General features: G+C 35.4%; 4 protein-coding genes, 3 non-coding genes and 2 pseudogenes across 11 annotated transcripts; 5 read left to right on the top strand and 4 right to left on the bottom strand.

The window, feature by feature from the left end:
- Nucleotides 1-1,959: 1,959 nt before the first annotated feature.
- On the bottom strand, nt 1,960-7,109 carry LOC147558398 (elongation factor Ts, mitochondrial-like). Of its 2 annotated transcripts, none has more exons than XM_086660051.1 (10): nt 6,663-7,109; nt 6,235-6,572; nt 5,957-6,129; nt 5,365-5,454; nt 4,463-4,637; nt 4,143-4,327; nt 3,273-3,398; nt 2,987-3,075; nt 2,855-2,906; nt 1,960-2,319 (listed from the first exon to the last, which is right to left on the bottom strand). In XM_086660051.1, exons 2-9 carry the CDS (start codon nt 6,557-6,559, stop codon nt 2,861-2,863), a joined length of 1,209 nt encoding a protein of 402 aa, XP_086516177.1. In that variant the 5' UTR covers nt 6,560-6,572; nt 6,663-7,109; the 3' UTR covers nt 1,960-2,319; nt 2,855-2,860. The 2 variants fall into 2 exon arrangements, with proteins under 2 accessions (XP_086516177.1, XP_086516178.1); XM_086660052.1 differs by having other exon boundaries at nt 2,855-2,901.
- A 2,092-nt stretch (nt 7,110-9,201) lies between these two features.
- LOC147558397 (PKS-NRPS hybrid synthetase cheA-like) lies at nt 9,202-10,214 on the top strand (annotated as a pseudogene).
- A 9,708-nt stretch (nt 10,215-19,922) lies between these two features.
- On the top strand, nt 19,923-21,763 carry LOC147558396 (large ribosomal subunit protein uL29-like). The gene is made up of 4 exons (XM_086660043.1): nt 19,923-20,064; nt 20,217-20,352; nt 20,480-20,636; nt 21,516-21,763. Exons 1-4 carry the CDS (start codon nt 20,061-20,063, stop codon nt 21,588-21,590), a joined length of 372 nt encoding a protein of 123 aa, XP_086516169.1. The 5' UTR covers nt 19,923-20,060; the 3' UTR covers nt 21,591-21,763.
- A 6,075-nt stretch (nt 21,764-27,838) lies between these two features.
- On the bottom strand, nt 27,839-27,912 carry TRNAR-UCG (transfer RNA arginine (anticodon UCG)). The gene has a single exon. It is a non-coding gene; the product is annotated as a tRNA-Arg (tRNA).
- A 16,704-nt stretch (nt 27,913-44,616) lies between these two features.
- LOC147558394 (exocyst complex component EXO70H1 pseudogene) lies at nt 44,617-46,808 on the top strand (annotated as a pseudogene). The gene has a single exon (XR_015234371.1). The product of XR_015234371.1 is annotated as an exocyst complex component EXO70H1 pseudogene (transcript).
- Nucleotides 46,809-47,115: 307 nt separating this feature from the next.
- LOC147558393 (putative pectate lyase 4) lies at nt 47,116-53,553 on the bottom strand. Its single transcript, XM_086660042.1, has 5 exons — nt 53,160-53,553; nt 49,204-49,555; nt 48,918-49,128; nt 48,746-48,814; nt 47,116-47,489 (listed from the first exon to the last, which is right to left on the bottom strand). Exons 1-5 carry the CDS (start codon nt 53,407-53,409, stop codon nt 47,256-47,258), a joined length of 1,116 nt encoding a protein of 371 aa, XP_086516168.1. The 5' UTR covers nt 53,410-53,553; the 3' UTR covers nt 47,116-47,255.
- A 1,621-nt stretch (nt 53,554-55,174) lies between these two features.
- TRNAG-UCC (transfer RNA glycine (anticodon UCC)) lies at nt 55,175-55,246 on the top strand. Its single transcript has one exon. It is a non-coding gene; the product is annotated as a tRNA-Gly (tRNA).
- Nucleotides 55,247-57,036: 1,790 nt separating this feature from the next.
- On the top strand, nt 57,037-57,108 carry TRNAG-UCC (transfer RNA glycine (anticodon UCC)). Its single transcript has one exon. It is a non-coding gene; the product is annotated as a tRNA-Gly (tRNA).
- Nucleotides 57,109-58,956: 1,848 nt separating this feature from the next.
- LOC147558390 (uncharacterized) lies at nt 58,957-68,667 on the bottom strand. 3 transcript variants are annotated; one of them, XM_086660041.1, is made up of 18 exons: nt 68,059-68,667; nt 67,279-67,510; nt 66,681-66,776; nt 65,971-66,023; nt 65,238-65,334; nt 64,492-64,565; nt 63,579-63,696; nt 62,891-63,001; nt 62,564-62,640; nt 62,122-62,188; nt 61,172-61,237; nt 60,719-60,826; nt 60,462-60,592; nt 60,240-60,306; nt 60,063-60,130; nt 59,869-59,941; nt 59,491-59,561; nt 58,957-59,394 (listed from the first exon to the last, which is right to left on the bottom strand). In XM_086660041.1, the coding sequence occupies exons 1-18, from the start codon at nt 68,127-68,129 to the stop codon at nt 59,109-59,111; spliced, it is 1,866 nt and encodes a 621-aa protein (XP_086516167.1). In that variant the 5' UTR covers nt 68,130-68,667; the 3' UTR covers nt 58,957-59,108. The 3 variants fall into 3 exon arrangements, with proteins under 3 accessions (XP_086516167.1, XP_086516166.1, XP_086516165.1); XM_086660040.1 differs by having other exon boundaries at nt 67,279-67,497; nt 68,059-68,599; XM_086660039.1 differs by having other exon boundaries at nt 67,279-67,715; nt 67,772-68,525.
- Between the last annotated feature and the right edge of the window lie 2,827 nt (nt 68,668-71,494).

Here is a 71,494-nt window from a genome sequence, read left to right as displayed (position 1 = left end):
TGTTGAAAGAAAATACATGTTATCTCTTAAGCATAATAGTTGTTATTTTTTGTTATTATAAAATACTTTTTGTACATAAAACCCAAAATGCATATAGTACAGTAATTAGACAAACAGTCAAGTTTGTAGAACTTGTTTAAAGCCATTGAGTTGTAGATTAAGCTTAAAAGAACTCGAACCGTAGTATGGGGATCCACCTCCATTCATCTAAAAATATAAAGAAAAATGTTGCGCAAATACTTCAAAATGTGGATCAAAGTTCGAAAATTATTTGGTGGGGCGAATCTTAAATCCCTAAAAAGACTTTGAATTGAATAAAGAGATTTATGAGATACAAAACCACTTTCTTTTCCTTTTACCTATCCTAATCTCTTTCCAGAGAGAGGTGAAATATTGTAAATTTTACGAAGTAAATAAAAGTTTAAAGGAAGGTTACCAAAGGGAGTTTATGATTGATATAACGCAAAATAAGGTGAACCTCTCAAGCTGCAACCTTAACATCTCTAAGAACAACGACTACCAAGCAGTAGTACCTCAATATATCAGCCAAATTGAACACTAGGAAGAAACAACATTTTACCACAATAAGTCCATGACACCCCACTAGAGACTTCAGTTCAGCAACAACTTAGACTCCCGTCCATCTTGTGGGGATCGGTCTAGGTTGGGTTGGGCGGGCTTATATCATTCACTGGTTCGGGTCGGTCGGGCTCTGAAACTCCTCGTCTATTCGGATTCTCTGGTTTAATGGGATAGGTTATTTTAAAAATCTTAGTGTCCGAAACCAGTCCACATCTGTTAAACATTGGGTTTCTCGAGTATCGAGCGATCGGCTACCAGGTTTTCAATTTTCACTATCCAAAGAAAAGGTACCTCGGGACTAATATGTATATATCTAAAATATTTAATAATATCAAAGTACATTTAATATCTAAGTTTACTAATCTATTTTATAATCCTTTCACCGGGTCATCACTATATTTTGTCACTTAGGTCACCACCACCATACAACTATCACATTCACGGTCCACCAATACAACTAAACGTAGTAAGATATATTATCATGTTATACTGACGTGCAGGAATCGGCTGAAAAATACATGAAAGAAATCTATGTAGCCAGACAAAAACGGACAAAACCGGAAGCTACGGGTGTCGGGATTGGATTGAGAGATGGTGCGAAATAACCTTCCGCTCATTTGTTGTCGCTTTGCCACAATCGGGCCACTTTGAGGGTCAAATTCAACCTTTTAGGTCCTTAAAACAGTTTCTTAGTGGTTTTTTACTATTTCTAGTATCTTTTAGTTTAGGTAGTTTCTTATTATCTTGAGGTTATAGTGTTTTATTTGCTTAGAAGTTGTTATTTGAGTTTGATTAGGTTTAAGAAACCTTGTGGCAGTATAAAGGAGATCTAGTAGTTGTTTTATTCATTCAGTTTAATTTTAGTATTTTTGTTTAATGTTGTTAGTTTCAATTCTATAAGTCCACGAAGATCTACATACACACAATATAAATAGGTACTATTGGATAAATAGACGACTTTATTAAACGGGGTGTAAGGGGCTGTGTCGGGCAAATTTATCGGGTCGGGTTTGCGCAGGACGCCGAGTAGCACTTCAAACCAGAACTCGGTTTGTTGATTTCATCAGGTCAGACGGGCTGACCCCCCTTCAAGTTTTGGGCCTCTGCGGGCTCTAGTGGACTCGAGTATCCATGACAAATTTCGGGTTTTCCGCCTTTTTTCCCATCCCCAAGTCCAAATGAAACAAAAAACTGACTTCTCTCAAGGACGAAGACAGCTGCTTAAGGTTGGAATGATTCCTAGGTTACCGACTGGAATTTTCGTTCTGTCGACCTCATTGGCCTTTAATATTCCTTATGTTTCTTCTCCGTTCTCTTCTTTCCTGTGGTTCTATTGCTGAAAGCCTGAAACCACTCAAATATCAGGCAAAATTGACCTTTACCACAATTTCCCCTGTAATTCCCCAAATTATCTTCTTTCAATAAATTACAAATCTAGTTCATAGTTCCCCTAAAATCGTAATTTAATCCTTCAAAAACAACTAACCCTTGATTTTCAACAAAAAGAAAAAAATGTGATATCTCATACAACACAAGTTCGGAAAAGCTCATGTGATATTGATAAATTATTTTACCAGAAAAACCGAACATTTTCCTTTTGTTTGGTAATTAAGTTGTTCATGTCATGATGCAAGTATGTGGTTACTGGCTTAAACCCTTCTACAGAGAATTCCCTTCGATGATGTGGATTACAACATTCAAGCATTACCCAGCTTCTGCAATATGGTTATAAATAACCTGTTGATCACCAAAACAAGAAAATTTTCAGTAGTAAAAACAGTTCGGCTGAAGATGTATACAACCTCAATTTAGTAATCGAACTACGAACTTTTATAGCTTTCCGTTAGCTTTTACAAGATAACTCATTAACGATGAAGGGAACTTGGATCAGAAAGCGTAAAACACTGACAAGAAAGTGTTCAAGCTGTTTTGTGGTCAATCTCATTTTATCGTCGTCTAGAGTCTGGTTTTTTACATAGTCGAGTTTTTCTTTTTCTCAACCAGTACATTTTGCTTAGGGGTGAGGCAAATCAGTTAAAACTTTCGGAGGCAGTGTCATTCTAGCCATGAACTGGGGGGGTAATTTGAGTGGTTGGTGAAGTCTAAAATCCGGATACAATTTTCAGGTGAGCAAGTTAAAATCTGTTTGATCAAAAAATTCAGGTATAACAAATTTGTAATTCCTAAAGCGAATTGCACTCCTAAGAAATCTCCAGAGTAGCATGTGGGTAAGTGTCAGAGAAAGATTCTGAAGGAGCAAAAAGAAGATAACCTCAATTTATGCTGCCTGTGCAATAACTTCAGAGGAACCCGATGTTTCTAAGCTGCAGATAAATTCGAAGTCACTTTCACAACAGCTTGATTTTCAATTTATACCAGAGAGGAAGAGAGAGTAGAGGAGTACCTCTGAATTCCTTCTCCAACCTCCATTCTGAAAAATTTGCCTATCTTCACAGGTGCCCCGACTTCCTTCGATACATTGTCCATCACTGACTGCACCAGTTGCGAGGAAATTAAGAATCACTTGCTTCCTAGAGAAGTGGAGATTATCTATAGGGTGTTTGTGTTCGTGAGCATGTCTAGGATAATTATTGATGTTGATAAGATTTGGCATAGCACAGAATCTAACAAGGGAAGATACAAGTAGGTTTTCCAATCAGAGAAATGTGATGAGTCTCAGAGTCGGTTACCTTAATGTTCATACTATCATTCACAACAAACTTTTGCTCCATGAAAACTACTTCTTCCATGTACTTTCGCAAACGACCTTCCACCATCTTTTCTATTGCCATTTGAGGTCGCCCTGAGGTCTCCGCCTGACAAGAAATAAGAGATGCAGAAATCAGATGAACAGAGTAAGATAAAAATTACAAGAATAAGCTAAACACGATACACGTAATAACTAATACCCCCAAGAATAGCAAGAAGGATAGTCCTACAGAAGAAGTCATGTCATGTTTCAGATTCATATGCTATTTTATAATTCCCAACAATGTCAAGTATTTCTCGGAGCACTAGCACAACTATCCTTGTGCAAGAAAGAACGAGAATATTCATGTAAAGGGACTGCTCAAGTGAATATTACTAACTCTTCAAACTAACACGAAAAAACTATGAGAAACGGAACCAATGGGACAGCTAAAAAGCAACAATAAGATGTAATGGTTCATATACTGATATAGAAGCTTTGATGGATTCACAAATTTAAGAACGGCATCTAAGAAGCAAAGGATTGAGTTATGTACTGATGTATATACAAGTTTCTGATGTTGTATAGGTGTTTGGAACTTCCAAAAATGGAGGTAACTGGATGACTCCCCAAGTCCCACACTCCCACACATATACATATTGTAAATAGTTAGACTAGTTGACTAATTAGAAAAGTGACCCGGTACTAGTTCCTCACGTACTTTCTGTGACATCAGATCATCAATTTTGCGACCAAATACCCGTTATTGGATAGAGATGGGAATAACCAATTAAGCCAGTTAATGAACGAAATTACTATGACATAGAAAGTTAAGAATTACTAATGAATAAATGAAGACAAGAAAACAAACCTGAGATTTGAGGATTTCACGTTCATTATCCAATGCTTCAGAAGAAACATCTTCCTTTGATAAAAACAACGGCTTTGAGGCCACAATATGCATTGCCAAGTCTGAACCTACTCGTTCAAGAGCATCAAGTGGGATATTATTGTCCTCCGTTTCCAGAGTAAGAATTCCAGTAATACGACCCAATCCTGCAACAGCAGAAAACTGGTTTTGAAATATCTCATATTCTGAATTAATATATTGCTTCTAGCCGTGAACTATTTTTTCTCAAAACGAAGACTCGCTTATATGCTCATACATGAAAGCAGTTTGATATACAATACCTGGTTGGGGACTTGTGTGTAGATAGGAGGAGACAACACCATGTGAAGATTTAGATACAGTGAGACCCCTCCGGAGTTTTATATTTTCCCCCATTATTGCAGCCACTTCAGTAATAGCGCTTCTCACTGTCGTTTCCCCACTTAGTTTTGGATGATCTAGACTTATTCTTAAATCCTGTATTACGGTAAACATCAGAACAGACATTTTTTGAGAGCGACAAGGGATGTTTGATTGTTAATTTAAGATGCTGGATGTTGCTCCCCATCATTCCTCTTAATACTTGTCTATAGATTTTACATAGTACTTAATTCGCAAGCAAAATGACGTTAATGCAAGAGGATCTGCTGCGTATTCTGGTTTTGTTATCTTACCACAATCAAGGGAAAGGGACAGAAGACACGCTCATCAGCTAACTAATAATGCTCAAAGTCATAGAAGGTAATGGCAATCTATCAAATACGAAGAAACATAAGCCTTAAAATATAGGTCCAGAAACATGACAATAAATCGGCACAAAGACATGTATATTGGCGAAAAAGTAATGAGTAAAGCTTTTTGAGTGTGGGTTAGAGAACTCTCTATCTTGAATAAGTAATAAGGCCACCAGTATGAGGGAACATATTCAAATAAAATGGCAACCACATATAGAGCTTCTGAATAGTTCAAAAATCAAAACATCAAACACAGATTTTAGATAGTCCCCACGAATGGCTGAACATCATTCAAAATGGACCGTCACGAGAATACAAAAAACTCAAACTAAACGCCCCTTGACACAAAATTTACAGAAACTTGTATTCACATACAAACGTGGAGAATTATTTTTTGAAACAAACATTTTGACTTATGTTATACAACTATGGAAATTCTTTCTAACTTTTGTTTATGTTTGACATCTTACCTCCAAATATTTGGGATCAAAAGGAAAGCCACTAGAAGATTGTGCAGCATACTTTTCAACTGACAATGCAATCCTTGCTAATGACAAGGCCTGAAAAATATGTAAGAATAAATTACACACACACACACACATATATATATATATAGAATGATCAAAGGATTGTTAATTTACTAGTGTAAATATCAAATACAAGAAGAAATTAGTTTTCGAAGTAAATTAGATAGATAAATCTAGTCCGTTATTGCATCTGTCTAAGATCAAGAAATTGCAAGGCAGTGTCAATTCTAATAAGAGAAACTTTTTTGTATTGATTTCTTATTGTGAGAATAGTCCCACATGCAAAAATGGAGATCTTTTAGCCAAGAATATAATGTTTAGGTCCTCTCCACTCATTATCTATTGGTTTTGAGTTGGATGACCACAAATTTAACACTTATCTAGTGACACGCATGACTCACTATGACTAGAATCCTCTAATGGTGTTTGTTTTCGCCAAATACCACAAACAAACAATCTCATGACCTCACACGAGTAGTCCATTTTACCATCTCTATGTATCAAAGTCACGAAAATTTAAGAAATGGAAACTAACCAAATATTGGAATATCTCATTTCTTGCAACAAAATCTGTCTCGCAGTTAAGTTCGATAACGGCAGCTCTATTCTCATCCTGTGCTAGTGCAAGCAAACCCTCACAAGTAGTCCGAGACGACTTTTTTGATGCTAAAATTATACCTCGTTTCCTTAGATCTTTCTGTGCATCATCTATAAATGAGAAAAAGTAACTTCAATAAAAATTATAAAACCCTAGAAACATAATACACAAAAGATACTATAACAAACATAAAAAACAAAGGCAAGTAAAATTACCAATATCCCAATTACAAGCAACAAGAGAAGATTTAACATCTTTAATGGGAGCACTGGTTCTTTCCCTCAATTGCTTAATAAGATTCATCTGTTCTGAAGCCGATACTTCAACACTAAACATTCTGAAAAACATTTTCTGCCCAGAAACACACTGAGAAAAGCCATTATTGGAAATAAATGAGCTTCTGATGGGTTCTTTCCTAATCAAAGGGGTTTGATACCCTTTATATGAACAAGAAGAATAAAGATGTCCAGACTGTGAAGAACTACACAGTCGGTTAAAGAGCTGGTTAATGGTGGATTTGGAACCTCTATAAAACGCCATCCTAAAAGAAAACCTGTAAATTGCAGAGAATTAACAATTTTAATGAAGGAGTATATTAGTTTAACATCAGGTGGAAACAAATATTGAGGTTTAAAATTAGTACCAGTTATGGAAATAGGGTTTTTAGTTCGCTCGGATCGTTATGGAAATGACAGCACGTCAAATGAAGAAAGAACCTTCTCTCTCTAGGGCTCGAGAGAGTGTGCTCACAGCTCAGCTCCGCTCCGCTCCCCCAGCTATAAAAGAAGTCATCTGAAATATTTGGATATAGTCGTGTAGATATTGTGGTAATTTTAGTACGTACACATATTGAATTTATCTTTGTTTTGTAGGGTAATTTATAATGGAATCCTTGAGCATTTGGTTATTTCATGGTGATAGATTAGAAAATGTGAATAACGAAATAAAGTATATTGGTGGTAAACAAGTTCGTGAAGTTGTTAATGAAATAGTATGTGAAGATAGCACGACAAGTTTGCTAAAATTAAGTTTTATGATTCTGGAGACGATTCAGAGTACTTCACCTATGGAAATTCAGGTTGAGCGTGACTTCACATTTTTCCGGACACTTGTCAAAGGTAATTTCCCTAAGTGTATTCCATTGCAGGGGTGGCCCTGGGCCAAAGCGAACAAAGCGTCGCTTCGGGTCACCAGCTTTTAGGGGCCACCGAGACATTAATTTCTATAAGAAATATATAAGAAGTCCAACTCTCTAACAAAATTATATGGGCCCCATTTAAAAAACGTTAAGTAAAAAAGGCCACCAAATTTGATGATCTTTAAATAGATGGTGGGCCCAATAGTTTAATTGATTTATGTGAAAGTAGAGTAGAAAGTGTTGATTCAAAAACTGGTAGAGACAAGTTATGATTACGAGAAGCTTATCCAATTTAAAAAATGTGAAGTAAAAAGGGTCACCAAGACATTAGGTTTCAAGTTCCACAATTACGAGAAGCTTTAGAAGGATTGGTGGAGACAAGTGATGATTCAAAAACAGTTTATGATGCCAAAAATATATTAAAACAAGACTTTGAAAAATTCCTTTTGAACATAGTTATTTGGCATAATATATTGTTTGCGGTAAACTCTATTAGCAAAACACTTCAAGCTGAAGATATGGATATTGATGTTGCATTAGAGAAATTGAATGGAGCCATTCGTTCTCTTGAAGATTATAGAGAAGTGAGATTTGAAGAAGGCATGGTTGAAGCTAAAGAGATTGCCATTAAAATAGGAGTTGAAACAACATTTTGGGAAAAACGTATTATTCAAAGAAAGACACAGTTTGACGAGAATGCGTGTGAAGATCCATCAATGTCACTTGAAGAAGCATTTAGAGTTAATTATTTTATTACATACATATTAGATCAGACTTTTTCTTCACTTAGAGCATATTCGAGCAAACTAGAAATACAAAGAAATATTTAGTTTTCTGTTTGAGTTAAAAAAGTTAAACTCCCAAGATGATGGTAATTTGAGATATTAATGTGTTCGCTTTGAAACCTTTTTCAAGCATAATGAGTCATATAACATAGACGGACTAGACTTAGTTTCTGAACTGAAAATGTTGAAGCGTCTTTTACCAAATGAGATCAAAAGACCAACTGAAGTACTAGATTTTTTGAAAGATATGAAAGGTTGTTAACCGAACACATGAGTTTCTTATAGAATTATGTAAACGATACCAGTTATTGTTGCCTCTGCAGAAAGAAGTTTTTCTAAGTTGAAGTTGATTAAGTCTTATATTCGATCTACTATGTCAGAAGAAAGGTTAAACTGGTTAGCTATTATATCTATTGAGAAGGATATAGCTGACAGTCTTGATTATTCGACGATTATTAGTGACTTTGCATCGAAAAATTTAAGAACAAAATTTCAGTGATTGTAATTATCAAAAAAATTATTTTGTTATATAAATATGATGAAAATATTTTGTGGTACTTATCGTTTTCATGTAAATACATTTAGACGTTTTACAATTTGGTAGAAAAAGCCACATTTTCAGACCTCGCTTCGGGCCACCGAAAAGTCAGGGCCGCCCCTGTTCCATTGTATGTTATTGTGGAAGGTGGTTCACACTCTACAAATGTAGAAAATGAATACCTAATCCCAAAGGTAGTTCCTCAAAGAGAAAAAAGTGTGTTCGATAGATTTGAACATTCCCTTCACTAGTTATCTGACCACGTCACCAAACAGAACAGCTACAAAAGAACCCATGATCCGAAAAAGTGTTGAGGTAGGTGGAGGAGAAGAACTCGGAGATTTTAGACATGACCATTATTATGTCGATGAAGAAGATTATGTGGTAGATTTGAGTTCTCCCGGTGTAAAGGAAGAAGTCGCAGAAGAGTTAAAACCAGACTTTTGTTCTGCAGAACAAGAAGATTATTTGTGTTAATTTGAGTTGTTCTGAGATTTGGGAATACTCTGATGAAGTTAATTTGGATGTAGGGGATGGATCATCTGATAATGTTGAAGTACTTAGTGAAAATCCATTTGGTAGAGGTGGTTGCGAGTAGGAAAAAGTTAAAGGTAAGGAGCCATTAGAAGACTTTGTTGCGGAAGATGTTGATGTGCCTATAGTTGTTCCTCCTTTACATGATCTACCACCACTTCCGAGTAGTTTTGAATCTATGTGTAACATGTATGAAGATAAAGACGAAGGGTCAGGTTCAGAAAAGAAAGACTCGGGTGTGAAAGTGTATGAGGTATTTAATTGCAAGAGTACGTTAAAAGATAAGATGAGTCTATGGGCTCTCAGTGAAAAATTCGAGTTTCGAGTAAAGAAATCAACAAAGAGTTTATGGTCAATAGCTTGTGCAGTTGAAGGTTGCAAGTGGAGTTTACGAGCAATTAAAATCGGTGAATCTAATTTCTTTAGGGCGTCTAAGTGTGACGACACTCATACTTGCAGCAAGATTGGCAACTTCCACCGTGTGCATAGACAAGCAACTTCTCGAGTTATTGGAGAGTTAATAAGACACAAGTTTGTAAGAGTGAAACGAAAATACAAACCAAAAGACATCGTGGCGGACATACAAAACGATATTGCCATTACTATTAGTTACGATGTTGCTTGGCGGTCAAAAGAACGTGCGATTGATTTGTTAAGGGGGGTCTCCTGATGATGCGTATGTTGCATTGAGCAACTACTCAAATGAGTTGTGTCGGAGTAATCCAGGTATCATATGTCACATTGAGAAAGGTAACTCAAATCACTTCAAATTTTATTTTATGGCACTTGGTTGTTGCATACGTGGGTTTAAGGAATGCATTCAACCAGTTATTGTGATTGATGGGACCTTTCTGAAAGCTAAGTATCTTGGTACTCTATTTGTTGCTGCTGGTCTTGATGACAACAATAACATATACCCAATTGCATTCGGCATTGGTGATTCGAAAAATGATGAGTCCTTGGGCTTGGTTTCTATCTCATATACGTCGAGCTATTGGCGATGTTAACGACTTAGTCATTGTTTCGGATCGACATAGGAGTATTTTGAATGGAGTTCGAACTGTATTTCCTGATGCAATGCACGGTACATGCGTTTACCATCTTAATAATAATTTGAAGGCATCAATTAACAAAACCATACAGATCTACTTGACATCAAAACCGAGTGATTGGAAGAATCGATTCATGACACATATATGAAGTGATCTCAGGTGTTGTCGTTCTTGTACACATCAATTAACAAAACCATATAGATCCAACACTATCTCGTACCTCCCCGGAAATCTGTTGGACAAAATTAAACAACACAAAACAGAAGGATAGTATGAATACGTCATTCCAGAAAACACAAAAATAGGAAAGAAGCATGCCATGTTACCTATTCTAGAAAACATAAAAATGTTGAGATATTAACATTCCAAGTCGTACTTCATCTGAGAGTGTGGTAATTAAACAATTGCAAGCATAGCTTGCATCGAAAGTCGGTTATATCGCTCAATGACCAATCAACTAATGGAATACCAGATGTTAGACAATCAAGTATCTTGAATAAATAAAGTCCGCAGTCATCCCTGTCGAACAAATATGAGAATCCTGATTAGTAATAATAAAGTTAAGTGGTCTAATATAAATATCATCATATTAACTTCTGAGATAAACATTACGAGTTTTTTTGTTCCGGGACAAAATCAGCGTGTTCGAGTACCCATGAATTCTTCTTCACGACTGTCTTTCCTTCTTTGTTGTCCTACAACTTTTCCATTAAATATGGCAACATAGACTTTAAATAAGTCATACCCCTGTTTTGCCATCTTCCATCTCCACGCTTTGAGTCGTAGATAACGATCTTTCTTTCTAAAAGGTGCACAACACCTAGGACCCAATGAACACCTTTATAATTGACCGGGAAATATATTTTGTGCACCGACTTCCATGATTTACTTGGTATTGGAAGATCTCCCTTCAAATATTTTATGCATCTATCTTCTTCGCCCGACAAAGGGTTTTTTCGAGAACGTGGTTTGTTATAATAAGTATCAAGTAGTTGCTTCGACAAAAACAAAAGGAAATACAATGTTAGTCATGAATACCATTTCATCTTTATAATCAAACTACTAAGGCTCGCAATGAAGATAACCAAAACAGGAAAAGAACGCACAAACGACTAAATAGTTTGAATAAAAGAATTTGTATATATGTTGTCCAACCAGTAAGTAATTCATATCAAGATATTGCAATCACATTTTTTTAACAACAGTACTTAACCCGTAACCACACAGAAATCTAAGATTCAAGATATTAACAATTCCTAACCAGGCTTGATAAGAACCGTGTAAGTATATTATTACTAGTCGTGGAACCAACCTAACATAAGATTGTGAGGTCAACAAATACCGAATGTTAGGACCACATTGCCGAAACATTAATTTTGAACCACAAAGAATGATATAAAGGGTTATACAAGATGACACACAACATACAAACGCTTCATAATTTATAATAATGAGAGACTTACTGAAAAGAAACAGTCAGCCGTTGTCCAATCCTTTCCGAATCTTGAAGGGTCATAGTTTCTTCGGGCACGGTAGTAGTGTAACCCAAATCGATATGCTGTAACATACGAATGATAGCGATAATCAAGTCATTCACTCTTTCATTAAAATTTGACTACAAATTGTATAAATACAATGATTATCTAATAACTCCAATAGTCCTATACCTCGCATGTCAACCATTGGTTATGCATCCATGACTGTTTTAACTATTTTCCTTCTACAGTTGCAATGCCAATATTTATACGTACTGGTGCTTCTTCCATGCATTCACCCACGCCATAAATCTAAGAGTATCGTTTACTTCAAATGTTTCTCGAACGTTACATTTTTTTCTTTTCATCCCTAGGTAAGGTGATGTTTTGGTTTGAATGATATCTCTGGGTGGTCGTAGGGTTACAGACGAATATTTTTTAATATATCGTCAACCTCCTTCATTCGAGCATCGTTGACAGCATTTACATCACTTTCATCTACCATAAACACCTCACTAAACACGTTATATATCGTGTCTAATGACCTTTCGGTCGCATCCTAAAATATAAATAAATTAGGCAGAGGAATAAAAATGAAACAAAACGAACCAATTATGATTGTCTCAAAACATAAATTTTAAGCCTCATATAAATTTTATTACCTCTATCAAATCTTCTTGCAATTGGGGGTTGGATTCACCTTTTCTCATCTCAGACAGAGGAAAATTCTTCACTCCATCACCATCATCTCCCACCACATCTGTCACGTCCTGCAAAAATATTTTCACTAAACACCTTCTCTGTTGGAACGATTAAAAATACTAATACAGATATAAATTACCTTTGTAAAATAGTCATTTTCCATTTCATCAAGAATCTCATTTACATCTTTATCGCCTACAGTCTCCTACGATAGACCGATATACAAACTCCTCAATATAATGTAATAGTTATGCAACTACACTACCAAATAACGTTACCTTTGGAGACAAACGGTCCTGGATCTCTGAGGGTGTCTCCTCTGCCTTGGTGTCTTCTACCTCATCCTACGGTAAATAGTTTTATTGTATAAATACCTTGTATGATGTAATCTAAATGAAGTTCAAACAAAAAAGGAAACTACTACTAATTAAGTACCTTTCTCTCCATCTCGGGCATAAGCTCGTTTGAACTCTCTTCAATATCTTTTTCAGATCGCTCTAATCCACCACAAACACATAATTTCTTTGATTCTCACTTTTTTATTATCTCATCACGTCGACGAAGATCTTCTCTAAGGTCAAAAATCTCTTTTTTAAGTTGTTCAGTTTCGCTTCGTGGCATCTATACCTCTGAAGTCTGCTTTTTATCTTCTCTATTATAAGGTGTCACTTCTACCTAAAACCATTGCAAGGAGAACTTGTTAGTAGAAGTAATTATAGGGTTAGAAAAAAAATGTGAATGATTAGAGTATTTGAGACAAACATCTTACATTTGGTTCTACAAATTTTCCCCTTAATGATTCAAACGTGACAGCTTTGCATTTGGAATTCCACTTTACGATGGGAGGATCGCCATTAACTCTTGCTTTTCTGTTTGCACATTCAGCTGCAACTGTCGGAAGGCATTCGTATGCCCAAACCTGCAATCGATTACAACAAAGACAGTTTCGCAAAGTTATTCTAAATTTAAATTTTAAAAGAGATAATAGTTCAACTCATTGTGCAATCTAATAAAAATTATAAAATAAAATCAAATAACATTACCTGAAATCAAAATAGGCAGCCACTCAAATAATAGGTGATTTCACTTTCCTTCTTCTCTTTCCTTGGTTCCATTGCACGAGCAATGCCTTCTTTAGGCAAGATAAAGTGCGGTGGAACACCTTATGACCCCATGGAAATTTGTTGAATTTGTCCATATTCTGCATCAACTCTATATGTTTTGTATCTACACTCGTCCTACGAGCATCTTTACCTAACAAAAAATATTCTAAGCACAACAATAGACAAAGCTTAACCTTATCTACATCATCTTCACAGTCCTCAATAGATCTCTTTAAGACTTCCTTGTTGATGCTTGAGTCTTCTAAAAAGTATTTCTCTCTCAATGATACCTCGTCAAGATCTTCCTCCATGTCTTTTACAAGCGTGTTTTCTTTCATCTACTTCCACATATTTCAACCTCCTAATCTCAGAGAAGTCAACAATTGAAAACTTTAATTCCTTCTTACCAACAAAAAAACTTCATCAAACCATCATCCATATTTGATGATTTAGTTTCACGCAACAACATGTTATGCACAAGTACATAACAAAACTTAAGGTCATTTACCTTTAGAAGATGTCCAAAACAACTTTCTTTGAACATTTGCTTTTGTCTATCGTTTTTCAAGTTATCTTTAACAAAAAACATATCCTCAATCCTTGAAATGCATGTCACTTTCGCACGACATACTTCTTTTGTCTTTAATGATAGGTTACGTGTCATCCTGCATAACAAATAAGAAATCATGGCGTGAACCTCCAATTTTAGTACTAAATATAACTTACCCAAAACTAAATTTAAACAAACACTATTTTACAATTAGATATTGATGTGCATTCCAAAACAACAGATTCCTATAAAGAAACATGTTTAAGTGAAAAATATAATAAACATGTCAAGAAGCATATATAACACAGGTTCATATTCAGCAATCTCAATGGGAGTTATAACACAGATTCATAATTCAACACAACAGATTCCTATAAACAAACACTAGTTGGGTTCATTTGCTGAAAAGATAATAAGTAGCAGTATTACCTTGTCTATGTTATGGATTTTTGTTGTTTGCTCTTCTCAGATTCCAGTTTCCGTAACGTCGATGAACTCAATTTTTCGCCTATTGATTGTTCAAATAGAAGATCCACGACTACTACCTACATTATGAGATCCTTTAGATTCGAATATTACCGCTCCCAGAGCTTTAAATTCAAGTGATAACCAAAATACATTGAAATAAGTGAAAGAATTAAGACCTGCAATTGGAATAGGCCTTTCTCGGCTCTTTTCTTGTTAACTGATAACCCACCCGGCTAGGTTTCCTTACTGCAACAAAAGCAAATCGCCCAGATATATCACGACCAATGTCAACTGATAAACCAACACCCGATTAGTTGATAAGAAAAACCAGAAGCTAAACTAACCCAACCTTTAAATATTTATAGGAGTTAGTTAAGATAATACGAGAACAACGATATATGATGAATGTTAATAATGACCTCATATATAGTTTCCGAAAGTCTAAGGAAGTAGATCACAAATAAATGAATATAACAAACTCAATAAAGAAGAAAAATCAAGTACCCATGAATGAATAAGACAATTTAATCAAAATTAGCATATTATGGAGAACAAGAATCGCCCCCTTAACAGCTCGTCCGGTGTTTATGAAAGGGATATTCAATGATCAGATGGTAATATGAAACATCATTTCAAAGTCATCCTCGAAACGTTATGTCATCTGTTTCCTTTTGCTAATTTTAGCATCTATTTTTGGTAGAATCACACATGTACAGAGTTACATGATATATTTAACAATTTCAATGATCTCATCTAAATTGTATCTAGCTCTACCAAAATTTAGCTCCAAACAAAATTGTCTATTTGATTTTTCAAGTCTAAATTGTATCTAGCTCAACCAAACCGAGAAAGACATGAATTAAAGGTCTTTATAACTGAACCGAGAAAAAACATCGAGAGAGAGAGAGAGAGAGAGAGAGAGATAGGGATACCTGCATCGGAGATATGAGTGTGCGTGAGAGATCAATTGAGAGGGTGCATGAGAGATCGACTGAGAGTGTGTGTGAGAGAGAGTGATCGATTCAGAGAGGTGCGCGAGAATGAGACGCTAACGAAGATGAGAGAGCTAGGTTTACGTTCGAGAGAGAGAGTTTAATCTGAAATCCTTCTTATGTTTGGTCAATACTTGGAAATGAAGGTCATTCTAACAAAGTCCCCTCAGTTAAGGGCTATTCCACCCAAATTCCCTTTCTTATTCAAACCTCAAATTTCAACAAAAGTTTTATAAGCGCCCCCATTAAGTGTTAAAGTTGCCTTGAGGGGGTGTTTTAACACTTCCATGGCCCCCCTTTAACACTACTAAACTCCAATATGCAGGTTTCTTATTCATCAACATACTTGGATTTTTGTTGAATTGCTTTAAACATCTTGGATCCTAGAGAGAGACTTGAGCCCAGAATCTACGGTTCTCGAGTTCTAGAAATTGAACAATTTGTTGATCTTAAGGACCATATCACATTGACATGCTCGTGTTTTGTGGAAATCCCACGAAAATTTGCCTAGTTAGAAAATATTTTGCCACAAAATCTAAGACAAGGAAGCAAAGTCGCCAGATTTTGTGCCAACTTTGCATCTGACATGCAAACTTTTGGCATAAATCTCACTAATATTTTCTCTGTCAGATGCAGTGTTGTCACGATATTGGGGAATTTTATCTTCCTCCATTGCGAGTTTTCTTCCACCGTTAAAGGCTTGAAACATAAAATTGTGGGTGAATTGGAGAGGTTAAAACTTAGTTTCTCTTTTGTTATATGTTTGAGGTTGGTTTTAATTAATATTCTGAGGTTTGCAGGTGACGGGAGTTCTAGTTTAATTGTAGTAATGGCAAGAAGAAGAAGAGGTTGGTTTTAAGTAATATTGCGACATGTAGAGACAATGGGGGTTGTAGTTTAGTTGTAGTAATAGTGAGAAGAAAAAATGCTGGATGTGTTTTCTTTTGGGCGCGGCTTTGGGGAATAAAGAAAAATCTCTAGGGCATAAAGACTTATTCAATAAACATTGACTTAGGAGGCATATTCTTTTTTTAACCAAAAATTGAATTGATCAACATTTCCCCCTAATCTTCATCTTCTCTCTCCCTCTATCTCTCTCTTATGTTTTTATCTTTCTTCTACTTTCTATCTCTCTCTATATCTCTCCCTCTCTCCCTCTGTCTCTCATTCTCTAATTTACTATCTCTCTCTATTTCACTCTCATAATTTCTCTCTCTTGATGTCTTACTCACTTCGCGCTCTCTCTCATTGTGTCTCTATTTCTTAATGTTTCTCTCACAAGGAAAAAACACACAAACCCATAATTGATTCAGATACCAGTGAACCAAGAAGAGAAAGAATAATTTATTGAATAGATAACAAACTTGTTCAACCACATCCAAGTAATCAATATCCATTAATCTAGCACAAAGAGTATGAACTGCATCATGTCTAACAAGAAACACAGATGATCTTAGTAAAACATCACAAAAATAAGTTATAGCCCTAATAGCAAAAAACATTATATCCGGATTAGCTTCATTACTAAATAAACGAACAAGAACATGAGAAATCGAATCCGCTGTAACATGTAATTGATCTATTTGTATAAAACGATAAAACATCACAAAGTTCAGTGAGTGGAGCAAGTTGAGCAGAAGGTCCTTTCGTTTCATCATTCAAGACTGTCAAAACCCTCTTGAACTTTTCTTGTTCACCATAATATTTCCTTGAACGATTATCATTATGAGTTTTCTGTCCTTTCTCTAATTCATCTACTTCATCAGAATCAGATGAATATTTATCTGTTTCACCTTCACATCGACCAGAAACTTAAGTCGATGATGAAGCTTCAACTTCAAGAAGTATTGTGATTACCATATGAATATCATCATGTGTTCTTTCTACAAATAGATCCCCATCTTAAACCCTAATATATACATATATGAATAGAAGCAATAAATGTATAGACTTTTCTCAATGTTAATAACTTTTCAAATTCATTTAACAATCACAAATTCTCTTCTTCTCTTTTGTGAGTAACTTCCACATTTATAGGGTTTGTTTCGAGGGAAAGAGAAAGCGACCTAAAGAGAGAAAAAGTGAGAGAAAGAGGGAGATTGAGCAGGAAAGAGAGTAAAAGAGGGAGAAGGATATAGAGAGAGGGAAAAATAATGAGAGGGGGCAATAATGAGTGAGAGAGGAAAAGAAATGACAATTGTGGTCAAAATAGTAGTGGTGCAGGGAAGTTGTGGTGGTGAAGGCGATAAAGAAGATGAAGATTAAGGGGTAATGTTTCATCAAGTTAATTTTAGACTAAAAAAATATAACCCCCGAGACTGTACAAAAAGAATACGGACTCCCTAGAGAATTTATTCTCCGGAAATTATTCTTTATGCCCAAAGCTTTTGCCTTTTCTTTTTGATCCAGTATATTTATATTATAATAAATATATTAATTAGTATTTTAGTGTTCGATTCCTTGTAGTTGTTCCCCAAATAGCCCCCAACTTTGTGATCGTTTTCTTGCCTAGCCCCTGCTTTATCAAAAATACCCAGATGACCCCCTTTTTAAGATTCCGTTATAACACCGTTAACTAGTCATCATTTCTCTCTCTTCCATCTCATCACCCCTCTTTGCCACCTCATCTTCTCGCCACCTCATCGTCTTCACCGCCAAAAGTCGTCGTCCGGCTAATTTTCCGGCCGACGACCTTCAAACCTTAAAAACAAAAATTTATTTTTCCTCTCTCTAAATTTTTTTTCTTTCCTCGCTCTCTCTAGAACAGATCTAGAGAGAGGAGTTCTGTTCAAGGTCTCAGTCAGACCTTGAACAGATCTCATTTCTTCCCAGAAACATATAAGATTCATATTAAGCTTACCCATAATATAGAATTTGCAAATCTATCAGCTTTATTAGATTTCTAGGGTTTTAGATAGAGAGAAAGAGAGAGAAAAAAAATTACGGGCAGTAGGATTTTGAGAAGATGACGATGTTGTGAGAAGAAATAGTTTTGTCAATAAAAGCAGCTCCGGAAGAGAAGAAGAACCAGCAGATCCAAAAGCAGATACAAATGTTGAAGATGATGAGCAAAGAGAAGCAACAAGAATAGATAACATCAAAGGCATCCCACGGTTCAACATCATCATCCTTCCCATTTCAATAACACTTTTTTCTCTAAAACTCTTAAAGCTACTACTTCAGATCTCCTCCTCTGCAACTACAAAATTCTCACCCCAAATCAAAATCCAGTGAGAGAGAAAGAAACCTTTATATAAATGGACGGATCAAAAGAGGGTCGATCTAAGACCCAACCCAATTTACATATCATCCAATAAACCCTAATTTTGACTGAATCATTAAAGCTACAGAGAGAGAAAGTAGAAAACAAAAAACACGTCTTTTCAATCTAACAAACCTTTGAAACAGGGGAGAATGAAGAAATGTATTGTGGGAATAAAAGATTTTTGTTGTTACTGTTGATGAATTAATTTGATTAACAAAATTAAAACGAAATTTTGTTAGAAAAATTATATTTTTTTTAAAAGAACAAATTCAAGAAGAAGAAGGAATTGAAGAAGTTTTACTAGTAAGAGAGAAATGGGGGAATTTGAGAGATGTTGTTTTTGTTGTTGTTGAGAATCTCTTGGTAGTAACAAAGAAGGTCGTAAGAGGAATTGAAGAAGATAAAAATATGGTTTTTATGGGGTACTTTTGAGTGAGTAGATTGTTGGTTTTATTTACTCAAGGTTTGCCTGAGACCTTGAAGAAACTTCTTTCTCTAAATCTGTTCTAGAGAGATAGCGGAAAGAAAAAAAATTTAGAGAGAGAGAGGAAAAAACAAATTTCCTTTTAAAGGTTTGAAGGTCGCCGGCCGGAAAATAGGTTGGCCGACGACGTTTGCCGGTGAAGACGATGAGGTGGCGAGTAGATGAGGTGGCAGAGAGGGGTGATGAGATGGAGGAGAGAGAAATGATGACTAGTTAACGGTGTTATAACGGAATCTTAAAAATGGGACCATTTGGGTATTTTTGATAAAATAGGGCTAGGCAGGAAACCGGTCACAAAGTTGGGGGCTATTTGAAAATAACCCTAATTTTTATCCACGTAAGATGTTCTATTTGTCCATAAATTTACCTTATCCACGTAGGTTGTGTTTGATAGACACTTTCTCCGGGGAAAAGAGAAACATTTTCTCCTAAATCTTAATTTTCAATGTGTTTGACAAGCAATTAGGAGAAAGAAAAAAACCAACTCACGTGACTTTTTGGCCCTATTTTTTCCCCACTATTAGAGAATCTCTTACCCACCTATTATTAGGGAAAGTTTTCCTTCACGGGAAGAGAAATCTATTAACCAAAAAAGTAGTCTAAAGCCTAACATTCACCAGTCACTACATGTTGACTGCCCCTACCCCTACACTATGGGCAGGCATGTAAATGAGTAGGTGTCAATAACAAAAACAGGTAGGTGCGTTCAAAAGTTTCCTTTGGACTTCCCTATTGTCCTGAAAACTGACTAGACAGAGCCCATATTTTCCAGGGCTCACTTGTGCCTAAACAAGCCCATTCCAATGGACATCCATACGTGCTAGCAAAGCGTGTCTAGGGTTTAATTATTAGGGTTCTTATATCTCAAGAACAAAACCGAACACTCAAACTCCCTTCTCTACATTTTTCACGTTTCCAAAAGAAGTTGAAGAGGAAGCCGAAATTAGCCACCGCAATGGGTAATCAAATCCCGTACTCGATCTTTGATAACGATTTCATTTTGCATTTGGGTTTTTTCTCTTGATTCCAACGAACCTTCAAAAATTTCTTTTACTTGTGTATTTGTTTCGATCTGGTTTTCATATTCGAATCTCTTATGAAATATTTGCAGCAAGGATTAAGGTTCATGAACTCAGAGGTAAGTCGAAGACTGATTTGTTGAACCAGTTGAAGGATTTGAAGGCAGAGCTAGCTCTTCTACGTGTTGCTAAGGTTACTGGTGGAGCCCCAAACAAGCTCTCCAAGATGTACAAAAGAAAACCCTAAGTTCCCTTTTAAGACATTTTTTAATTAAATAAATTTATGGGTTTGAATACTGTTAGGGCATTGATTTGATCTAAAATGGGTTTTATGTTTTCTTTCTTGTTGGTGCAGTAAGATAGTGAGGTTGTCGATTGCTCAGGTTTTGACTGTGATTTCACAGAAGCAGAAAGCTGCTTTAAGAGAAGCATACAAGAACAAGAAGTTCTTGCCTCTTGATCTTCGTCCTAAGAAGACTAGGGCCATCAGGAGACGCCTTACCAAGCACCAGGTAAATGGCTTTACCCACCCTTTGAGTAATGCTTGATGTTTATAATTTGAAATGCATCGTTTACTCCATAGTGTTGATTGTTATATGCCTCTGTTCCCTTTGGAGTTCCTGGATAATGAGTAACTGTGTTTTCATGGCATAGATGGATGGGAAAAGAGTAATACGTGTGTATGTGTACAAACAACATATATGGAGACATTAGGGTAGGGGTTTTGGTTTCTGCCTAGATTGAAGAATTAGCAGAGAATTTGTTGGTTGTGTATGTATCTTTGGCGAGGGGAAGCCATGGGGGTCATAAATACATATAGGCACAAACATTTGAGGGGTTTTGCACTCTTCATTGATACAAAAATGATGGGAGGTTTGTTGGTTGTGTGGTTTGGGTGAGAGGAAGCCATTGGGGTCGTAGTGAGTAGAACTAGTCGACTTGCTTTAAGTAGTAGTAGCACATTCCTTTTAGGCTAATATGTTCTGTTAGAAGAGGAAACCCATTGTTTATCGATTTCACTGTCGGCTCTTTCCTGGTTCACCAAATAAATTAAGTGTGAACGTTTGTTTCACACGTTAGGTAGGTGATTTTGCTAGTAATTGATGGATAACTAAATGGGATGACTCAACCATCATTTTCTAGGATATGATGATATCAAGTGTTCTCTTAAATTAAATAACCTTGCGTTTTCAAGGTCTGAAGGCTGACCGTTGTATTTAGACTATGAATACGAGTATACGACACTCTTATCAAAATTGGTTTTTGAATTGGATTTCTTAGCTGAAATGTTTCAGCATTCCCTTTTCATGTTCCATTTTCTCTTTTTTTGTTCATTTTTTTTGTATCTTCTTGTGGTCTTTTGCTAATTAGTACCTCTTTTTCGTATGCAGTTGTCTCTGAAAACCGAACGAGAGAAGAAAAAGGAGTTGTACTTCCCAATGAGGAAGTATGCAATCAAGGTGTAGTTTAGAAGATCTGCTTAACTGATAATTTTGTTTCTTCATCTTTATGTTGTTAGTAGATTCGACTTCTTATTTACTTATTTCAGTATGAAGTTTCTTTGCCTGTTTATGGGAACACCAACTCTTGACCGAGTTTGCTTTTGACAATATAGAATGAGTACTTGAATTGAAGTTTATATAGTTCATCAACCTACTTCGCTTCGTAATTAAACATAAAATCAAGAACTGATTTTGGAGGTAACTCTACACCAAGGTCAAACTATCCCTCTATTATGAGTTAAGTTTTAGTTGCATATTATTTTTTGAATGATTTATGCCTCTGATGCTTGACAATTAACCTGAACGACACTGAAAAGCGCCTGATAATCAAATTTTTGAGATGTTCACAAGGAAAAATGGGGCTTTTTAGCAATGATGGAGGATAGAACTAGGGTAATTACTTAGGGATCTGTTGCAAATTGGTTCATTTGTTAAGGTGGGTTGGATTGGTGCGTGAAGAATGTGTGGCACGGGAACTTTGGACGACCCTGATCTTGCTTGTTACTTTACTCTTTATTCTTAAGCGTCACTTCCTTTTCACTATCATTGTCATCACCTCTGAACAACATTGACGACCACCACCAGCACCACAAGTAGCCGACCACCACCACCATGCTACCACCCTCAAGCTCACTTATGCTCTCTTTTCATTCTATGCCACTATCTTCCTCTTGCTCTTTGTACCCTGATATTTAGATGAGATGATGCACTTCTATATGGGTTATCAAACCTGCCTGGGAGAAAATGAGAAGGACAAATAGAGGGGATGGTGGTTGTCACTTCTGTATGGGTTATCAAGCCTGCTTGGGAGAAAATGAGGACAATTAGAGAGGATGGTGGTTGTCCAAGGGGGTGGTTGGGAATATGATGAAAGTGGGGAGACCGTGGTGGTGGAGATGATTAGGGAGTACAAAACAAACATGTTAATTCTTGTGTCCTGAAAGTAGACAATTGGGTCCTGAAAGTAGACAATTGGGTCCTGAAAGTAGACAATTGGGTCCAATTAGATTGACCGAAGTCTTTGTATTCCTAAAATTTACATCATGTCCCAAATGTAGTTGCGAATCGGGTAGTGTAACGATGGGTCCTCTCTCGTGTGATGGGTTGATGGGGTACGGGAATGTTCCATCCATCAAGGTTATCAAACCGTTTATCAAAAATTAGTTTCCAAATGTCCACATTTGGTTGCCAAAGTGGTTGATTCTGTTGACATAAACTCTAAAATCCTGGAGGTCCCAGGTTCGATTTATATAGGAGGAGGGATCCATGGTTATTGAATTTGGGTTATTAAAGGTGTAAATAATAAGCTTCTGGGATTTTAGGCATCTTTAACTTGTTGTTGGTTTTATGCTTCTTTCATTCGTAGTTTAATTTCGCAGTTATCGTACTTATCATATCTTCACGATGTATCAATGTCATGTAATGACTACGTAAATCGTAGTCCATATTAAAAAAAAAAAATATTGGTTTCCAAATCTATCCAAAGGAGCATTCCAAGACGAACCATTGACTGCATTCCTTTGTGGGCCTTTTAGGTTAGATGGTTTGAATCTTGGACAAAGTAAATGTTCAACCAAGTAGTGTACCGTTATCCTACCTAAATTGGACGCTTTCAACAAATACAAGTTGTGGGGTTGAGACGTTTATAATAAAAACCAAGTCCTAACTCACCAAACATGTAAAATATGTAGTATTTGATTTTCATTGTGAGACACTGAGACTATTACTACATTTGTTTGTAAAGGATATTGATTACTTATGGGTCAAATGACCTATCTTTGATCTAAAATTAGTTAAATTTTTTTTTTACTTAGACTGAATTTCTAATTAAAATTGAACTTTATTATCACTTCTGAACTAAAATATAGTTCTTCTCATTATTTGCAAATACAAGTGTAGTATAGTTCTTTCATCAAAAAAAAAGTGTAGTATAGTTGTTCTAAGAAGCAATCAGGTATTGCCGGAAAAATATTAATGTATCGAGCTCGAGCAAGATGTGAGGTATTGCTTCAAAACTCAAGCTTGATCGGTTATTTCATCGAGACCGTCGGGTTGTACCCGTTTATCATTTTAGGTGTCCATGATATATTTCGAATTTTAGGATTTTTTTTTCCTACCCCTAGCCAAGGAATGAAACTTCGGTTTCGGTGGAAATTTCGGTCGGTCTAAAAGTGGAAACGTTTCGTGGAAACGTTTCGGTCTGTGTGAAAATTTTACAAATTTGTAGAAATGTTAGTATACTTGTTAACGTTTGTTTAGTATGAAATGTTAGTATCTTAAGGGCCTAATATGCAATAACAAATTAAGTTCGCAAGCAAAATTGAATAATTCACTTCTAATAATCCTAACCCAGTTAAATTAGGGGTTAATCTGTAGTAACACTGTTACTTTAAGAGGTAAAGTGAATTATTTTTTAACCATTTTGTTAGTTTGAGGGCCTATTTTCACTTAACAACTTGTTTAGGGGTTAAGTAAGAAATTACTTCTGAAGTAATATAAAAATCAGGTACTAAAGGCACTCCTCGAACGTGTTATTAGCACCTGGAAGCACAATAGGATTATAGGACAATGATGGAAGGGGTGCCAATCAATTTAGGGGGGGGTGCTTTTAGAATTATAATCTTAGAAAACCTAAAACCCTAATCCCTTTCTCGTTTCTGCTTCAGCCGCACGCGTCTTCTTCCTCACCTTTGAAACCAGAAACCCTAATCCCTTCTTCTTCTCTCTAAAATAGCTCTTAAAATCTGAAACCCTAGAGACTAATAAAGATATGAAGAAGAAATATTGAAGAAAGTAAGAAGAATATGATGAATCAAAGAGGTTTTTCTTTAAACTTTCTCTTTAACTGTTTCGATCCTTCTAAAAATTTCGGTCGAAATCTCGAATATTTCGACGAAATCTTGCACGAAATAGTTGTAAGCTCCATTTCGTGCACCAAATCTCAAAAAACGAAATATTTCAGATTTTTTGACCGAAATATTTCGGATTTTTCGACCGAAATATTTCGGATTTTTCGACCGAAATATTTCGATTTTTTATTCCTTGCCCCTAGCCCCCAATTACCAACCTTTGTTAAATAAAATTTCCTCAACTTGTGTTATCCTTTGATGTTTTCTCCTCATTGGTCCTTTCTTTCGATCTTGATGGTTTTTTACCATAGAAGCTCTACTTTTCCCAAAAAAACAGTCAATTTAGGGCTCATTTCGTTTTGGCCCCAATTTGTAAACAACTCATCATTTTGGCCCTCATGAGTGTCCGAGAGTTTAATTGTGGTCTCAAAGGCAAAAATATTTCAACTTTTTCCGGAACTACCTTTGATGTCAAAATGGAATCAATTCTCAAACGCTTTTAAAACATTAAAGCCGCCTCTTCCATCTTTCTTCTATTTCATTACCTCTCTCCTCCATAGATTTTTCGCAGAGGAAGATCACACCCAGTATAGGAAGTGCATTAAGGTGAGTTAGTTTATGTATTTGCACTTCCTATACCAAATTGGTTTAAGGAGAGCTTTACAGAGATCATTTATACACAACTATAAAATATAAAAACTTGACTAAGAAAAAACAACTATAAATCTAATACTTCATTTATTCTTGTAATTTTATCAAACATAAACAACCCAAACTCTAACATCGATCATCACCATCAACACGCTATTAATTTAACACACATTGTAGAATACGTAAGTCTAATGTCAGTATGTCAATATTTATTTAGTTAGAAGTTCTTAAAGATGCTTCCAGATCTCAAAAGTGAAGTATAACAAATTGCTTAAACCGAGCACGAATCTTTGAAATTTGAAGATGATGACAAGATGGAGATGATGGCAATTATGAGCGTCAGAAATAAAACAACACATTCATCTTTAAATTAGCAAGGAAGCTAAGTTGAAGATGAATGAATCTCGCTCATGTGTTAGGTTCATTTTACGATTAAGGGTGCAGTAGTCCCACATCGCTAGCGAGAGCTTCAGAGCTTGGGTTGAAAGCTCAAGCTCAGTAAGTGTAGTGGTCTCTTGGTGTGGAACAACACCTCCCACCACGATACGTGGTGGCTAGGTGGAGGGGGGGGGGGGGGGGGGGAGTCCACGGTGTAACTGCGTATTCTGATGGTCGGGCGACTCGTATGTTTTCGCCAATATCGAGGTCTTCTGGTGTGGAACAAGACCTCACACCACGGTGGGCGGTGGCTAAGTGAGGACGAATCGTGTATGCCCACAGGTACATGGTTTTGTCCACGGTGTCGCTGGACATTCTGATGGTCGGACAAATCGTCTGTCTTCACCATGTACCTGTGGACAGGGGCTCGAGGTGTCTAAAGCGCGGAGAATATCGAAAACTGCTAAGGCTTAGAGTTCCCCTATATTATTTTAGAACCTTTCAGTACTATAGAATTTTCCTGAGCTTCTAACATATTCCACCATATTCTTCAGTTCTGCATTAGATTATGAATGTTACTAAGCCTCCCTCTGGAACACTCAGAAACACTCGAAAGTTTTCCACCTAAGAAAGAAAGGATCACGTTGTTTAGATCCAGGATTAAAGACTAAAGGGGGCCACTGTCATACAAAATCGGTTGTTTTTGTTTGACAATTTATTTATATTTTATATTTATACTTCACTTACAAGAAATGATCTTTATATATAACGTGAAATAATTAAGAGTAGTGCCATTAATTAGAAACTAATATCAAATATGAGGTTTTCAATAAAAAAAATTTGTTAAATATTTTCTAAATTGATAAGAAAAAAATACAGACTAAATCAAAATCTTTTAAGTTCTGGTTGGGTTGAACCCCTTCACTTGGATTATAGCCACATACTGCTACCAAAAAGGCAAGAACACTTAACTTGTTAACTTCTTACATTCTATTTCAATTAACATTCTTAGAGAATCATGGTAACAGTAGAAGCCACTGCGGCGTGGTCCAGGGGCCCATGGCCCCCTCTGGCCTGCTGTAGTTCTGATGTTTGTCAAAACTTTACCCTGTAACTGTCTGCGCTACACTGTGTATAACACAGGATGTTATATTAAAATCTAATTGTGAGAAGTCTTCCCATCCCATGTTGGGAATACTTCTCCACTCATGAAACTTTCATTCCATATTTGTGGACTTGTCTAATCCATCATAGAACTAGCTCGTCGCCGTGACTCTTAGCAATCCATGTGATTGAGAGGCCTTAGTTTTTTCTTTTTTCTTTTTTTAGAGAAAATGTGAAGCCTTAGTTAGTGCTTCATCAGTCAATGATCTCACAATGGTCTTATCAATCCAAAAGGATGTGGCTGACTTGTGGTCGACTACAATCAAAGTCATCTTTTCATCGAAAAACAAAACAAGTGTGGTCGACTACAATCAAAGTCATCTTTTCATCGAAAAACAAAACAAATCGAAGTCTTCCTGTCTAGATTAATATGATATTATGTATGTATATACCAATTGCTTTACTTTCCAATGATTTTTAATTTAAGAAGCAAGTGGACATAGATAGATGACAAAGTCAAACTAATTTAGCAAATTTAATTTTGACAAAGTCAAATAACAAACTTGCCATTAGAAGGAATGAGGAATAGATTAATATAGGATTAGGACCACGATATGTTGACTCTTAATCCACTCATCTTATTTCTTTGCAGATACGTTATCGAATTGTGGGTTTCGTGATTATCAGATGACGAAATAATTTTATATTTATCGTACGTAAGCAAGTTGATTTCTTTTAGTACAACTAAAATTTGTATTTCATTGTTTACATGAAATTCTTGGATTACTTAAAGGTCACTCATGTGTATTGTTCGGCAATTACCATAGTTTGGAAATTCTCAACGAAACTACTAGTCTACTATTGAGAACATGACAAATCCAATACATGAATGAGAAATTATTAGCTGAATGAAAACAACTTGCAATCGAACAGATACAGACCCTCTAGTAAAGTCGACCAAATAATCAGATTCAATTACGTATTAATTTTATGTACGTAACAAAATTTATAATCTAATGTATTCTTATTTTTAAATTCAGTATTACTGAGGATACATTTTTCCTTTCTACTATGTTAAATGATAAAAGAATCTCTAAAGATTAATAATAAAAACTAAAATTTTCTTTTCTATATTTATGTTTTAAAACCAACACTATAATATTGGGAGAAAGATTGTCAACCTGAAAAGCCGGGAAGGAGTAGGAAAGAATAGAAGACGGAAAAAAATTCCGACCACAGTGGGAGTCGAACCCACGACCTTTTGATCCGAAGTCAAACGCGCTAATCCACTGCGCTATGCGGTCTTATATGCAAGAGATCCCTCGTTTCTGTTTTTGTAGGAGTGAAGATAGACGCCTTTCACAAAATTAGACAAAAATTGCACTAAGGCAATGACTAATACCCGAGTAAGAGTTTAGGATGTTTCTTATCATGGCAATTAGACAAAGGCAATGACTAATGCCAGAATATTTGAAACTTAAAACATGTAATACCACATGAGTTAATCATATACGATTTTGTTTGTTCCACCTAATTAAAACAGTCTTGTCCACCACTTTTCGGTGTAGTGATTGGACATTTGCCACGCAATATGGAAGTCGCAGGTTTGATATCATGAGAGTATAAATCTAGGATTTATTGAACTTCGGTGTAAATAAAGTCGAGCTAGTTTAGTTGGGATTTAGCCTCGGATAACCTTTAAGGGCATACATGTATATATATATATATATTTTTATGGCTCAAATAAAACAATTATAGTGGTAATTTATTTCATTAATTTTGACGTGTCCTTGTATTATCTCTTCATGATATGTCAATACCTTGTAATGATAAATCTTGTAGTTCAAAGCAGTCATTATTAACTGAAACTAAGGGGGTAGTGAATTGAGACTTTCACAGACATTTATAGACAAAATATCCAGTAGCCATTTCAAGACATTTCGTGTGATTTATTATAGACAAAATGTCTTCATAGACATTTTCAAGACATTGAGTTTGTAAACAAAATGTCGTTATAGACATTTCAAGACATTTGATCCATAGACAAAATGTCCTCGTGACATTTCAAGATCTTGAATCTATTGACAAAATGTGTAATGCATATTATATTTATACTAATCAAAAATATATTTCTCGACTTCTGTAGACATCTGTGACTATCTGCAGACATTGATGGACATTTGGTGGATATTTATTATTTTAATATTATTATTATTGTTTAATCACATGAAACAATATATTTGTACTAACATTTCAGAATATATTTTTCGACTTTCATAGACATCTGTGAATATTTGTGGACATTGATGGACATTAGGTAGACATTTATTATTTTAATATTATTATTATTGTTTAATCACATGAAATAATATATTTGTATGGACATTTCAAAAATATATTTTTCGACTTTCGTAGACATCTGTGAATATTTGTGGACATTGATGGACATTTAGTAGACATTTATTATTTTAATATCATTATTGTTGTTTAATCACATTAAATAATATATTTGTATAAACATTTCAAATATATATTTTTCGACTTTCATAGACATCTGTAAATATTTGTGGACATTGATGGACATTTGGTGACCATTTATTATTTTAATATTATTATTGTTGTTTAATCACATGATGGATCCAAATGGCTCTTATTTTTGTAAAGACATTTTGGGCTCCAAATTTACCTCAAATCCTTCACAAAATCCATCAAACTATGAAGTCAATCAAAGTCCGCAGACATCTTGTCTATAATTGAATGCCACAGACGTTCGGAGATTTGTAAATGTCTAGATTTGAATGCCTCGGACATTTCAAAACTTTCAAATGTCTGAATTGGAATGCCTCAGACATTTCAGGATTCTCAAATGTCTGGATTTGAATGCCCGAGACATTTCACAATCCTGAAATGTCTCGGAATGTCTCAATCCACTACCCCCCCCCCCCCCCCCCCTAAAATATTCTTTAAAAAGTTAAGAGATAAAAAAGACGAGGACATGAAATCATAATATTAATTATTAAACAAAAGAAATGGAAATTAATTTTTTTATTTAATTTTGGCCAATATTAAGTCTCTAAACTTTTGCATATTAAAGAAAAGAAAAAAAAATACATTGTTTATCAGCCCATACACGGGGTAGAAATTTTTTTTTCTATATTCCAGTGGAAAGATAGCCATCAAGTTCTCTCTATGTAGTTATTAATTTACTTAACTCTGGGATCCTTTCAATTTCAATCAAGTACAATAATTCTGAAAAATGCATGGAGAATCATAACTAATGTTTGAAAAATATGATGAGCAATGTAAGGTACAAGTTAAAAAAAAAAAAAAAAATATAAGGTACAAGTTAGGCAATGTTAGAGTAATGGTTAAATTATAAAATACAAATGAAGTATACACTGTATGATGCAACTATTACAATGCGACAATAATGGTTAAAATATAAAAGAAGCTTGAAAAAAATACATTGTATTATCATTCCTTACACATTCTTAAAAATATACATATTGTAAATCATTAGACTATTAGAACATACATTTTAAAAAATGTAGAAACTATCTGAATAACGTACCACATTATCTGAATAATATACCATAATTCTAAAAAATGTGTACAGAATTATATGTAAAGAGGGGTAAAGTTGGAAGAAGGAAATTTTTTTCTCCCTAGAGATGGGATTTAGGGCATTAGGATCCGTTTTTGGACTAGATGTGGGTTTATAATTTGTTCTTGGACTTTTGATTTATTTTGGGAGATGAGTGGACTATTTGAACTAATACGGCCTTGTTTTTGGACCTCTCACCCATTTTTTCTAATCAATTACACATGATGATTAATACCGCAAATTGTATAAATTATAGTTTTTAAATAAAAATGTAATCAAATTTTGAATTAATTATTTATTTCAAGAAACATTGCTTCGAGTATTACTAATTTAAATTTTGAGTATTATTAATTAGAAATAAATTTCTTCTTGACAGTTTGGTATCAAAATAAAGCTTCTATAATTTTCTTTGAAATTTACCATACGTCACTCTTTTTGAGTGAAAGAAGTTTAATTTTAGAAAAACAAAGAAATTTAAACATACCAATACAACCTGTATGGAAGGTTGGTAGATACCACATGGGTGACATGAGCCGTGAGTCTGTGATATGTCGTGTTGATCCACCACGGGTTTGGTGTGGGGCCGGTAATTATAAGGCCCAAAATGGGGAAGTTAAAGAGAATCAGGCCCAATACTAAATAATAATGAGGAAAAAACCCAGTAGGTAAAAATACAATTTTACCCTCCAAAATGAAATTTTCCGCCCAAATCAACGTCAAAAACAATTTTGAACATTTCTGAACAATCTTTGATTTGCTCTCGACAATTTTGTAAATTTCTGAACAAATCTTAGTTTGTCTCAACAATTTGTAAATTTTTGAACAAATTCGTTCTTGCTTAGACATTGTTTTGCCAAAATATTTCGCATTTTTTCTTTTGCATTTTACATAGACAAACTAACACAAACATTTTGTCTACAACATTTTTCGATTTGTCTTGTGAAAAAATAAATGGTTTCGGCATTTTTTGTTTTGCCTTCGACATAAATATAAAGACTAAAGCATTTATTTATTTGTCCTTTACAAAAATTAAAATGTTATGCATATTATCCTTTGTATTTAACAAATCCGTTAACGAACAAATAATATTTTGACTAATACATTATATATGTTGTTAAGAACATTATATATGACGCCAACATTTTATAATAAGTCGGGATATTATTATAGATATTGTCAACATTTTATAACAACACAATGATATATGTTGTCAACATATAAGGGTAAAAATGGAATTATGAAAAAAATATGTTGTCTTGTTAACAACATAATTACATATATTGTGAACATTTTGAAAATGTTCAAAAAATGGGTTTTTTTGACATTATTATTTTTGAGTGGGTTTTTTTCTCATTAGGGTCTAGATTTTTGGGGTTTTCACTCATTTTTTCTTTGGTGTGGCGTGAAGGGCCTTGGTTTTTGGCTTCTCATCCCGTTAACCTGGACCTGCTAGGAACTACAACACGGTTTGCCACAGTATGTGTTGTAATTGTTCTTACCCCGCCACATCACGCAAGACCAGTGAGAAACAAATTCTATTAAGTTTCAGTTGAAAGAATATCTTCAGAAGCTACTTGCTCATTATTTCAAGTTCAAAAAAGACCCCGACTTCTTCACGACAAACAAACAGAGCAACTAAAGTATTGGGCTTAAAACAGAAGCCCACCATGTTGCAGCATTAGCTGTTGGTGAGTAGACGTGATTGTGAATTGCTATGGAGTGTTTCTCTGCCTAAACTTCGTACTCTAGACTAGGGGAGGATCCATGGGGGTGCGAGGGGGTGCGACCGCACCCCATGGATCCTCCCGAAAAATAATAACAGTAGTAATAAATATTTTTTTATATAGGTGTATATAAATCTATATATTTATCTAATGATGTATGATATTGACACAAAGAAACACTTGGCATGGTAGTTAGGATATGAGTTAGATTTTGATTATGAGCGTGAGGTCGTGGGATCGAATCCTTCCATAAGCAATTAAAGTATTTTTTTCTAATAGATATATTTGTATATATTTTTTTGATTAATGACATATTTGTATATTATTATTAGCATTTTTAAGTATTTTATGTTTGAATTCATTCGATCCGACTATCTTTATTGATATTCAACTTCAAGAACCAAAAACTCGTTTCAAGAGTACCGAGTTGTTCTGTTGTATGACATGTTTGAGTCTATCTAGAAGATTTGCCATTTTCGACAAAATTAAGTTGATGCGTCTTGTTCAATTTTATCCGTCAGCTTTCATTTGTCTTGACACTTTGCCACTTAGTTCTCAGCTTGATAATTACATTTACGGTACGAATGATGATTTTCTAAATTTGGATGAGATTGGAGTTTTTGCTAGAATATTAGTGGAAACTAAGAGAAATAATACATATCATTTAGTTTATTAGCACTAATTTTGCCGGTTGCGCCTGCTTCTAGTGAAAGAGTTTTTTTGAAGATAGTTAAGACGCGTTTAAGAAACAAGATGAGTGATTCTTGGTTGAATGACAATTTAGTAGTTTGAAAAGGAATTTTTAGTAAAATTGGGAATGAGTCCATTATCAGAACATTTCAAAACATGAACTCTCGTAGAGGTTAATGTGTTTGTAATTGTTGATGTATTAGTATAATTAATGAATACAAGTATTTTGTTTGCAAAAAAAAAAGTTAGTTATATAACTCCGCACCCCTTAAATAAAAATCCTGGATCCGTCCCTGCTCTGGACATAAAACGACACGACACAGCTCAGAAGTCCTGTAGCCACTAAAAGATTCCTTGTCTTAAAATGAAGAAGATTTCGTTGATTTCATTAGCTTTCGTCATCAATTACTACGTACATTGATCTCTCAATTTATACTACTAATTCTAGTGAGAGAAAGTTAGTTAAGATGGTTGGTAGAGTTAAAAATCTTCTTAACAAACTTTACGACAACCTTTCTATATAGGCAGATGTATTAACTACTATATACTATTGTCTATTACACTCTTGTTACACTATCTTCACTTTAAATCCACTCCTAGTAAAACCTAGGCCACCACTATTTATTTAGACAAAATTTTGGAGAAAGTTAGAGAGAAAATTTTGTGAAATTTTTGGTACTTTAATTGATTAGAAAGGTAATAATGAGCTTTTGTAAAAAAATGGCCAAAGGGGCAGTTTGGGTAAGAAAATCTAGTTCATTAACAACGGACGGAAGAATGAAAGAAGAGACCAAATTAGAAGTTGGACATCTTTCGGGGGCTATTTTTGAGGAGTTTGTTATCTTTGGTGGGGCCATTTCAGTAAGAAAATCTAGCGATATACTACGGCATCTTATGGGCCATCCAGCTTCAAATACAACATGTCCAAATCGAAAGCGACAATCAAAACATCATCAAACACATCGAGAGGCAAGACAAGGGAATTCACTGGCAGTCTAAATAATATATCTCCGAAATTCTCAAACTCAAGCAACAATTCATAGATATCAAATTCTTTTTTGCTCCCAGGGAGTGCAACTCTAAAGCGGATGCGCTAGCTAAATGGGGTAGGAAACATCTTCAGAAGAAAATATGGAATGTAATCCCAACTTTTATTTCTGCTTTAAATTAAGGCTTTCCTCCTTGTAAAAACTTCGTTTTAAGTTTAATATATCTCATAAAAAAAACTCTTCATTCATATAAAGAAAGCTACCTATCATTTTTATTTGTCAAAGATAGATGATAGTTATAGAACTGTGATAGTTATATAACTGTGCGAGTGTCTTTCTGAGTCCAGCCAAATCTAGTTATTGTTGTTTTCATGGATTCACAATTTCACATCTATACAGTAAAACAGTTATAAAAAAAAGAGAAGAAAATTGACAAATGTAGGAGGGAAGGACTTATCGGGCTGACTGGTTCTCTGATGGAGAGAGAGAGACATGGAAGAGATAAAGATTGGTGGAGGAGATGAAAGATTGGAGAAGAAGAAGATTTGAGAAAAAAATGAAGGTCGGCCAGAAAAAGTTGTCGGCCTTCTTCAGCGAACTCTTATGTCGAAAAAGGTGATGTTGAAATTGTTGAGGTGAGGTTGACAAAGAGAAGAAAAGAAATTAAATTACAGAAATGTCATGAGTGTAAAATTGGGAGGTTAGAAAAAGTTTGGGGACCAAATTAAACTGCCAACCACTTATGGAGGTCAAAGCGGTGAGTTGGTCACAATTTGCGGGCCAACGGAATTAACCCTTTTTTTGTTGGATAAGGTAGATAGTTCAACCATTAAACTTATCATGTGTTTGTCTAACTCCATCATCGTTTTAAATACGTGATAATCTAACTAGATCGTGGCTGATAATTTAAAGGGATATCACTAAATTGATATCTACTTTCGTACTTTGAGGTGCACAAAGTTGAAATTTCACTAATTTTCAATTGAAAGAAGGATATCTATAATTAAACATGGTCGCGGCTTTGGAGAATAAAGAATAATCTTCGAGGAATAAATTCTCTAGGGAATCCATATTTTTCTGTATATTCTCGGGGGGCATATTTTATTTTAGTCCAAAAACTGACTTGATCAAACATCGCCCCTTGATCTTCATCTTCTTTATCACCTTCACCACCACAACTTCACACCACCATCATTCCGACCACCATTGCCAGCTCTTCTCTTTCCTCTCTAACTCACTATTACCTCTCTCTCTCTCTCTCTCTCTCTCTCTCTCTCTCTCTCTCTCTCTCTTTCTTTCATTGACTATCTCTCTCTCATTGACTATCTTTCTCGTTCTCACCCTAGATCTTTCTCTCTTTCATTGTAGATCACTCTCATTATTTCTCTCGTTGTAGACATTTTTGTATCTTTCTCGCAGTCTATATCTCTCTCGATTTGTATGGATCTATTTGTGGAAATCACAGAGTTCGTGATCACGAAACGTTTTGTAGCCACGAAATGGTCATTGCCACGAAATGTTTTGTGGCCCCGAAACATTTTGTAGCCACGAAATGGTCATGGCGACAAAAAGTTTTGGGACACGAAATGTTTCGTGGCCACAAAATCCTCGAGGAGGGTCTCACGAGAAACCCCCCTCGATGTCAGATTCTGACGAAGGGAACAATTCCTGTTGTCGGAACAGTGTCTGTGAGAGAGGGAGATAAACAATGAGAGATCGGTTGAGAAACAACTGAGAGATCGAGCAACATAGATAGTAAGAACAACCGAGAGAGATAGTAAGAACTAGACAATGAGGAATCGGGAAAGACTAAGAGAAGAAGAGGGAAATTATAAATGAATAAGAGAGAGATGGTCAGAGACAGTGGGACAGAGATGGTCAGAGACAATGAGAGAGAGAAGGAGAGAGAGATTGGGAGAGAGAAGATGAACATAAAGACCAATGTTTGATCAAGTCAATTTTTTGGACTAACAACAAAATATGCCCATGAATCGATATTTATTTACTAAATTTTTATTCCCCAGAGAATTTTCTTTATTGCTCAAAACCGCGACCTTAAACGTAAGTGATGAAGCGGTAATGTTAAGTTCTCTTTATTAATTTTCTTTTTCTTTTGTTTTTGATTTTGAAGTTACAATACTATAGAATAGACACATCAATAAAATTTGATAAGCACGATGACCAAAGATTTTAGTATACATGCATTACCAACTGAATTATTTGTTGTTGACTTATCTATTTTTGGTTATAACTTATGAGATATCCTTTGTCAAGAAACTATTCTATCCTCCTCTTCATTTCTTACTGCTTAATCCTAAACCCTAATCCCATTCCCATTGATGTGAGGAAGTTTTGTCAAAATTAGTCATTGCCCCATGCATGTTTTGAAGAAAAATGCAAACCAGGTATGGGAATAGTAGTGTCTTTTCTCTCTACTTTTCTTCCCTCTCTAAATTCTATTGACTTCGAGTAGCACAACCTCTTATTCAAGTATGATATCATATTTCAACAAAAAAAAAAAAAATGATATCATCTACATGTGTGGCCATATAACCAAATACATAGCGTAATTGTTTGGGATGTTATCCACACCATAAAAACGATTAATGATAATGAACGACAGAGTCGTCAAGGCATTGACCGACACAGTACAAGAAAAAACTCACCACTAATTTGCTAGCACTACTTCCCTCATCGGTCAATGCCCATATTACCCTTCAATATTAATCTCACGGATTCTTTTTCCAGTCCCTATCATTCATTAAGGCACGGATTCTTTTTCCAGTCCCCATCATTCATTAAGGTCCGTTTAATTCGTGTGAAAATATCCTTATATGACAAGAAAGAAAACAAACTTCTTTCACATTAGAAATTCAAGTTAAAGTGTTGGGAGATTTGACATTGACCCCCACTTCTATTCGATATTAGGATTACACCTCCGGTTTTTTTAAACTTTTGATCTACACCTCCACGTGGACGGAAAACGTTAACTTCTAGTTAAATGTCAGTTGTGCGGATCACACATGTGAATCAGGACAAAGACGCCCTTATGTATGATTTTGACGTTGACCCCCACTTTTATATTGATATTAGGACTACACCCCCGTTTTCAAAACTTTTGATTTATATCTCATGTGGACGGAAAACGTTAGTTTCTAATTTTATTTTCAATTGTGCGAATCACACATGTGAATCAGAACAAACTACCCTTATTTACATTTTAATTTCCTTATCAAAACCTTCTTCTTCTTTATTCTATTAATCAACTTCATCAACCACAGATAACCATTCCCTTTCATGGATTCACCACCCCTACATAGTCACCAGCACAATCTTTATCTTCACAAGCCACCATCGCAACCATCATCATCCTTAAGGGTTTTAGTCACTGATCAAAGTTGTTTGCCTTCTTTGGTTGGTTATAGCTAATTGAGTTAGACGTCAGCTCATAGAAGAAATCAAATTTGAGAATTGATTAAAAAGATGATAATGGTGGTGGTGGTGGTGGTGGTGGTGGCAATAGCCGAAGACCACCATGATTTCAAAACAAGCTCATTCAGGTCCATGTGTTTTTACAAGAGATTATTCTATTTTGGGATGTATAAGTTGTTGATACTTCGGTCCGTATTATTGAAATAAGATGGCTCAATTTTAAGATGTATAAGTTGTTGATACCTCTTTTCACAAAATTTTACAAAATCACTGTCTAGGTAGTGCCGATAATGATGGACTTGGAGATGATGAAGATTATAAGAATCATTATCAAGAAAATTAGTTCAAGCAGTTTGTGAAGACTATTGTGGCGATGGTTGCATAGGCCGGAGAAGATGAAGACGATGACGATGATGGTGGTGGCAGTCGATGAAGGGAATATTTGTCTTTGGTTGATGAAGTTGATTAATATAATAAAGAAGAAAAAGGTATTGAGAAGGAAATTAAATGTAAAGAAGGGTTGTTTTGTCCTGATTCACATGTGTGATTTGCACAACTGAAATTAAACAAAAAAACTAACGTTTTCCGTCCACGTGGGGGAACAAATCAAAAGTTTTTAAAAAACGGGGGTGTAGTTCTAATATCGATAAAAAAAGTGGAGGTTAAAGTCAAAATCATACATGAGGCCATTTTTGTCCCGATTCACATGTGCGATTCGCACAAGTGACATTTAACTAGAAGTTAACGTTTTCCGTCCACGTGGGTGTAAATCAAAAGTTTTAAAAATGGGGGTGTAGCCCTAATATCAACATAAAAGTGGGGGTCAATGTCAAAATGTCCCTAAAGTGTTTCGTAGGTTGTAGTAAAACTGTAGGGTGCCTTTAAAAGATGATATAATTGTTCAACTTTTTGGGGTGCTTTTAGAAAATCAAGACTCTTCTTCTTCCCAAATCGATTTATACAAGGAACAAAACTCTTAACCTTAACCAAAAGAGAGATGCTAGAATCACAAAAGATTTTGACAAAAAAAAAGTTCCCAGCTGATGTGGCGGTTGTGATTTTCATCTCTCAACGGCCTAGATTTGGTTAAAGTTTGAAACCACACCCGCCACATCAGCTGGGAACCTTTTTTTGTCAAAATCTTTTGTAACTTTATCATTTCCCTAACCAAAATCATTCAATTCATTTCAAGAAAAATCAAGATAAAAACTGTAAAACCTCAAGCATGATTACTTCATAGATTTGTCGTTGATGTGCTTCAGTCGCTTTAGTAACTTCAATTTCATGTTTATATTTCAACCGAAACCAAAAAAAAGGCAAATTTATGATTGAGTTCAAGGAATACTATCTTCATAACTTCAATATCATCTTCCATATTTCTTCACTATCATAAATTCAACCGCATTCTTCCATGAAATTCAACTTAGATACTTCAATGTCATCTTCATTATGATCTTCCATGGGAAATCATCTTTATAAATTCAACCACAATATCATCTTCCTTCTTTCTTCACTTCCATCTTGTATTACAAGACTCAGAGGAGATCCAGAGAGAGATTTGGTAAAAGATTTTAGTGGAAAAGAACGGAAGATGATAAAATCACGGGATCGAGAGGGGAGATAGCGCGTTTTTGTTACGGGAGATGGTGAGAAATGTGTTTTACCACCTTTTTGGTGGTAAAATAAAATACTAATTTTTCCCTTTTTTTTCTCATAGAAAATCGATTTTCTTATCTTTGGGTGCAATCAAACAGTGGAAATCGGACATTCTCATGAAAACGACTTTCCCAACCCTCCTTCTCACGTACCAAATAAACCCTAAGAATACTCAAGGTCTGATATGGGTAGCACTTTTTACTAGAATTTTGAAAAATTTTGTGTGAACTCTCAAATTCTTAGACTTTTTAATTTTTTTATAAGTTCTAAAACTTTAAGTACCATAACTTAAAATAATAGATCTTTAAAGTTCTAGAATTCCAGTGAGTCAAATCTAAGTCGTTCAAATTAATGACTGATTAAAACAAAAGTTACATCATTTTAGGATTCAAAGTTAAAATATTTATTGTTTATTCGTCAATTTCACTTCATCTTCACCATTATTACCACCACCACTTTTCACCAATAACAACACTGCATGAATTACTTATGTTCGTCACATTTTGTTTACCTTAAGGTAGTAGCACTAAAAATCCATATAATGTCACTTACATACACGTTATAATTATAGCATCTGTATCCCGTTCATCTACTTCCTTCAAACTGATAATTTCTGCTGCTGAATCTCCATCAAAGAATGTTTATGGTTGCTGAAGTAACACTTCCTTCCTCTAACGCCCAAGTGATGATGTTGGAAAGTGGTTTTCCGGGTATCTTTTATAAAATTGATCTTGCAAACTGTCTTCAATGTTCTTCCTTAACGAATAGTGATTTGAGATGGGCGACCTGCAAAAAGAACATTCAAACACTTAAATCAGTCGAGTATTTACAGATTTAGTGAAGTAATTCAGTGAGAATGTGTAAGAGCTGTCCAGTTTAGAGAAAACATGATATGCTTTGTAGCGCCCAGACCTTCGAGTCAGAGAATTGGACGAGTTGGAGCGATGAGCAGAGCTAGTGGTTTGTTTTATAATTTTATTTTAAATACTTATTTCAGTTGATTCATACGACCCATTGGATAGAATCGATAGATCTCAAGAAATAATAGATTTTGATTGGTAACACGTAAAGATCAGACATTGTTTGTCTATCGTTTCGTATTTGGTAGTTTTCTTCGTGATCGAATTAAAAGAGCGATATATTTTCTTCATGGTTAACAGTGGAAGGAATAATAAACAAACAACTTAAATTAGGGGTTATAAGGTAATTAATGAAGGTTGAACTAGCGGGATATGAATATAGAGAGACTTGCTTATGAGGTGTATATAAATGAAGTGCTTAACTAATTTTTTTTATTTGTCCAAAGCAGTGCTTAACTAATTTAGTAGCATGGGCACTTTATACCCTGACACGTGGCACCAACCCACTTTTGTTATTTGAAATATGAAACTAACTCCAACTGTATGCTTCCCAATTCATTTCACTCCCACGTACCCATGTCTCAGACTTACACGTCACCATCTAATTACCTACCATTTGATCCCCATTTTCATTCTTTGCTTTTCAATACCATTCACATGCATTAGCAAACGCAATAACCAAATGGATGATAGGGTTTCGAGGGATCCAAAATTTCCTTGGTTGATTTCTTGGAGCACGATGGTCGAAATTTTATGAAACTTGTTTCAGGTAATTACACATTTAGTGATTTTGAATTTTCTATTTCTTTTGAATTTGATGGTTTTATGATAGTTATATGGAATGCTATATAGTTGGGTCTAATTTCTTTTGGGTTCGCAATTTGGAGTTATGTGGATGGTTATTATTCAATTTCTTCGAATGATTTATATTCGGGAGCTTCTTTAGGATGTTATGGACTATTCCGGGGTGTCCATATATATGTACAGGGTGTTGCCAAATTGTTTTACTACTCGAATTTCATATTTAGACTAGTTTTTGAATGAATTGAAATACGAAGGGTTACCCGAACTTTGCCATATTTAACTTGAATGAACAATTTTAGTTGTAAAATTATATTATGGGGTTCATTATATGATTTGTAAGCTTATGAAGACTCTGAAATGTAAAATGGAATTTATGGAATTTGGTTGGTTGTTTGTATGCGTTTCAGGTATTCGGTGGAATGTTTTAGTGAACTACATAGTGCCGATAAGACATTCTTAGCTTAGTTTCATTTATTTTATGCATTCTTGGCTTCTTGCTTTGCAAGAGACGTCTTGACAGTTATGTAACCCGTCAAATGACCATTTTGCCCTTGTATATTTCAGTAGACAATATTATATTGCAGTCGGGAGATCGAAGGGAGGTAAAGCTTAGTTAGGAGACATCGTTAGAAGCGCAATAAGAGGTAGAATCCTATAAATCTTACTTGGAACACATGTATTTCACGTTTCGCCACTTTTTATATATATAGTTATTAATATTTTCTTTTTATCGAACTCTAGTTCAAACTATGATATGATATGATGTGAATGTATGTGGTGTGCTCTGTGTTATGGATGTTTATCTTTTTAAAACAAATTGGTTTTTTTGAAAAATAATCACGTGGTGACAAAATCGCTTGAGCTTCGTGATCGTTTTGTGTGAATTGTAAACACGTGGCGGGGAATGACTTCAGCTGCGTCTATAACATGGTAGCGGAATCGCTTCAGCTGCGTGTATTGGATGGTTGCGGGATCGTTTAAGCTGTATTACGTGTAATTATTATTTTCCGTCGGGTATTGGTTGATCCCCTTGTTTATTTTTCTGTTATGGATTAGCCATAAATTCATGGGAAGAGTTACATTCGGTGCGTGACTAACCGTTTGGTAACGACCATTTCAGTTTACCTAGAATGTGGTCCGAGAAAGATTAGGAGTTGGGGGTATTTCGACCCTTGGAGTGATTAAGGGACTGACCCAATGTCATGTTTGTTTATTTATTCTACTAAGCCACTGGTGCGTGTGTTTTGAATTCTCTAATAACTTGTGGTTGATACTTACAATGTTTTCACCGAACTGAAAGAGGGTGTTACCCGAGTTTTCTTAGTAAGAAAATACTTAATCCCTAAATGTGGAAACTTGTAAAAACTTGGCTCTAAACAGGTTTTACCCTACCTTGAGACGCAAAAACGCTCTTCTCCTTTGGTGGATGTTACCTGTTAAGAGGGCCCTGTCTTTGTAGTTTTGGGAGCCACTCAGATCATTAAATATTATTATATGTTTAGGCATATGTTTGGGTATTCTTCGAATGGTTAATGAATTACCTTGCGAGGTAACGTCAGATCTGACCGGAGGTAGGACGTTCCTCAAGACGATATAGTTGTATCGTCGTGGGTGTATGACTCTGCTAAACAACGATGCTCTTATAATCGTCTGTGTAAGTCATGACATATTCTAAGCGTATCATTGTTTGTATGAGATTTTTTATTCGATTCGTATTGGGATTACAAGTTAGCCCGATGGGCGATGATGACAAAGGGAGAGTTATTGAAGCTCTTACCGGGTATTACGTGGATCCATGTGTACACTACAGTAGGCAAACGTTCGATAAGGCGTCGCCTTCCTACACACTAACAAAGGCCGACCGGTTCTACCTAGTCGAATAGTAGGTGACCCCTATTGATGGCATATTCAGTCGTGCTCTTGGTAAGCTAGAAGAATTATCTTGTTGTATTGGTTTGCTTCATGTGCATAATGGTATCTCTGTACACGTGTATCACTATAATTATTGATATATGAATATATCGATGTGTGTGGTGCGGGCAGGATGTCAGGTATTCTACTGAGCTGACCTTCGGGTTATCTCATTCCTATTTGTTTTTGTTTAGATGTAAGTATTGGTGACCCAGAGTGTCACTGTTTACTGTGATGGCTTATATTATTTGAGCTCGATATAGTTTTTATTATATTTTCAAATTACGATTTTATCATAACGTTAATGTTATATATGTATCATCTACAATAATTATGATCATTTTCTCACTTGTTTGTGATTGTACACATGTAAATAGTACGCACACTATCACTTTGAATTTGATGGTATTGATATGTTGAAGTTTATGATAACTTGTCTGAATATTTGACAGGTTTTTCAGGTTTGATAGATTCAATTTATAGAGAAGAAGCCGTCAAAATTCAGTCTCTTCTGTGAATTGTTCATTTATATGAATTCAAGTTGTTTTTATCTTTATGTAAATTATTTTGGGTTACACATTTTCCGAACACATTTTCAAAAAGGTATATATTATTTTTGATTTTTCGTTGCGTTTGTTCTTGACTTGTAACCCGTGGTGAGAGTTTTGACTTGGATTTATATTTGAAATTGGTTTGAGTGAGAATTAGACCAAGTATCTTTTATAAGTTGTCTGGCAAACCGTGATTTGGAACACCGGGCGTCACATGCTTAAATAGGTTTGGCAAGCAGAGTAAAGCACGACTGAGATGATGCAGCATGAAAATACTGACTTGATGAGATATGGTCGTTAAAGGATAATATCTTATTGAGTATGCACATTCTGATATTGTCAGATCTTCAGACAAACGGTCCGTGTATAAGAAGCAGATCGTTGGCATTATATGGTCTTTTATGCAACTATCATTTTTTCGGGAAAGCAGAGCTCAAGATGCCAAGATGACTTTTGCAAATCTATCTACTTCATCTCTCTGATCAGAGTAGGGCTTAGGTTAATAGTTCACTCGGGTCCACCTCTCCGCTTACCTCGAGACATGCAACCAAAAATGCCTAGCTGACTTCTGCAAACCTCCTCACTCTGCTTTAAGGCCTAAGTCGAGCTCAAGGGACTCAGATACACCTCTTCGGTTGCCTTTGTGCCAACACGAAATTTAGAGTTCCTAAAAGACTTGTGCTGACCCCCTGACAGTCTCTCTAGTTAGAGTTATGCTCAACGGCAGAGCTCTATCAAACCCTTCAGATGGTTCTATTCGAGAGTTTATTCCTGTGTGTGTAGGCGATGACACATGCGTCGAGAAAGCAAAACAAAAAATAATGTTGTAGTCCAAAATCAAGACTTTAGTTAAATATATTTTAAGGAGGACACTAAAGTTGAATATCATTAAATAATAGGATATTTCCCTAATGGCCCCCTACTTTGTGACCAGCTTCCCGCCTGGCCCCCTACTTTACGAGAAATACCCATATGGCCCCATTCCGTTATAACACCGTTACTCTCTCTCCTCCATCTCATTTTCTCTCTCTGCCAAGTCACCTATCACGGCCACATCATCATCTTCTCCGGCATTGGTCGCCGACTGGCCAACTTTCCGGCCGGCGACCTTCAAATATTAAAAAAAAAAGTTTCTTTTTTATTTTCTCTCTCCTCTTTCTCTCTCTAGATTTTTTTTTTCCTCACCCTCTCTCTCTTTCTAAAACTCCGGCGAAGGGGTTTCCCTTCGCCGGAGCTAGGTCTGTTCAACGAACAGATCTAGCAAGGTCTGTTCAACGAACAGATCTAACTGTTCACGAACAGACCTAGCTCCGGCGAAGGGAAACCCCTTCGCCGGAGTTTTAGAGAGAGAGAGGGTGAGGAAAAAAAAAATCTAGAGAGAGAAAGAGGAGAGAGAAAATAAAAAAAAAAAATTTAATATTTGAAGGTCGCCGGCCGGAAAGTTGGCCGGCCGGCGACCAATGCCGGAGAAGATGATGATGTGGCCGTGATAGGTGACTTGGCAGAGAGAGAAAATGAGATGGAGGAGAGAGAGTAACGGTGTTATAACGGAAGGGGGTCATATGGGTATTTCTCGTAAAGTAGGGGGTCAGGCGGGAAGCTGGTCACAAAGTAGGGTGCCATTAGGGAAATAACCCTTAAATTTAAAATAATCTCCTCTCCTCTAATTTGCTCTACAAGCAATTAACTTGGACAAAACTCAATCCATCATTTGTCCTATTACTCACCTCCATTCAGCTTCAAACTGTCTATAAATAGACAGCCCTAATCTCCCACAATCTTGTGTAGAAACTGATAGTATTCCAAATTGTAAAACACAGAGACTAATAACTACTTTCTCTATCTTCATTTGCCTTTCTTCAGAACCCTAGGTTTATCAAGTATTAACGATGCCGAGAAAAGGAATGAGAAGCGTTTTCTTCTCTGATACTCCTCCTCCAACTCCAAGAAGAAGCACTTATTCTACTTCTCCATCTCCATATAACTCACCTTTAAGAAATACTCGTATTATTCCAACTCCATTATTCTCTTTCTCTGAATCCATGATTACTGAAACTATCTCTATTGCTGAATATATGATCAATAAATGGAACCCTAATTCTTCTTCTTATGCAAAAGTAACTTCTCTCTTCTACGAAAGTAGAAAAGAAGCTAAAGAATTCATTAAATGCGTTAATGATTTACAGAGAGCTATGCATTTTTTGATTACTGAAAATCCTACATCTGAGAAACTTGTTCGATCTCAAAATTTAATGCAAATTGCTATGAAAAGATTAGAAAAAGAATTTTACCAGATTTTAACAACAAATCGTGATCATTTTGATCCTGAATCTATTTCTACTCGTTCATCTATTGGTTCGCAAATATCTAGATCTAGTTTTTCTGATTATGAAGAATCAGAAGATGAAATTCAAATTGCTGGTAATTCTATATCTGATGTTGAACGTGATTCTGTTCTTGCTATGTCTGATCTTAAATCTATTGCTGAATGTATGATTTCAGCTGGTTACGGAAAAGAATGTGTCAAAATTTACAAGATTATTAGAAAATCGATCGTCGATGAAGGTCTTTATCGATTGGAAGTTGAGCATTTGAGTTCTAACAAAATTCATAAACTAGATTTGGAGATTGTTGATATCAAACACAAGAATTGGATTAAAGCTGTGAAAATAGCAGTAACTACACTTTTCTCAGGTGAGAGAATTCTTTGTGATGAAGTATTTTCAACTTCTGATTCAATTAGAGAATCTTGTTTTTCTGAAATTTCTAGAGAAGGAGCTATTAATCTTTTCAGATTTCCTGAGATTTTCTTGAACAGTAAGAAATCTCCGGAAAAGATATTTCGAGTTCTTGATCTTTATAATTCTTTATCTGAACTTTGGCCGGAAATTGAATTAATCTTCTCTTTTGAATCAACAACTTCAGTTCGTAATCAAGTTCTTCAATCTCTTCTTGTATTAAGTGATTCAGTTAGTACAATGTTATCAGAATTTGAATCATCAATTCTGAAAGATTCATCAAAATTTCTTGTTCATGGTGGTGGAATTCATCCTCTAACTGAAGAATCAATGAGTTACTTATGTAACCTAGCTGATTATAGTGTAATTCTCTCCAACATTATAACCGATTCGTCGTTATCAGTTCAAACTCTGGTGCCGGAACTGAGTCCAACTTCTGAACACGACAATCCGATCTCATCAATTTCAATCCGATTCGCTAGATTAATTCTTGTTCTTCTCTGTAAACTGGATGGAAAATCAATGCTTTTCAAAGACGTTTCAATGTCTTATCTTTTCCTTGCTAATAATCTTCAATTCATTATCTCAAAGATTCGTTCGTCAAATCTTCAGTTTCTTCTTGGAGAAGATTGGATTTCAAAACATGAAAGTAAAGTAAAACAATACGCAATTAGTTACGAAAGATTAAGTTGGGAAAAAGTTTTATCTGTTTTACCAGTTGATCCGACTGTCACAATTTCACCAGAAGAATTTAAAAATTCTTTAAAAAGATTCATTTCAGTATTTGAATCAGTTCACAAAAATCAATCTTCATGGGTTATACCTGATACTAAACTTAGAGATGAAATCAAACTATCAATCTGTTCTAAACTTTTGCCGGCATATAGTAAGTTTTTCGAGAGATATCGTGTTACGTTAAGAGATAGTAATAATGAGAAGCATTTAAATTATTCTTCTTCGATTAAGTTTTCTCCGGATGATCTGGGAAATTACTTATCGGATTTATTTATCGGTACTGAAATATCGGGTTCTTCTACACCAGGTAACTATAACAACAACACTTCAGTTAATTCTTCTCCAAATGTTGCACCGTTACGTGTTAAATTTAATAACGTAAAACGGTGTTTCACGTTCTAGTTGTTCACTTGTTCTTATACTTCGTGACGTTTATTCAAGAAAAAAGATAGTAAAGAAATGTACCAATCTTATATACAATATGTATAAAATCTTTGTGTTTGAGTTATTAAAATGTGTGTGGGGGAAAGAATCCAAATTGTTTTATGTATTCTTTTCATAGGTATGATTTCATTTCCTTTGAATCTTTGATATTGACTTCTTGTCTAAGAATTTATGGAAGTTTCCTGGCTTTGTGGGTGATGACGTTAACGATAACGTATATTTGTCAAATGCTGAAATTAAGTGTGTGGGGATGTCATATGAATTGATTCGGAAAATTCCAGATGGAGTATATCTTGCAAGTATTTTCTATGTGAACGGGTAGAAAACATGAAACTATATTCGGCATCTAGAAGAGATAATCAGACAAACTTAGAAAAAATAGCTTTATTCAGCCTTTTACTAATAATATTATTCAAACATCTCTCACAACCTAGCAATTACATCACGTGTATACGATAATCTGTAATTTTAATTAGATAAACAACATAAATGAAAATATTTGTTTGGTCTTAAGCGATCACAGTTTGTTCGTTCGGCCTCGAAAGGGATTGCCATCCTGTACAAACTTGTAGATTTTCTTTAAGATCGTCCGACGGAGTTTCAACTGTCCATGACGGGTAACATTCATTAGGATGAAACATATTTTCACAAGCTTCTTCCGATGTACAGGGTTGTGCTCCATTGAGGAAAATGTCTCCTTGAGATATTATATAGCCAGACGAATTATCTGGTTTATCAGGTGCCTGCACCAAATATAACGAAACTCACTTCATACTCGTACCTCATTTACGTATAATATCAATAGAACAACTTTATCATAAACGTAAATTTTATGAAAGAGATGAAGATAGTCTGAAGTTCAGAGGGTATAAAAGGAATAGACCTTCAGAGTCGAGTCACTATACTGGTGTGAGATGAGAATACGATTGTTTTGGCTATGCTTTATGTGGAAGTACATATCTTCATTCCCGGCAGAGGAAGAACAGCATCAACTATAAGAATAAGGTAATTCCAATTTGGCCCCCAATGTGTGGCTGACTCGAAAATTTGGTCCCCATATATGTCTATTGTTCTAATTTGACCCCCAAGACAATGATTCCATTAGTCAAACTTAACCACCAATAATTTTTTTCCTTTTTACCCTTTGTTTTAAGACTACTCATGTTCTTTCTCCCCCCATACTCCCGAAAAGGGTCGACGGCTTGTCAGCCATTGCGACCACCTTCAACAATTTTTTTTTCTCAATCTCCATCTTCTTACCACCACCTTCATCCTCTCCATCACTCACTCTCTCCCTCTAACAAACCCAGATTGGTGTTTCAATACAAAAACCCCAATTTAGATTCTAAATTTGGATTTTAAATTAGGGTTTTGAATGAAGGCTTTAAATCAGTGTCAGAGTTTCTGGGAAGAAACCTTGTTGAGTTCTCAGAGAAGAAACCCTGTCGGGGTCTCAAGGAACTAACCAGGGAAGGGAAGAAATCCCGACGGGGTTACTTTTGAACCCTGATTTGGGGTTTCATTCCGGTTTCTTCAAAACCCAGAGTGAGGTTTCTTAGTGAAAGACAAAGACAGGCAGGTTGATGATGGACCCAACAATGGTTAGTTGAAGAGGTAGTGATAGGGAGAAGAGGGTGTTTGACATTAAAAATGTTGAAGGTCCCCGACAATGGTTAGTTGGTTGTTGTCGGCAACCCTTTTCTCTAATTATGGAGAGAAAAAGGACATAAGAAAACTAGTTTTAAAACAAACGGTGAAAAGGAAATTAGTGAATATTAAGTTTGACTGACGAAATCAAGGTTCTAGGGGAGCCAAACTAAGGGCCAAATTTTCCAATTGGTCACAAATTTGAGTTACCCTAGGAATTGGTAAATAGTATTACCTGAAAAGCTTGAATAATAAAGAGTGAAAATTTTCCTTCTAAATTGTTTATTTGTAACACAATCTAACGAAGAGCGCCCAAACAAAAGAAGATAATAAAGGAAAAAACACAATTTACCTTCTCTGTAAGGTACTTAAATGTCGTCTTCTTTTGTCCTGCTTCATATATATTACACTGGGAATATATCTGGGATAAACAAAAAAGAGAAAAACAACTTAAGACGAGAATTTTTCTATGGTATACAAAAAATCTAAATGGATATAACAAAGAATGTACGGTTCTCTGATACCTGTGATTCGACACTAGCACAAACAGCATATATTCCCCAATCTCTTGTATAATTGTTGTATAGATGAACCTTCCCATATCTAACACGGGGATGTCTCTGTCGTGTCCCATCAAAGAAGCAGTGGTGAATGGTAACTCGAATACATCTATCACTAATATGAGTCGGGTCTGCTCCAATTAGTATTGTCTTGTCGTGCTGATGAAAATGGCACCTAAGAAGAACAATTCGATCAAATTCATAAGAAATCAATAACTCTTTAACTACAAAAATAAGATTAACCCCGCACCTTGAAATAGTAATATCGGTGCTTTCACGTGTAATATCTATTAACCCATCATGGTAGTTTTGGAGACTGCAGCGATCTATCCATATATGTCTTGATTTAGGCTTAATTTGAATAGCATCAGCATCAGGTCCTGTGCCACCTTCAAACTCGAGATTGCATATAATCACATGTTCGCATTCCTTCAACCTTAGACCCTTCCCCGTGAGCTTTATCCGCTGTCCTCGGCCATCAATTGTCTTATAAGATGATACACTTAAGTAGGACGAAAGGTGAATGGCTCCTGAAACTTCAAACACAATCCACAGAGCTTGTTTTCGACGACATCCATCACGAAGTGATCCAGGCCCGTCATCTACAAAAAAAAGGAAAAGCATAGCCTTTGTAAGAAGATCACTGTGTTGCCATATCCAGAAAAACTCTAGTTTCAAAAACCCAATACTCAGATTTTGTTACTTCATTTGTCAACTAGTAGAACTAAGAACTTCTGTCGAGCCTGTTTTTAATCAAATTCCATTTTGAGTTCTCATAAGGTTAGTTTATGATACAAACTAGATTATGCTTCCATGATCTCATACCCATGGGGAGTACTACTTGACTAACCTCCTAGTTGCAGTCCAGGTCAACCTACTAATGGTTACATACAAAATTAGCCTAATGGAGAAAACATATTTGTACACACGAATGCATCTCTGAGCTTGAGCCCACCCACGACTGCCTTAGACTGGTTGAGTTTGTGGTGATGATGGAGACAGGCAGCACCCGGCCAACCCACTAGAGTTAGTGGGCCGGATACATGCATAATGGCTTGTCCAACATATCGTTTGAGGTCGGCCCGCTTAAGTGTCAGGCCCTCAACTATCCCCTGACAACCGCCTCTTGGGACCTTCTTCTGGTCTGTGCCTTTAGGCGTGCCTTTGGTCCTTGGCTTGTTTGTGTGCTCTTCCAATATTTCCGGACCAAGACCGCCTGGCTGCCTTAATAATGAAGGGACTAATGTGCCCAATCCAACCGGGCCTATGACAAAAATGCCTGTGGGCTACCCGCCCGGGCTGGATTCTTACCTCTAACCCGGGTCAACTCAGCCATTTAAGTAGCCTATCTAAACCAGAGCCCTCTACAGAAACTCCTGATTTCATCTTGCTCATAACCCCATATACCACTACTAATTTTCACAAAACCAGTGACAAACTAAAAAGTTCCTCTTGAATACTTCCATAACAATCATTAATTTTGTTAAAAGCTCACGGTCGAACACATGAATACAACAAAGATTGAAATTTCGGTAGACATGGAAATGGAAATATTCGGGTCATTTTGACCGAAATGTTTTGAACTTTTATTCCTTGACAAGCATTGTTAAGATTAAGATAAACTTTTTTAAATTTCGAAATTTTGGTAGGCATGCAAATAAAAATATTTCAGTCATTTCAACCCAAATATTTCGAAATTTAATTTATTATTTTTTGGGCTTATAGTCCAAAAAACGGGTCCTAATAGTAGATATAATCCTCTCTAATTCTATAAAGGGTTTTAAAACCAAAAAAATAATATAAATGGATATCTAGTCCATTTGGTCTCATCTAGAGAGAAAACACAAATCTCTAGAATAAATATTATTTCATAATCCCTAATCTAACCTTTCCATATTTTATAACTGATTTATCTTCAAAATCTATGCATATCTTTTTCCATATTTATCTCTCATATTTCTTTCTAATCATGTTTCTATTCAAAGTAAGGATATTTTCATTATTATCTTCCATATTTCTTTCCAATCATGTTTCTATTCAAAGTAAGGATATCTTCATTATTTTCAGTAACGGAAACTCTTTATTTGATCTCTCTAAAACCGATTTAGTTGACAAACCTCCATTAAACTCAGAAAATCTTCTTCTTCTACATTATATTGCTGTCCAAATTCATCATTTATCAGGTTTAATACTTTCGAAATCTTTATAAACACCATTGTTAATATCTAATATTTCTTCTTATAACTAAAACCCTAATTATTTCGCTCTATTATAAAACGTATCAGATTTATGATACATATCTATAAGATCTGTTTACTAATTCATTAACTTCGAATGTATGATGTTTATTTTCTCTCTCTAAAATTTTCATAACTGTTTAAGATCTTTATGTTTATTCCTTATTCAATGATTCCTTCAAAGTTAGTATGTTATGTTTGCATCCAGTGATAATATCATATTTTTTAGATCTATGTTTAATCTTCTGTTGTTTCTTATATTTCGTGAGATCAGATTATCAATCATCTATCAAATGTTTGATGTTTATTTTCTTTCTCTCTCTTAAAATTTCATTTATGTTTTTAATCTTGATGTTTAATCCTTCAACTTGAGTTTGACATTATTGCAATCAATCATCATAGCAGATATCTTTAGATTTGTAGTTTAAGCATAATGATATTCTCATTTTTTTTTTCTTCAGATCTGGTTTTCAATCCGTACGGATTTATGAAACATTTGTTCTTTCGTACGGTTACTCATAACAGAATTTATAATACATGTACTTTATCGTAAATTACCACAATTTATAGTAAATTATGGGTAATTTATAGAACATTACCCGTGCTTTAACACCAAAACAGTACTCATTTCATTAGTAGAAATGCTTCGCTTTACTATCAAATCTCGTGTACTTTGCAATAGAGTATATATAATTTACGTATATCTTCATGTTCTTACCATTATGTATATAATTTACGTATAAGTGCACATAAATTGTGTATTATTTATTTACCATTACGTGTACTTTTCACCCAAAACAGTAGCCTTGATAAGTTCACTCAAAACATTATATATAATTACGAAACTGTACATGTAGTTTATAATACAATATATGATTTTTTTTTCTTTAATGTATGTGTATTTATGTGTGTAGATTTGATATACCAGATGAAATTTCAAAGAGAATCGTCAAATCAAAGTGAGTCAACGAAACTAATGGAGAGTACATGGATGGCCACCATTTTTGAACCAAAGAAGATTTTGTACTTTTTTTTTGTAACAGAATGTAAAGGATGTGTAATGTAAAAGAAATTATGTGTAATTTATTGAACAAGACCCACATACATTTGATAAATTATTTTGTATACTTGACAAATGATGGTTTCCTCGTCATAAATAATACATAGTTTACGTATTTGTTTCCTAATTTGTATTCTATGTGTATTTATGTATGAGTAAAAACGAAAACACATGTTGCTTTAATGTTCCTAGAAAAATATACTATTTCCAAAACTGAAAGTTAAGTGAGAGAAAGTGATATATATGATTTGTATATCAACCCCCAAATCACGCTAAATTGATCCTTGAAAATATACTATTTCCAAATCTGAAAGTTAAGTGAGAGAAAATTGATTTGAATCGAAAAAAATTACATAGTGAGAGAGAGAAAATTGATTTGGTTTCCAAATCTGTAAAGAGAGAAAATTGATTTGGTTACGATTTTTGTTTTGAATTGATTTGGAAATAGATTTGCTTACCAAAACGGTTAGAAGATAGAGAAAAATCAATTTCGGATTTATACGTTAGTTGCTTTAAATCCCCTAAATCACGCCCACATTAGAAACATTCCAAATTCACCCTGGAAAATTAAAAATCCCGTGATTTTTGTAGGAGGGACATGGACGGTAGTTCTCTCATAAAGAATGGGTTATTATGTCCATAATGTAAAAGGACTAAATATCCATGTTTTGAGAAGATTGGATCATAAACCTTTTTTGAATATTATTTTGGTCTATATACCCACGGACTCGATACAAAAATGACAAGATCAAGAATCAACAAAGTCCATAAAAACTGGACAAAAAAAAGGAGAAAACAGAACACAATTGACTTCTAAATGCCCCCAGAGATAAGTTCAATTTAGTTCAAAAATCAAAACCCAGATCTAAAACACCCAAAACTTTAAAGCATTAAAGAAAAAAAAAAGACCTGCTAAAGTGGTGACATGATAAAGATCTCCATTGAGGCCTCCAATGGCGAATCTGCCAAAACCCTGAGCTTGACCGGCGAGAGCTCTCAAATTGCAGTCGACGTGATCATAAGGTAACGACGACATGTTGGAAAATGGTGGTGTGGGGTTTGGTGGGGGAGTATTTTTGCTGTTATAAAGAGGAGGAGGAGGGTAATTGGAGTTGGGTTTAAGAGAAGAACCGTTACTGACCATATGAATGGTTCTCATTAATGGATTAAACTGAAATCGTTTCAGATAGTTTTAAAGCTTTAAGCAATTAAAATATGTAACCGACAGTTTCCTCTCTCTCTAGAATCTCTTCACTCAAAATTTTTGGCCTCAGCTCAACTTCTAAAATTTAGATCCAGCCCCAGCATCTCTTGAGTCTGAAAATTTGTTCATGTGAGAAACGCGTGTGTGCACTTTTAGTTGGTGTGCGAATATGCTTATATAAAATACGTGTTTGAACTATTTTTCGAAAAAAAAAATTTATTCGGGGTACGACATTTGGTGGGATGTATTTTAATTACTAATATTTAAGTTTTTCTAGAATTTTAAAAAAAAAAATTAAAACTAATTAGAATTACAAAAATGTATTTTTATTTTTAAGTAATTTTAAATTTTTTAGTTATTTTTAGTTGTTTAATATTTAAAAAAAACAAAAAAACAAGCAAATCTGGTCGTTGGATAAACCAACGGCCAAGATCTGTCCCCAAGTGACCGTTGGGGTCACTTGAGCCTCCCTTCAGTCGCCCCTAATGTTAGGGCCGACTGAGAGAGGAGCCCCAGCCTAAAAAATTATTTTTTCAACCCAAAATTTCTATGAAATTGGCTCTATTGTCAGCTGTGTTTAAGCTTAAAATTGTGAATGGTGAAAAAGCGAATGTGAGTTTTTTGTGGGTGTGTGAAAAAAGTGTGCGATCTTTTGTACGTGCGAAACGTGAACTATTTTCGAAATAATTTTTTTAAAAACAAAAGCGAATACCTCATTAGATTAAAAACAAAACTAATTGGATTTTTTAAAAAAAACAAAAACTAACAACTAATTACATTTAAAAAAAATTACCCGTTGGATGTGCTTCAACAGCCAGCAAAGGAGCTCGCATGACGGTCATGAGAGTTCCTTCAGTCGACCCAAACTGTTGGGTCGACTGAAGGCAAGGGTTGGGGCTCTGTCCTGAGCGACGCCCATTGAAGTTACTCCAAAAGCAAGTCCGGCCCAAGGCCTAAAAAATTGTTTTTCAACTCAAAATTAAATCAAAGATTTCAACCTCAAAAAATCAACTCTAACCCGTGAGGAGCTAGGCCTAACAATTGTGTTTGTGCTATGTGAGTTTTTGTAAGTGCGCGAAAAACCAATCCAATTGGACAGTTGGAGCAAATCCAATAACCATAGAGATTCCCCACATGACTGTTGAAATTCAAACGGTGATGTGGGGAAGTCGACTGAGAGTTTGCTTGGGGTTGAACCTCAACTCAACCCTAGGCACCCCAGGTTGGGCCCAAGGGATGAGGCCAGCCACTTTAGATTGGAGTTGCTTTAATCGAGAGGGAGAAACAAAGTTGGGAAATGTTATATGATTTATTCTTTTTACCTAACACCCTCACGGTTAATAACACTTAATACCTAGATCCACTTTTACCCTCATACACTCACTTCTCCTGTACACACATATTTTGGTCAAATAGTTATACCAATAATATAATTTTCGAATCAGGTTTTTCGTCTCTCAACTCTCTCTTTACAGTTCGAAAAGATACCACCAACATATAACATACGGTCTCGGTTATAGCCTACAGATGGATAACATAGAGGTAGTGTCAATAGTGGCGAGGCGCCAATAACACTATCCGGGCCTCTGAAACTTCCCAAACCCTCATCATCATAATTTCGAAGGGGAAGAGGTTGCTTTTTTTTTGTTGAAACAAGGGGAAGAGGTTGCTGATGAAATACTGATTAGAAGTTGCCATAATTAAAAGTTGACATCAACAGGCGTTTGTAGTCCAACGGTTAGGATAATTGCCTTCCAAGCAATAGACCCGGGTTCGACTCCCGGCAAACGCACTTTTTCTTGTTTTTACTACTTTTCTTTCATTTCTTGACATTCCTCGCGTGGCTGGGTAAAGAAGTTCATAAATGGTGTGAGTAAATAGAGTCCCTATGGCAAAGAGTCCAAAAATTTACAATCAAGCGAAAGTGTCTCGTGTGTCCACCATCCTTTGGTGCACTGGTTGGACATCCCTCTTAAATCCATGAAGTCGTGAGATCGAGTCTCGGTGGAAGCGGTTTCCCATCAAGATTTATTTCATATAATTTAGACAATATGTAAAGTAAATAATACAATAAATTTGTCGGGATTTAGGCATCTTTCAATTGTGAGTGGTAGCCACTTTTTCTGTTATTCCAATTGTGAGTGTTACCACGAGCACGCCCTCCAGAGGGGTAGCCACCATTTCTGGTATCTAATTGATGATCGTTACCACGACCACGTCCTCTAGAGTGGTGGCCAACACTTCTATCATTTCTGCTGTGATTGTTGCCACAACCACCTCATGCATTTCTCAGTTTTGAGAAAGATGTTACATTTCAGATACCTCTGAATGCCAGTTGGGCGAGACTCTTGATTTTTCATTATAACTTCAACCAGTCATTAGAGTCCTAGGAAGAATAATCATTTTTAAATGATCAAAGCATTTCTTTAGACCGATTGACAGCAATAGAGTCTCTCTTAGTTAAATATTCTGACTTTAGATCTTCCCATGGATCACATAGATGGTGGCGAACAAAATTCAGTGCAGTCGCGCGATTTTGAGAAGTTTTGTTATTACCCTCTACTATGGTCATCTTTTAAAAAAAAATCTCTAAATGGGATTCAATATCAAGTCTGAAGTAATATAGTTCTTTCCCAATAGGTCGAGAGCTGCAAAATGATATTAATTTGATTTGACATTTGAAAATTAATAGCACAACTTACCTTAACCTTCAGATTGCCTTATCTATACCTTTTCTCTACAAACTATCGTGTTGATAACGTCTTATGTAAACTATAAGGTCTCGTATAAGATCTCTAAAGAAAAAGAAAAGTACGAGAGGAAATAGATTATGAGAACTATAAGAAACATCATCTATAAAACTTCTCTTTTATTGAATAACAAACATATGGGTGTATCTAAACGTAAGACCAAACCTCGAATATTAAGACAGTAAATTACCTTCCGGTGATGACGACGGTTTGTATATGATTAACAATGGTAGATCTGGGTTGAAAGAACAAGGAATCACTTTCATAAAAAACAAATAAGAAGGAATTGACTCGTTGAGACTTGCTGAGTTGATTATTCCTTCTGGTGATGACGGCTGTTTTTTCTACGGTGGTGACGGTTCTCCGGTGATTACGGCGGTTTTCCGGCAGCGGTTTTCCGGCGTCGATGGCAGTTTTTCCGGCGAAAACGAAGGGGATGTAAATTTAGTATTTTCTTAATTTGTATTTTCTATTATTATTGTTGTAATTTGCTTTTAGTCAGACCTTTAGGGTTTCCTTTCACGGATCTTTAGGATCCTTTTTGTTAGACCTTTAGGGTCTTTTTCTCGGATCTTTAGGATCCCAATAGTGTCTGTGTCTAGTCCAATTTCTTTCTTTTTATGAGGCACTTTGCATTTAAAGGCATGTAACTCTCATGAAGTATTCTGAGGAGAGAAATAAGAATTCATCCATGTAATCATTGTGATTCAATCACTTATTAATGGAATTTGTTCCTTTGATTTCAAAAATAAAAAATTTTAAGGCGCTGTTATACCTTGTTTGGACAACAACTTGGAGAGTTACCAGCAAATATTTCTTATATATCCAGAAAGTGTTTGTAGTCCAACGGTTAGGATAATTGCCTTCCAAGCAATAGACCCGGGTTCGACTCCCGGCAAACGCAATCGTTTTTTCCTTTCTCTTGTTGTTTTTTGTTAAATAAACAAAGTTCATGTGAAGAGTCCAGAGGGATCGTACGGACGGCCTGATGGATGGAATTTAAGGTTGTGTTTGATAAGAGCTCAGGGAAAGGAAAAAAAATAGAGAAAAATTTACTCGGAGAAAATGTTTCATCAAGAAACATTTACCCTATAGACACTTTTCATTTTTCCAATGTTTGATTCATTAAGAGAAAAAAAATCTATTTTCTCAATTTTTGTTGCTTGGTTCGCCTAAGTAAGTTTTTACATAAGAGTATATAAATTTAGAGAGAGAGAGAAAGGAAGCAAAATACAACTTAGATAAAGAACACAAACTAATTAAGAACACAAACTAATAGCAGTGACGTATACACAGAAAATTCGGTATGTATATATCAATTTGGTATTGCCTCATCATGGTTGATCAACCTCTTCTGGTGGTATTACCATCTTATCAATACCATCTTATCTCTAGGTGGTATTACCATCTTATCAATACCATCTGAAATCAAACTTACAGAGTCCAACAATTGGAGGCAAATTTTCAAGTTTAGCATAACTAATTCCCTTAAAAATCAGAAACAAGAAATGGGTATCAATCATTTCATCAAAAACAACAAAAAAGAGTTGAGGTTTGATTGGAAAAGTAATGTGAAGAAGATCAATATGTAGGATTATTTTAAATTTATATACTTGTGGTATTGCTAAACTAGCAATAGTGAGACCTGAAATTAGATCAGATTTCGTTGAGTTAAAACTACAAGTAGGACCCCACTGAAGTATGGGGAAGAAGAATTAATGTATCTCTTCATAAATCTTATCAATACCATCTTATCTCTTGGTTGATTTCCTTGGTGTTTCACTGTTAAATTTCTGCCACTAAAACACTGGATGAGAGTTCATTAAAATTGGTATTTGGATAAACAAAGAACTGGTAGAAGATTAATTAGGAAGAACATACAAACCCCTCTCTCTATCTATATGTAAGACTGTATCTTCATGTGAAAGAAAAGAATTTGGGGGTTTTTGGAGTGGAAAGTAAGGTATAGCATTAAATAATGATTGCTTACTCTTGGGAGATGTATTTGAATCAGAGGCATGAAGCTGAAGACTAGAGAGAGAAAGTAGTGAAAGGGAGAAAGTAGTGAGAGAGATGAAAGACGTAAGCAGTAAAGAGAAAAGGGGGCAGATTTCTCTTTAAAGAAAGTCATTCCCTGGTAAGAGCTGAGTCAAAAGTTTCTCTACTTTTAGGGAAAATTTGGAAAAACTAGTCAGGTGACCAACAATTTATTTTTCTCTATTTTGTTAACCAAACACTTGTAAAATTCTATTTTAGAGAAAAAATTTCTATTTTCTTTGGAAAACTCCCCTATCAAACAGACCCTAAGTAGTCCAGTAAAAAGATGAGTACAAAGGGAACTATTCTTCCGCCTTCTTATCTTTTTTTTTTTTGTTGAACACCGCCTTCTTATCTTGGCAATCCTTTCTGTAAAGCAATTTTGGCACTCTGACTTGTATTTGAGGTTGATTCATGAAAATATATTTGTTTTACTATGACGCTGGCAAAAGACAGTTATTCAAGTCCTTTCGCGGAAGTCTGAGAAGGACAAAATAGTCCAACATTTCATGGTAGAATCAATTCTTAAAAGGGAAAGGATTTCGATATCAGCTCCGCTTTATTTTAACTTGCATAAATGGTCTTCCGAGAGTATTTGGCGAATTATATAAGACACTATAAGAAAACATTGGCTCAATTCAAAGCACAATAAAGCCGATTTTTTTTCTGATAAATATATTATACCGAAAATGTCAAAGAAATATACACACTTGAATAGTCGCGGATCTAGTCTCTTTCAGTTCCAGATCATAAAGTCTCTCAATTAAAATATCATTACCCGTTTCATTTGTGTATACAGGTTAGGGTCATGGTAGCAGACAATGGCAAAGATATGCTCAGTTCCTTTCTATGTCGAACAACCTAATGTTAGTCTTGAAGAAATTCCAGTGGTGCGGATTCAGGTTCCAAGTCCAACGATTTCCTTACCTTCACTAAGGGGGATGATGGATTCTCATCTTCCTTGGAGAAGACTACCTCCATTCTCTGTGCAGGAATAGCAGAAAAACTCCTTTGGAACTTCCGATGAGATGGAGTCTCCTTTTTTGGTGTTGAATTCTTCTCCATTTGAATAGTCGGTCTCTCGATTGATTCAAATTCCTCCTTTAATTGTTTAATGGAACCAAATAGTTCTTTAATTTTTGGCTGGTTTTTCCTACATCATCACAAAATCATGATTCAAAATTTAGAAGATTGGGGTATATTATTGTTATAGACCATGCAAATCTTATATAAATGTTTCAAACTGTACCAGGGTAGTTTCACTTCTTGGGCGTAAAACTGCTCTTTCATGTCATCAACCACATTGAAGGTTGTCACTATCTGAAGGAAAATAAGGAAAACATACCATGAATAAAAAGTCGGATCTCTTTAGAGGTGTAATAAAGGCTGGGCTTGAAGCCAGTATAAGTGCGGACCCTGGTCCACCTGTTCCAGACCGGCTATTTCGGAAGTTTTTAACAATTCAACCACCAAAACAAGCTGTTTTATGGCCGATGGGGGTTCTATAACGGATTTAAAATGCAAATATCATTTTTATTAGAAAATTCGAGTTTTAAAATTAAATAGACGAGTGAAATGTGAAAGTAAGGAAAAGCAGCAAAAAGGAAGGAGGATGAGATGTTCATACCTTTAACTCCAAATCTAAATATTCCTCTTCGAGTCTTTTCCTGGAATTTGTTACAATCGGATTTTCTTTCCCCCTGCAAAATGACATGATGAAAGAAACTTGAAACGGAGTTGATTTCTTCTTTCTTTAATCAAAAAACATTAGTTGTGCTTCTCTCAACTTCGTATAACCATTGTGTACATAAAAAAAATTACCCTTGATTTAAAATCCTCAAGTTCTCCACAATATTCCTGATATTGTGGATTAGAGGCCCCAACTCTACCTATAAAGAACAGTTATTTCATATTAATGAAAAAGAAAATAAATAACATAAAAAATGGAAAGTGCTAGTCCTTGAAAAATTGTACTCAGATGATTGAAGGTAGTAGTACCTCATAAGCAGTAAGGTGACGACGAACCAAGTTAAGAAAATAATCGCCGTATTTCTCCAATCCCTCACTAGACACATTGAAAAGAAAACAGTCAGTAGTTTTTCTTGAAACTAACACATGTATGAGATGCCACTCAAAAAGATCTCGCCTTAGAAAAAATGGATGACTATTTAAGAGTGCATTCATAAGCCACCAGACGAAAAACAGAACAGATAAACGTACTTCGCCTGCTTATCCTTTTGCTCTGTGTATGATGAGTGAAGGACCCAGGTTTCTTCCAGGAAATTGATCCATTTATTGACAACATTGCCTTCTATTCTACAGGAGGCAATAGATCTTGATATCTCATCTTCCTGAAATTTTAGAAAAGATGTTAGAAATGACAGGTTCAATAATATCGGAATTATGAGAACAGCTATGATATATTACTTGATTCACTTCCAAAATCAGTACAACTAGACTAAAGTCAAACATCAGACCTTCGTTTTCAAGTGTGCAACAATCTGCTTGCTAGCTTCATCAAATTGCTCTCTCTCTTCCATGGTATTGCGAAGGCGTAGACGAGCAGCAGTCAAGGAAGTATTTACCTATCATGGTTACCCAGTACAAGATGTTATATAGTCCCTTCATCCATATTAGAGAGTCAAGACTCAAGAAATCATGAAAGATATACAGGACCCTTTTCTTTACTTATTCAAAAGTTTGCAGTTCATGAAGATATATGATAAAAACATAAAGACAAACAAGCTAGTATGTAGGGTTTTCAAGCACGTTATTTGAGGTGCCACTCGAAAAACATTTTGCTTAGTTAAATCTTTCAGTTTTTCACGTAAAATGGCATCATCATGAGCAAGAAGTAACATAAACTTGACAGTTTCAATAGATGAATACAAGGAGGGTTATAAAAAATGAAAGGATAGACCAGAAAATACTTTTTGTAGCTGGGCTTCAAGTTCGTCCTTTTGCTTCTCCAGATCTGAAACTTCAGAAGCCAAATCCTGTGAAGCTACAGATATAAGTACATTGCTTCTATACTCAATGATCGACAATGAACATTACACTAGTTAAAATGGAAGCTGCACTTCAGACACAAACGACAGAAAAATTATGGAGTAGTACAAATAACAGATTTTACACTGATAACTAAAGTGAATACTTTCTTCTGTGGTTTTGAAGGTCCATTTATCAATGTTCTGTCAAATATTTCAAGCTCAAAGCATTCCGAGATTCGTATTAGCAAATATATTTAAATATCTTTCTTATTGTGGATAAATTCATTCAAACTACATTGCTTATCGGAATTAGTTCTTGCAGTAAATCCACTGGATGTTAAAGGGTAGCATATAAGCCTGGGTCCCAGCCTCCCCAGAGACATTTCCTTTAAAAGAAAGCACAAAACCTTCTGAGCGTAAATCTCATTATACGATAGAGAGGTTTTGTTTTTTTACTTTTTTTGAGGAAGTGTGAGATTTTAGATAGTATGATAGTGGGTGTTTTAGGTTTATACAATCACTTTTAAATGTCTGCCATGTGCACGCTGGGCTTAGTATGTTTTGGTTCTGAATTAGTTTCCCTTTTTCTGTTTACTTGTAATCCTGGCTAATAATTAGAATATTAGATATGTCAGAATTAATAACGTCTTCATTATTGCAAAGGAAGTACAAAAGAAAAAGATCACTTTCGGATGAATCCTATCTATTTTAGGTATTATATTGGTATGAAAGTAATAAGATATTTTGTACTTATCGGGATATGCGTAAGTTCTCTCTTTCATGCTTGATTACTGCATTCATAAAGCCTCCCTTCCATCACATAAAGACCAAGAAAGAAGACATGATAATTGGAACTAAGTTAGACGCAATTATCCTATAAACAGGATTACCTTCTCGATTTCAGCAACTTCGGTAACTTTGGCCAGACGAAAGCTAAGTGCCTCTTCTTTGTGACTCCTGCTCAGATAAAGGAAAGTATCGGAATCTTCAAACTTTCAGTAGTTGCCAAAGAAAAAAATACCCATACGAAGTTGTCCATCCATAATATAACAATAAACGAAACTGTTGTGTACAACAACAGACAATGGATAACCACAAAATGCCACATAATACCATCAATGACATACTGACCGCACTGAAAGACATGAACTTTCATTCTGAGATAAATGATTGAAATTACTAGACACCTACGCACCCAACTACTTGTTCTTCCTATTTATGTATTTAAGTACTTGATTGTGCACCACTGCACCCTCATAACCTCTCTCTAATAAATAAGATATATCCGATCGACTAACGGTGTCCTGAAGCTGAGTCAGGATATACTCAGACCTGTGATCTGATATTCGCTTTTCTGCCTTTGTGGTGGAGCTAGCAAGAGATTCTGAAATGACTTTCAACTTGTCAACCTGTACAGTAACAAGAACTATTAATAATACAAACACATAAACGGAAAGTTAATGCTGAGTTGGATCTTTTGGTTGTATCTTAACATAAAAAACAGGATGCCTCCTACCAAGCAACCAAAACATGTCCACGTACCATAATCAGATGACTTCAGGGATGTGATGAAATGAATCTTATGTGACAAATGACGCGTGAAGAGGAACATTTATGAAAAGTACAACAAAAGATAAAAAGAAAAAAAAAAATACATGCCTTTCGAGAATGAGCCTCGCGTGAATCCCCACTGCTTAGAGCTTTCTTCTTCAGTAATAGAGTTTCCAACCTGGAACATAGTTGGATATCTACTAATGCTTCTTTTAGATCCTACGTAGGTAAACATGAAATATATTGGAATATCTATAATAAAGAAGCAGAATATAGATACACCAAAATACCATATAAACGAAAGTTAGTAGGACCCTGCGCATTCTAAAATATTAGAAGCTGAAGCCAAAGGCTATCATGCTTTCACAATTAAGGTTCATTTTTCAACATTCAAAAAGCGTAACCCTGAAAATGTGTTTGAATTTAAACCACGTCATGGAATTATTTCAAAAAGATGTAAGTGCTAACTTGCTACTATCTTCTGTTACACTTGTGTTTTGGTTAAAATGGAAAAATATGTTTGATATTTGATAACACATCAAAGAGAAAAAAACAACGATTACAATATATAAACAATTACACTGAAACCAACAATAGGAGATCAAGATGGTATGGTGTACCACAAAGAGCATAACTTGGATAACCTTGAACACCACGCAACTAATGTTCTTAAGAAGTTACCAAGAAACCCCAAAACCTACTACAACTTAGTTATTAACTCGTTCTCGAAAACTTAAATTAGTTTAAAGGGACCTAGAGACATCAATTATTATGCAAATCTCTGAATCCAGCTTACCTCCACCGATGCATTAGTTGCTTTTTCTGATTTTTTCCCTTCAACCTCACTAGATGGTGCCACAGATACTTCCATTGAATCAAGCTTTTTCTGTAGATTTGAAGCTTCAATATCTATTCTGATACCAGGAAACAATACAAAGAAGAAAAAGAAATGGTCAAGACTAGTAATCTATCACTACAATACTACATCTAAAAGTAACTAATCTGAACATACGTGGCCGCTTCATTTACATTTTTATCAGGAAAGTAAAGCAACAGGGGAATCCTATGAAAAAAAAATCTGTACAAGGAAGTGTGTGCACATTATACTGATCTTAACAATAATTTGGTTCTCTATCATAACCTTAACGTAGAACAGCAGAAATGAACTCACATAGCAAACTCAATTAGTGTAGCATCAATTATTCTAATGACCTATGTATATGAATCTTTCGAGTGGCGACCTATAATATAGAGCTAGATAAAGTAAAAAAGACAGCTAAGGTACAATTTGCACCACATGCATATATGCAACACCATATACACCATCATTGCTGAATGTGGATGAATTAGACCTGATGATCTATGGGAATGATCTCTAACCAAACATCATGGGCTCATGCAGACGTGAAATCTACAAACACTACTGAACCTGGACAAGACTTCAAAGGCTTCACAGATTCAGAAAAAAATCATCTCCCAATACTTTCAATACAACTGATTCTCTGTGAGAACTCTGTGCTGAGAAAACTATTCAACAAATTAAAGTCCATCCGTCTGAGTCCAATCAGAAATGTGCAAACAATAAGAACAATCACAAAATAAGAATCAAGATAAACAGCAGTCTTGACAAGTCATAAGTCAGACCCTTAAATTGCAAACGGAGGAAAAAAAACTAAAAGCTAACTCAAGAAAAAGAGGTCTTTAGCTACCTTGAAAGATCTGCACTTATCTTCAACCCTGAAATTGCACCCTGTGCAAATTCGAGCAATTCTTCTCGTTTTACCTAAAAAGTAGTCAAGAGTTAATAAAGAATATCATCGACCACAAGATAATCGAGACGATGTTATTTTGTTGTATTAATGTTTAATTTATTAAACTGGAACTTCATCGTACAAGACTCTCAACAAAACAACATAAATCACATAAACAATGTGAAGTCAAAGAAAAAATGACTTAACAAACATCAACATAACTAATGAGTACATATGAACTACATTATTCATTTTATCAAGCATATGTGCTTGATCATTTGAGAAGTAATGTTTAACCTATTAACATAACATAGATACTCACTGAACATGTACTACATTATTCATTTTATCTTTCAAAAAAAAGAACATACATACTCACTGAACATGTAATATGTCTGTTCATAAGCTCTAATGTGTCAAGTTTTGGTTTCTATCTCATTCCTTTAATCCACTCTTTTTTTTTGAAAAATTCCTTTTAATCCACTCTGCATGTTCCTTTGCACTGAAATTTTCATGGTTTCTTTTTGTTGAACATAAGTATATTTACATGGTTTCTTTTTAAAGAATCTACTCCTTTTCAGTATTTTCTCTATTTTTGCCTTGTCACATACTCTTAGCCATCAAAAAGAATTAGAAGGATTACGATCTTCTACAAGATATTCATGATCATCCTTCCTACTTATGGTTGGTTCATAGCCATTTACCAATACTTCATCTTCGTAGCTTGAAAATGCTCCTGCCAGGTCTTGAATTTTCCCCATGATTGCAGTATGAACTTCCTTTCCTCCTGCAAGACATAGGCTGATATGGAACCAGAGAATACATTAGTGTGTCAATTATAAATTGTTCTCGCTTAATATATCTCAAAGGCTCAAGTCAACTAGAACGAAATTCTCAAATAAAATGAACTATTGAGAAATAAGGATAAAACTATATAAGACATACTATATAGGTAACTTAGAATAACTAACTATGATCCCTCAAATTAAAATAAAATTAAATGAGCTTCACTACCTGTACACACACCATATGCACATTTTTTACAAATCTTTTTTATAGAAGATGCGAAATAAATTTTTCTGATTTTCTTGAGATGAATGGGTCAGAGTTGAAAAGGAGATCCGCTTAGAAATTCTCTTATCTGAGCATTTTCTTCTTCCTTCTCCTTCATGAATTTACAATGTGTTTTAGTTTAAGCTGACGGTAACTAGTACAACCTTGCACATCTTGTTCTTAAACAATTCTATAGCCTCCAACTTTGTAATAGCTACAACCTCAGCTACAGATTTTTCAAATTCACGGCAACACACAAATGCAGTTGATTCAACATAAATCATTTGAATCAGATTTCATCCTGCTCTTAATATCTCTATGCATGTGTCAGACAGGAAGGTTAAGTGAGGATAGGCATCACAAATACAAGTATGAACAACTCACCCAAATATATCCAAAAGTAAAGAAACCTCTTCCTCATCCGGTGCGTCGAGTATCTGCATGATAAAAGAAAAAAATTCCGCTGAGGCCCAACTCCAAGTTCAAAGAGGTTTACTAAGAAATCAACTTCACAAACAACTATAGTAAGTAACCATACTGTTATTTTCAATTGCTCATACTACACACTAGAATGTCACTTTACCATACCAGTGAAAATTTATACGGATCAAAATTAAAATATAGATATATCCTGTCATTCTTCTCCTAGGATAGGGTTGTTAACTAGTTCAATAAGATTATGCAGAAAACATCCTCAAAGTAGAAGAATTCAGACTGGGTATATGCACTTGGGTGAATATTTTGACTTCTCAAACGTTCAAGAGAAGGATATATATTAATTTCCATTTACATTTGATGTCACTGTTTTAGAATTAAATAGGCACACACAAATAATGCATTAAACTCCAAATTCTGCATTTTTACCGTCAAATCCTTCTGAGGATTATGTAAGAAGCTCAAAAATAAACCTTCACAAGTTCCAAATTATCACATTTTTTTCCTTAGGGAGCTAACTCCATAAAGATACAACAGTCAATCCCGTCTGTGGTCATATACCAAATGAACCTTAGAGTGCTCCCAGTTTAAACAAGTGTTCCTACTTCCTACAAATATAATTTACTTAGCATATGATGATTGATCATACCATGACTCACCATGGACATTGTCATGCCTTCCAGAGCTTGACTGGAAAGAAATACATCACGAAAGTTAACTGGTTCTCCCACCATATCAGGATCATAATATAAAACCTGTTTGTCACAAAAAGCAACAAAGAAACTACTCAGACATATATGATCAATAGAAGTTCTACTATAGTCGACACAAGCACAAATATGATAATCTTTACATGTTTATTTAAAAGATAAACTACCTGAGATGCCAGAACAAATAGTGCATGATTGTGCATCTTATCCAACTAACAATACCTCACCTTATGAACAATTTTCCAACTACATGCAAGAAAGCTTAATATAATAATAGACACGGTTGCAGGTAAAGAAAAGACCAAAATCATGATATAGCATGTTAAACATAAAGTACGAGACCATAAACGAACTGTGACATTCCAATATTTTCCGGAATATGCCCCTTAACCACTATCTAGAAGTGCATTAATGATCGTCACAATTTTTTACTGGAAGCAAACTTACCATAAACTTCAGTCTAAAATCTCAAATCCTCAACTAAATAATGACAGACCGCAAAGAGCAAAATAAAAAAGAGCAATAAAGATCACGAGGTTTTACTCACCAAAGAAGGATTTCTTGGAGAATCCTTGGTTTCACTAGAATCAGGGGTTTCAACAGCTTTTTGCCTGTCATAAAGAGAATCTTCAGATAGTCTTTCAATTTCTCTAAGTGCAACCAACCACCGCCTCAGTAGTAGTAATCTCTCTACCCCTCTGCAAGAAACGGAAACCTCTTCTAATCCCTTTATAGCTTGCTTAAAGCTTTTCACATTCCGAACTCCCTGCAGTATGGTACTAGAAAATGATAATGAGGAATGCACTAGGTCAAATAAAACACAGTTTATAACTTCAAACTTCATGGAAAACATCGTAATAAAGTAGAAAATCAAAATTTTAATCACAAGAACTGAACGTGTGTTTGTAGTCTTTTTCGCTCTTCTTAATTGGACCAATAATCGCCAAAACCGGACTGCACGGAGGCACGGTTGATATACATAAACTGCTAAACACATCAAATCTACATTGTTTTGAACCTTAACCTCTCCCTTTTGGCACAATCAGAGAACCCGATTTTCATGGAAGACCAGAATCTAGCCATTCATATATACAAAAAAAAAAAGGAAGAAAAAGCAATGTGGTACTATTTAAATAAGAATCAAGCCGAAAAATGACAAATTACGCTCATAGAAACCCTAAATTGAAACTAACTGGAAAAAACAGCAATAATAAGCAAACAAAAGAATAGAATGATTGAAATGAAAGAAATCCAATCAAGAACAAATAATCAATTCAGTGATTCACCAAAATAAACAAGAAAATAGAGCGAGAGAGTCAGGAATTACAATGCGATCTTGCAAAATCTTTGCTCCACCAGCAACGGCTTGACCAGCATGTTGAACGACAGTATCGGCATAATCACGAACGTATCGAGTTAGATTGTTTTTGCCGCTAACCTCGACGGCTTTGTAAACAGCAGACCTCAACCAAGACATCACAACTACTACCACCACCTACACCACCACCACCACGGAACCTGTAATTAGGGTTAAATTTCGATTTCGTAATCAAAAAGTGATCGCAGAAGCAGATCGAACAAACAGAAATGGAGGAGAGAGAAAGAGATTTTGGAGGGTAAAGATGAATGGAGACGGAGAAGGGTTTGAATTTCGGCATCATTAAATGAGGAAGAAGACGGAGTCAGCGTTCTCCGCGTTCCCAATGCCCTTTCCTTTAGGGGATAGAGAGAGAGAGAGAGTCGCGTTTGGAAATCTCTATGTATGTCTCAGTCTTCTTCGGCTACTTGTTCGGCACCGGGTATTAAACAATTAATATTAGTTTAACGGTTTCTCGTGGCGCGTAATTGTTTAGTTGGTCGGATGGCGGACTTAGACAATGAATTGTCTTCTTAGGTAAAGGCTAGACGTGCTGGGCATCTGAACAAGCAACGACCCAAGTCCTTCTGTATCTAAGGGCAAGTCCAACGTAGGGGTTCGGACTCCCAATTTCGAGAGCTCCTAAATTTTGGTAGCTCGTGACTTTCTTCAGCTCCAATGTCGGATTCTTAACAGGGGCAGGGCCGTGGCTGACAATTTTGGGGCCCAGTGTCAAACTTTAATCGAAGCTATTTCACACAAATTCGAGTTAAAAAATTTGGGGCCAAGTGCCAAAAATTTTGAGACTTAGACAATGAAGGGTGCTACTACAGGTACCGGACCAAAAGGCTGTTAACATCCAAAAATTTATTGACTTGGGTCAATGGTCATTGACCCAATGTCTCTATAAGCATCGTTTTTAATGTGAGTGACGTTCACCTTTGTTTGCTTCTTCCAGGATGAATCTCAAGGACAATCTTCGCAGTACTCCCAACGTGATTGTAGTACTGAGTCTACACCACAATGAATGTGAGGTGGTGGATCATGTAATGTTAAGAAACATTTCACACGAACTGGTGATCATCTTCGAGAAGATATGTCATGGACATTTGAAGGCATTACTCGAGACATTATTGTGAACCCGCATGCTATTCCTTCAAGAATGACAATTGCTCAGTATTGAGTGTATCATGGGAAAAGTTGCAGCTCACATGGGGAATGAGGGTGATGCTACTCCATTTAGTAATATCACTGTAAGTCATTAAACTGTTTCAAATTTGGCATTTGAAAAAGGATCACCTCTAATAACTTCATAAAAAAATAATTCATAAACTTCCACGTGGACTTTTAAAAGGAAAATATCTGTGAAGATGAACGATGCAATTATTAGCTTTCGTGAAGTAGAAGTTCGGTGTTGAAAGCTTAAAGAGAGAAAGTTTGGAATTCCTAATTGGGTTTAGATTTTGTGAAAGATGGATGGAGGGGTTAGGGTTAACTCCATTTTGACTGGTGCCTACATAGTTGGACGGTGCTAACAGATTTTTGGTCAGGTGCCTTTAGAGCCACACCCGACAATGAATTGTCTTGTGCTGGCCATCTGAAAAAGCAACGACCCAAGTCCTTCTGTATCTAAGAGCAACTCCAATGGCTGTCTTAGGCCGAAAAAATCACTTTTTCATCCAAAATTTTCAGCCTCAGCTCAGCCTAAAAAATTCAGCTCCAACCCCAGCCTCTCTTGAGGCCGAAAATTTGTTTATGTGGGAAATGCGTGTGTGGCGTTTTTGTTGGTGTGCGAGAAACGTGTGCGGTTTTGTGTATAAACAAAACACGTGTTTGAACTATTTTTGAAATAATATTTTTTTCAAGGTTGAAAAATTATTCGGGGACCGACACTTTCGTTTAATGTATTTTAATTATTAATGTGAAAGTTTTTCTTAGAGTTGAAAGAAAAATTAAAACTAATTACATTAAAAAAACGAAAAAAAATAGGAGAAGATCTTGGTCGAAGTTGAATTTTTTCCAACGGCCAAGATCATCCCCAACATAACCGTTGGAAGTCCCCAGCGGTCATGTTGGGGACCTTCAGTCGCCCCTAACATTAGGGACCTTCACTCTAACACGGGGAACAACACAACACAACACAGAACTACCCAAGCCGCTCCAGACATCGGACTGGCTTTGATCCGTTTGTTCTAATTCTTATTTTATTTTTTTGAGATATCGTCCACAATCTAAATTAGTCATTACGTATAGCCTAAAGCCCGACAAGGTTAGTAAGTATTATTTATACCTTTAATAACCCAAGTTCAATAATCATGGATTCCACTTCCTCTGGGAATCAAACCTAGGACCTCCAGGTTTTGAGAGTTTATGTCAACACTATCAACCACATTCGGGTGAGGATATGATTTTATGGAATTTTACATTGTGAGATTAGATGGAGTCATTTCCCCGCTTTATTTAAATTCAATTTTGAATGGGGTGCACACTCTCCGAATAGCTATAAAACGACTGTAAGGGTACTTTTGTAACCGTCACTCTTTTAGGTTTAAACTAAAAAAAAACATATTTTTTTCCTCCATAAATATCAACCCATTTCCTTCCAAACTACTACACATCTCACTCTCAATCTAATCTATTCCTCAATGATTATTTTATTGTTACACATTATTAATTTTTCTCTACATTTTACAATTTCTAGTTCATATTTCATAATCAAAGTTAAAGGTTTGATTAAGAATTCTCTACAAGTTATATAATTGATCAAGTTCAAGTCAAAGTGCTTTAATTCTTCAAAGTTTCTTTTATAATTAAGATCAAGAACTAAAGATAATTGTTCTAGATCAATAATTGTAGAGTTTTTATAGCTCACATTTCATAGTCAAGAATTCAAATAAAGAGATATTTATATTTCAAACTCTTTATTTTTCACAATCCTATCTTTTTTTATCTATGGATCCTTCTCAATCTTCTATACTTAACACTCATTTTGTTGAGAAGACATCGCAGGGCGTTCTACTTGTTAACCATATCTTCTTGTGAAGACATTGCAGTTTTTCAAAGTAGATTTGAAAGTAAAGTGATTCTGCGAGGAATCGAGTTGGGGTTTAGGTTATCGAACGATGATGATTTTGCTAAAGGTCGCCCTCCTTCTAGCGCAGAATTGCCGATGTCAAAATTTTACCTTTTGATATTAGTTAGAATGATGAGACTGTGATGCTGGATCTCGCTGTGAATGGCGAGATTGCTAAGTTCCCCTCTTCTTGACCTGGGGAGAAACCTGGAGCTCGGAAACCTTTTTGTCGCTCAAGACAGTTAGTTTTCCCCTTGCAGTCAAAAGAATTGAATATTGAGCGAACCTTTTTGCTCGTACCTTCTTCGAGACAAGTTGATTACTTTTATAGGT

Source organism: Eschscholzia californica, unplaced genomic scaffold (genome assembly GCF_041429995.1).
Source record: "Eschscholzia californica isolate CP2 unplaced genomic scaffold, dmEscCali1.0.p SCAF_2, whole genome shotgun sequence".
NCBI lineage: Eukaryota > Viridiplantae > Streptophyta > Magnoliopsida > Ranunculales > Papaveraceae > Eschscholzia > Eschscholzia californica.
The sequence above is the reverse complement of the archived record's forward strand: the minus strand, read 5'-3'. Positions and strand labels throughout refer to the sequence as shown.

Excerpts from the sequence above, each read along its gene's own strand:
- LOC147558390 (XM_086660039.1), bottom strand. The coding sequence starts at position 67,814 with ATGGCTAGATTCTGGTCTTCCATGAAAATCGGGTTCTCTGATT. Across the intron at positions 63,697-64,491 it reads ATAAGTGCAGATCTTTCAAG|AATAGATATTGAAGCTTCAA; the intron begins GTAGCTAAAGAC and ends TCCTGGTATCAG. Across the intron at positions 62,641-62,890 it reads GCGAGGCTCATTCTCGAAAG|GTTGACAAGTTGAAAGTCAT; the intron begins GCATGTATTTTT and ends GTTACTGTACAG.
- LOC147558398 (XM_086660051.1), bottom strand. The coding sequence starts at position 6,559 with ATGGCGTTTTATAGAGGTTCCAAATCCACCATTAACCAGCTCTTTAAC. Across the intron at positions 3,399-4,142 it reads GTGAAATCCTCAAATCTCAG|GCGGAGACCTCAGGGCGACC; the intron begins GTTTGTTTTCTT and ends ATTTCTTGTCAG. Across the intron at positions 2,907-2,986 it reads GTTGGAGAAGGAATTCAGAG|CTTAGAAACATCGGGTTCCT; the intron begins GTACTCCTCTAC and ends ATTTATCTGCAG.
- LOC147558396 (XM_086660043.1), top strand. Across the intron at positions 20,353-20,479 it reads CCAAACAAGCTCTCCAAGAT|TAAGATAGTGAGGTTGTCGA; the intron begins GTACAAAAGAAA and ends TTGTTGGTGCAG. Across the intron at positions 20,637-21,515 it reads GACGCCTTACCAAGCACCAG|TTGTCTCTGAAAACCGAACG; the intron begins GTAAATGGCTTT and ends TTTCGTATGCAG.
- LOC147558393 (XM_086660042.1), bottom strand. The coding sequence starts at position 53,409 with ATGAGAACCATTCATATGGTCAGTAACGGTTCTTCTCTTAAACCCAAC. Across the intron at positions 49,129-49,203 it reads ACCGATATTACTATTTCAAG|GTGCCATTTTCATCAGCACG; the intron begins GTGCGGGGTTAA and ends TGTTCTTCTTAG. Across the intron at positions 47,490-48,745 it reads TTAAGTACCTTACAGAGAAG|GCACCTGATAAACCAGATAA; the intron begins GTAAATTGTGTT and ends TATTTGGTGCAG.